A 72,089-nucleotide genomic window follows, 5' to 3' on the forward strand; every position below is an offset into this window, starting at 1 on the left:
GCTTTCAAGCAAATGTTCACGGGCTTTAACCTTTAAAAAAAATCTAACTCTTTAACTCTATGAATTCTTAAAAAATGTTAGGAGGTGGATAAGAGCACTTAATTTCGATACAGAAAAGACAGATGCAAGGAATTTATTCACGCTACCTTCTCGTATTTTGTCATTATCATGTTACTATCCTTTAATTTACCACCTACTCTGCCCACCCAACCACTGCTTTTTTGTGTAAAAATAAATATAGATGTGTTAAACGTTGCCGACTAAATCCGAAAGTATATCCCACTCACAACATTCTTTTTGAACATTGTTTGGAATTACCTGTCTCAAATATCCAGTTGAATCTTTTTAAGACATGTTATTTATTTATATTGATTTTGATGTTTAAGACATGACTCATCTAAAAACACCTTTAAAGAGGAAACCACCAATATCAAAAAACCTCATAAAGTAAAGTTTTGAACATAAAATTTTAAAATCCCAAGCCTTAACTCTCCAATACCATTGAACCACAAGGTAAATATCCTGCTCACAATTCACAACATTAAATACCAATTTTCTTTATCGTTTAATCATTGTCTGCTTAATATGTCAAATGAATCTTGGATTAATCTACCATGATTAGAAAGAGTACACAAAACAGCCACTCAAGAGAAAGGTAGGACAAGAATATATATAACTAGCTAGAGGCGTTCAAAAATCATCCAACTGTATAAACCAAACCAAATTATAAAAATTAATCAGTTTAACTAGTTTGCAATTTAAAACTTAAAATCGACTGTGTAAATAAACCTAAACGTTTATTCTTATTATTATCGGAAATTATACATACAATGCTGATGAACCAACTTTATTATTTAAAGATTCTCAATAAAAACTAACGATTTTGGTTTTATTCAAGAACCGACACAAAATTTTCAAACCAGACCATGAACATCCTTATATGTAATCGAAGAATTATAGGGGCGACAATCTTGCAACTGCTGTCACTCCTAGCTATATGTACACCTAATAACCAATGAGACCTATAAAATTCATGGGTCGAAGATAAAGCTCCCACATTTGCACTTCCAACTCATGGGCTTGTAGTTTGAGCTGTAATCACCTCTTGAATATGCATTTGTAGCTCCAACTGTTGGATCCTTGACTCCATTTATTGCAGCCTTACTTTGTGGAGTTGTAGGCACTTGAATGGCCTCACAATGACCACAAGAACCACATCTTCTTTCACATCTTGGTGGTCTTGATCCTATTTGTCCTCTTAGGAATGTCTTCTCAACCTCCACCTTCACAAAAAACCCTAAATGTTAATCAAATTCAAAACCAAAAACATTTGCAAAAGAAAACAAAACTGATGGATTTAAGGCCTTGTGAGGTTACTTGAGAACTGGTGGCTGGTTTCACCAACATTCTACCTGTCATAAATGAGAAAAGGTGAGTAACATAAGTTTTAGAAAGTGTGATTCTTGGGTGAAAAAGATGAAATTTTTATGTGGTTTTGAGAGAAAGTGTGTGACACCCATTTACCTTTAGCAGAAGATCTGAAATGGGTAGTGAATGGAATCAAGAGAAAGATAAGAGAAATGGTTAAATGGTGTAGTAATTTGGGGCTGTGACCACAACCCATTTCTGGATAGAGTAATGGAGTTATAGAGTGAGGATGCTGTGTGTTAACCTGAGGATTTAATGAGGTAAGTGTGGTTTATTGTGTGTGTGTTTGATGGTTTTATGAATGTGTGCGAGGAAGGGTCAATTATTATGGAATCCAACACGTGTGGGTGCTTGATTTGTGGATGTTAAAAAACTCACATTCCAAAAGGTACTAAAACCACACACTTTTGGTCTTAAACTGTCGCTACAAACTGAAGTCATGGAGCACCTGCTTGAAGAAAACATAAAAAGTTAAAAACACGTACGGCAATACGTCATGGATGGCTATATAGATAAAGAGTCAAAATAATCCAAGAAGTAATAGGGTTTAGAGTATAAAATTTTAGGGCAATGGTTATTAGCAGACTCTTTTTAGATATTCACACACCCTCTAAACACACGTATTATCTCTATATACACCCTATATAGAGAATACGAGTTACTTTTATATTAAATTTATAATAACGATACTCTTGTTATTAACATAAGAAAATTAGTACAAATACCATGATACAAAATATAAATAAACAATGAGAAACCTAACATATATGTTAAATGATTCAACTCAAGAACTTCAAATGATAAAGTAACTTATTATTTGGCAACATCTTCTTGTAATCTTTCTAACAAGAACTTAAAAATAAAATTTTCAGGTTTTACCACAACAATGACTTCTAGTAGTCTCTTTGGCTGCAAGAACGAACAAAATAAAAGTTAATGGTTGAGGCTGAGGCAGGTATTCAACACGCTTCCCTTAAAACAGATTTCGCGCCTCTACATAAGACAACAGGTCTGTCTTTCAGGGTACAACAGCCGAAACAGTTTGTACTACCGAAGATGTCCACGCGCCCGAGGTTTCATCAGGTACATTTTTGTGTTAGAACTTTTGGAAAAAATAAAAAGAATGAAAAGGTAGAGAAATAGAATAGAGAAACTCATCTCTATAGGTTCTCAACATATGAGTCTTCAAGACTTTCTTCTTCACCAAGAACTCTTCAGTATACATACATTTTTCCTTGTATTTTCAAGCCAATACTTTAATAAGCATTTTAAAAAATGAGACACATAGCCTATTATACATAAGAGTTATGGATGGTGAAAAATCTTTCTTAATTAGAAATTTAATTAGAGACATAAAGTCTAATAAAAACTAATTAAGTTCGTAAAGAGCTCTACTCAAGAGTTTTTCACCATATGAAAAATTAAATTCTAATATAAATTCTAATAAATCAAACAAGTGACATTTAGAATTTAATAAATTTCCATTCATATTATCCAATTTTCCAACAAAAATATTAAAGTATTTTTAAAAATCAAAACTTATCACATAAAAGAGTCAAAAGATGTCTCTAGATTCATTTATAGGATGTTTGTTTTTCACAAAATATCTTCATGACCTCTTTTGTCCGCGTCACGCAGACCAACTGCAGACATTGAGGTTTGCATATTGTTTGTTTTCCTGAAGACAATTCATTAAAAAAAGGTCTACGTGCCCTCTTCTTCGCGCATGCATAGACCACTCACTTCTTAACTCTTGTAGACATCTTTCGCACTATTAGGTCACTCTTTCATAATATTATTTATCTCAAACCCTAGCCCCCTTCTCTTCAACCACCCTTCCCGTCACCCCCTCCCCACATCCGACCGTCGCCCTCAACCCCCACCTCCACCTCCGGCGCCCTCCTTCCTCCACCGTAGCTGCCCTCCGCCGCTCTTCCACCCTGCCTCCACCTCAACCCTTTTCTTGTCCATTATCTATCAACAAGGTTAGCTTCTTTGTCTATTTAACCTCAATACATAAACCATCTATTGTTAGGTTCAGTTTCTTACATTATAACAATTATTATTTTCTATCTTAGGATTAATGTTCTTGTTGATGATTAATGTTAAGTTTTGTTTGATTTGTAAAGAATATTAATAGGTTTGGTTACCATTATTTCGTTCGGTTTGGTTTGTTTATGAATAAATTGTTTCTATCTTTGGTTTTGTTAAGAATTTTTAGTAGGTTTGATTTGTTTATGTTTAGGTTTTGTTGTTGATTAATGTTAATTTAGGTTTTGGTTTTGTTGTTGATTAATGTTAATTGAGCACTTGAATATTGTTTACGTTTTGGTTTGGTTGTTGATTAATAGAAATGGGAGAGAAACAACAATGGTCAAATGAGCTTCTAAAATGCTTATTAGAGACTTCCATTAAAGAGGTAAATAAGGTGGGTAGAAAAGGTTTGAGTTTACAAAAAGATTCATGGAACAACTTAGGACGTGTTTTTAAGGAAAAGTTTGGGAAGGAGTTGAATAAAAAACAAATGAAAAATGCCTATGATGATCTTAAAGCCAAATACGTAGGATGTGTGAATTTAAAAAACAAAACTGACAACCTTTACAATGCTCAAACAAACACCTTAACAAATGAGGAATGGGAGGAATTTAAGAAGGTATGTTCATATATTTTATTTTTTAATATCTATCTATAAGAAAAACTTATACCATTTTTATACTTTGGGTTTAGGGACATCCAAAGGTTGCGTCATTAAAAACAACCCCCTTGCCTTTTATGGATCTTTGTTCACAACTATTTGTTGGTAATACTGCCACTGGGAGTCGCAAGTGGACCTCAACCCAAACTTCAATGGTTGGTTCCACCTCTTCTTGTTGTCATCGGGTCCAACAACTTAGGTTTATGGACACCGTTTCTCTTGACACTGAAGATGATGATGCTGACACTATTCCTGACCCTACTCCTGAGCCTACTTTTGAGCCTACACCTGAGCCAAATCCAAATAAAAGGGCCAAAACCTCAATATCATCATCTGTCACTACTGATGATTTAGCAGTTTTTTTTGCAAAATGCCTTACAATATTTGGTTTAAGGCAAACATGGGCCAATTGTTCGTGAATGTAAGGAGAAGTTAATCTTGGTTGGGTTAGAAGAGGTGGATCCTCTATTTATAGCCTCCTTTCATATATTTGGAGTGTTGGAATTGAGAGAGGTATGGATGGATTTGCCAAATACTCCCGAAGTGGTAAAAGGGTGGATCAAGATGACGGGTACAAGTTTAGGAGTATTAAAGTAGTGAAGAATTTGGTTGTGGGTTTTATTTATATTTGTTTTTTCTATGTTGACATTGTATGCTCTTGGTTTATTTGGTTTATGTTGAATGATTGTTTGGTTTATGTTGACATTTTATGCATCGATGACACTGTATGCTTTTGGTTTATTTGGTTTATGTAGAATGGTTGTTTTGATGTTTATGTTAATGGTTGTTTTAATTTTTAATTACCACAAGATTTATATTTTTAATGTTTTTTGTGTTTTATTACCAAGGATCATAATTGATCATGGTAAGAAATTACTTCTTGTAATTATTATGTACTTGTATATCCGCTTCTTTTGGAGGAGAGATTTGAAACGAATGCGAGACAATGATTCAGCTATGACGGGGCATAAATACACATTAGAGTTATTGAAAGAAAATCCCAAACAATGCATTGAATTGCTACATATGTCTCGTGAATCATTTGTCCGACTATGTGCACTTTTTAGAACAAGTTATTCGTTGATGGATAGTAAGCATGTATCGGTGGTTGAGGAGAAGATATCTATGTTTTTTTATGATAATCAGTCATAATCAATGTTACGTGGTTATCAAGCATAGATTCCAACACTTAAAGCAAACAATTCATATTTTTTTTATGAAGTGTCGGATAAAATGATGCTTTTCGCCAAAGATATGATAGTACCAACTTCTTTCAATCCGAATCTAAACATTCCGGGACATAGTAAGAGACTACTACGGGTTTTTAGAGGAGCGGTTGGTGCACTAGATGGAACCTTGATACATGCTATTCTCCCTACTAGGCAACATGATTTATATAGAGGAAGGGGAAAAGGGTGTTAGTGCACGATTTGGTGTTCGTAGCGATCGAATAAGTTAGACATAGTCTAGTCTGTTTATTTAATGTAAAATGGCCCATCGCTATGGATTGTATAGCGAATGAGGTCCATTCGTTATAGACTAGCTATTTGTTAAGGTATAAGCCCATTCGCTATGGACTGTATAGCGAATGGAGGCTTAATCGTTAAGTTAATCCCGATTCGTTATGGAAGCATAACGAATGAGATTAATTTAACGTATGAAGGCCATTCGGGAAGAGGATTACCCCATTCGTTAGTGTTATATAACGAATGGGGTCCATGCCTATAAATAAGCTTATCCTATTCATTGAATGGGTGTGAGAGAGATCCGAGCCTTAAGTTATCCATACTGTTACCATGCCAGATTCTCTCCCATAACTTATTGTATCCACCATAATGTATTCCACCTTTAATGTAATGAATAGTATTTAACGTATCGATCTCGTGTTTATCGTATTGATGTATCGATGTTAGTGGCTAGATCTTGGCTTGTAAATGTTTTCACAATTGGTATCAGAGCATATGGCTGCTCTCGATGCATCAATTTAAGGTATGATTCACATGTGAAAGGTGTTCTTCGTGTTCATCAAGTTTTGGTACTGTTTTGGTCAGATTTGGATCAAATTAAGGTGTTATTGATGGAATTGTGGGTGGATTCGTATTCATTAAGGTTATACGAAGCTTCCTGTATAATTTGGTGTTAAATTATGGTGTATTGAAGAATCCACCATGGAAGAGCAAGCAACTGTTTGATTCAGTTGGTGTTGAATCAGTGGTTGTTAAGTTAAATAGATGATAGATTCGGGTTCGTGATGAAATTCCGTGTATTCGGTGTGATTTTCATGTTTAATTATGAAGATTTGATGATTCTACCATGGATGAAGTTCAAATCTGCAGATTCTGGCCAGATCTACGTTTTTCGGCCGCCGTAATAGTATTTTTCGGCGAAAACAGAATTCTGTTGAACAGTAACAGATTTAAATGCTCATTCGTTATATTATTTGGCCATTCGTTATGGATTTTTAACTAATGAAGGCCATTCGTTAATTTAAGAAGGTCATTCATTATGGAGCGTAACGAATGTGTATTGGGTTATTATGACGAATGTGGACTCATTCGTGCAACTGTTCTAACGAATGTGAATAGTTATAACGATGTTTGAACCTCTGAATTAATAATTAACAATCAACAGATCTCAGATCTAATGTATACGATTAATTCTTAACTCGGATATAGCTGATGATCACGATCGATTGATTATATGTTATGTATGTGTATATATTATCAGTATTGATTATAATGTTAATACTATTTGTATGAATATTGAGAGAGAGATCGGACAGGGTTTCGTTAATTAAATCTCAAAGCTTAACTTAATTGTGAACAGTGTTCACATATAAATAGAAGATGGACCTAGTTCATTAACATCCTCTAACGAACTAGATTCCACTTCGTTATATACATTAAACGAAATAAACCTTAACGAATCACCCCCTGATTCGTTAAACATCCTAAACGAATCAGGAGGGACTTAACTAAGATCTAGTTCGCTAAACATCCTTAGCGAACTAGACTAATACATTAACGAACTACAAAGATACATTAATTATTTATTACATTAAATAAAACAACAAATACGTTAACGATAAATACAAAGACTCGAGACGCAAAACCATGCACTAACAGAAACCCCCTCGTCTTGAGCTCTTTGTCTTTGATCTTTACTTGAAACGCTTGGACTGCCAGTCTCTGCAGCTATGCATTCCGTTCTCACAACAAACACGCACAACGCGTTGGAACTGCATAGCCAGATCATAGTCTTTATTGTGCTCAATCAGGATCTTGTTCTTGTGCAACACGTCATTATCTGTCTCAGTTAAATTAACCAACCACATCGGGTTGATTAACTTAATTAGTTCAGTCTTCAGACCTTTACCCAACACAATGACGGCCTCGCTAGTACGATGTCATAGTACCAACGGTCGAACGATAGATACATATGTTGGTGCATCATCTTCACCGGCACTCGTTTCATAGTCTTCGGCGGCTTTACTTTAAGAAAAAGATTCCTCCAGCCCGTCCTTGGATCAATTTCATTAATGCATTTTCGTTTAGGGACCTGGGTCTTGAAAAACTTGAAACCATGATTGACCTCGAACAACATGTGTTGATGAAACCACTCAGCTGTCCGGTCGCCACCACGATTGATAAATGGACGACACGCGAGGGTACGAACATCCCAACGCGGTAGGGTAAGAACGTCCATTATCTTCTCGTAATACTGGATTCACTTCTCCCATTTCACAATACATACCTTAAGTTCAGAATCAAATAGCCAAGACACAATATCACCTTTAACCTTTGATACAGTCTTGAAAGAAGTTACTTGATTAGCTTTGGCTCTAGCGGCAACTTTTTCCTTCTGTTCTTGATCTACATACTGATATGCCTTGATAATCTTACTCACCTTCTTATAACTGAACCACTTAGCAATATCAGCATCGGTTATGACCTCAAGTGAATTAAATACTGCATCAGCTGCCTGTTTACCCTTAGATGTTTTGACCAAATCATCCTTAGCAGCTTTAAAAGTTTTCTCATCGAATACTGGAGCACCTTGATCAACATTTGTGTGTTGAAAAAAGTCAGGATACTCCTCAGCAGTGACGTCTTCTACCTCAATTTCCTCGTCTTCATAAATAAAATCCGTATTCATTTGAATAGACAGATCATTGATTATGCCTTCCTCATTCACCACCTCAACATCAGGCTCTATCTCTAACATGGTTAACTGTTCCTCATTCAACCCTAGCAGTATGGAAATCTGCTCTCGTGTTAGAGACTTTTCAACGAACTCACCAACTACAATCTCATCCCTATTCACCACACTCCTAACCGTCCCCGATCCATCCACAAATATAACCGTATTAGCTTCAATCAATTCGATCGGTTTAACAACAGTTGAGTCATGATAAACAACAACCTGCTTACCCGAGTCATCACCACCACTCGTACCTGCACCTGCACCTGTAGATGAGTCGTGAGTTTGTTTCGTCTCACCACCAGCACCAGACTCATCAGGATCTTCATCGTCATTCTTGAGTCTTTTCAGTGCATCATCCTTACACGTTAGTTGTAGAATAAGTTCTTCCTGCTCTTTTTAATTTCACCCCCCTGAAACGTAACAATCTCACGTAGGGCTTTCGTTTCTTTCTGGCAGAAAGAGACATATCCCATTAGTCTCTTTTGATTCTCCATAAGACGTTCTTGATTCAGGCGGTCAGCAAACATCTGATTCTCATACAAGTGTAGCAAGTTGAATAGCATGTCTATCTGACGATTATGTGGCATGTTGTACAATGATGGATGGACAGGCTGGATTGGTCCCTGAGGCCTTGTAATTCTCATAAATGAGACATCACTAGGTGGAGGAGGCCTCATTGACGGTGTTGGAGGAGCAGTGGAAGGTGTAGCAGAAGGCATTGGTATTTCAGCTAATGTCATATGTGAAATCATACCAAGCCGCTCATGAGGGATCATTGTTGTCGTTAGGGTAAGCGCCGAAGTGCTAGTAGTAAGCGGCACTGCCGGGAGTTGAGTCATAGTTGGACGAGGTGGTGGAATGCCAATAATTACACCAGCTCCAGCTGATACTCGTCTCTTTGCTGGAGCTTCATAAGATGGTGCTTTACCTTTTCTTTTCCTTTCACGTTGAGCTGCAATTGTGGCAGCTAACGCAACATCAACTGCAGCTTGTTGCTCTTGAAAAGCTGCATCAACAGCACCACCACTACCACCATCTCCACCATCATCACCTTCATCGTTCCCACCTTCTCCTCCCTCACGCTCGGAATCCGAGTCATCATGGATCCAGCGTTCATTGGGAGGACATTCATAATTAGGATTAATGATATGACCAATCATACGTTTTTCCCGAGGCCTCTCCTTACGGTAAACCTTCATTCGACGTACAGTGTCGGCCTTCATGTGTTCCAAAGGAAGCACATCATCCACCAATGTTTGATCAATAACCAAGTTTGCTATCAAATCTTGAATTATCAATTGCAGAAATCGGGGATACATTAAGAACTTCTTCGTCTGAGTTAGTTGTTGAACTTGCTCTTTCAAATGATCAAAGACCATTTCTGAAAAGTTGAATGGTTTGTTGAGAATGAGGGCCACAAATGCTGATTGTAGACTAATGCGGCATTCATCAAATCCACCTTTACGACCACCCATACAATGAATCAGTACGTGTAAAAGATACTTGTAAGGAGGCAATAAGCCATTTTTGTTAAACATAGACGCCTCAATATTACCACCATAACGTACACGTCTGAACAAACCCTTGATTAACTCTTTATCAAACAAACTTGGGTTATTATCATTGTCTCCAAACCGAAGCACCCTTCTAATCACTTCAACATCCACAGTTATAGGAATTTGGTTGATAGTGGCTTGAATGTGATTCTCGACTTCAACAAACCTAGCAGTATTCCAGAACTGCCTAATAATGCTCAGATAAACTTTAGGTCGAGCAGTTATTGCATAATGTATCGCCGAACGTCGTAAAAATGCCAATACATCCCCAAATATATCTACATCAGCCACATCTGAAGCAACATAGGCACATATGTTGTGTTTCTTATCATATGATAGCAACTGTACATCTCCCTGTTCTTGAGGTTGTTCTTGTTCTAGAGGAGCAACGGATGGGTCTTGAACCAATTGATCGGCCATTATACTGAATAAATATAAACGAGTATAAGTAATATGAAATTTCAATATACATTTAGCACTTATATATATATATATCAATAGATGGTGTATTTAATTTTATATGTCATGTGTAATCGATGTATCAACGCGTTTAGACTTTTGAAATAATTTATTAAATTACAATATTTAGTGAATTTAATTAAATAATTAGAATTAAAATGTCATTCGTTAACAAAAACAATTTGATTCGTTACAAAAATATAACAAACTGACTGATTCGCTATGAAGTAATAATTTAACGAAGGAGACTTAGCGAATTAACTACGAAGGATAACAAACTAACTTTTAGTTCGTGTCAAATTGAAGAATCCAACTTTGATTCGTTAAATAAATTATTTGCTAAGCTAGTTCGTGTGAGTTACGTAACGAATTGGACACGAAGAATTCCAATTCGCATGTATAACGAATGGCCACAAGATTGGCTTAATTTTTGACTCGTCTAGTCAAAGTCAAAATTGAATATGAACACTGAAAGTCAACAAGCTGAATCCAGGTTCGATTATCCCATAATAATCGTTAAATAACCGAATCAACATTCGCAACGATCTCGGAAACACGATACGAATCAAATGGTGCTGATTTGGAGTTCAAGCAACATGATATCATTTAGGTTAATAGGGGTTTTAGCAGAGCATAAACATCGAAAAATATAAACAATCATTTGACCTAGCAAACAATAATCAAACATGGATTAAAGTCCACCAAGGGTCTCGGAATCTCATTCCGATCACAATGATATAAAAATAAACTAAATTAACACAGTATGACATCAATTAAGCAGAGTTTTAAAATTCGTAAAACCCTTATAACATAATTGTATAATTAGACTATCAACACAGTAACTTTTTTGACGAAAATCATGAAGAAGTGATAATCTATACCTTAGCAATACACTGGTATACTCAAAAGTTCGAATTTCAAAGGTCAAGAAAATCAGAAAAATTTTGAATAGGGTGTCTTAAGATATAAGAAAGATGAATGAATAGTGAAGGAAGGTTCGTTTTCACACCTGTCCTTTATACACCTTCTTCACACGCTTCCCAATGTACGAATTGATCTAATTCGTGTGAGTTTTGAAATAACGAATCAGCTGATTCGTTATCCAAACAGAACACGTGAGATGACGAATTAGACTTGATTCATGCTTGATTCGTTAAGTATGCATAACGAACTAGACTTGTTTCGTTACAGAGTACGGAAGCGAATTAGTTGAACGAACTAGATTGTAGTTCGTTAAAAAACAAACTAATTCGTTATCCATAAATACCGAATCATAGTTTATTTAATTTTAACTTAAATAATTTAAATAAATAAATAAATGAATTAAATAAATAATAAATTAAATTGAATATTGAAATAACTTAAATGTATTACCGAGAAACTTTATCTCAATAACCGATTAACTTAAAATGTTTCGTACTTTTGAAACATAATTTAAAATTTCAACTTAAATAATATGTAAAATGTAAAGATAAAATATTTTTGGTATTTTGGAAAAATTAAAGAATGTATCTACAGAAATATCCGAACTAGAAAATATACAATCTTTTTGTGTGTGTTTTTAATTTTATGTTTTTCAAAAGCAGTACATATTTTTGTATTTTTGTTGAGTTTGAGCAGAGAATCATATTGACCAAAATTCCCTTTAATCACAGTTTTATATTTCAGCGATATGATGAATGGCGTTAAGTCGGTCATTGATATTGTTGTCCACTTAAATCTTATAGCAAGCCTTCAAGCATTTTTTGCGATATGATTTTAAGGTTTAATTAGAGCACAGAATATCAGAAACTATCAGCCCCTAATCTGGGTTCAAGCTTAATTTGATTTTTGCCAAATCACCCCAACTTGACTTAAACCATTATAGTGTTGATCAAAATTTGAAACCTTTTGAAAATTTGAGTAATGCATCAGATTTCCTTTACCGTGAGTGAGTATGCACGAGTCCATCTGTCGGCTTACATACACTGTATCCCCTTGGGTCCGTTTCTTATTGGTATTGAGACGCGCGCAAGGGAGGAACAATTGTATGACTAACAACGGAATTTGATCAAGTCAGTAATTTGGATTGTACGAAGTACAACAGTGATCAAGTTTAATGACTTTGGGTTTGCTCTAAAAGCGAGTAAAATATTCATGCATATGAATACCCAGATGATTAAGCCGCATAAAGACTCAAAGTGTCCAGAATCCTAACGCTTGTTATTTGCTTTATTATATTTTTGGGAGATCAACAACTATAAGGCTTGAGTATGACCGGTTATTACATTTCTGCCATCTTCACCGAGACTTTTGCTATAGACTAACACCTCTTTCAATTTGGCTTTTCTTTTGGTTTATATCACTTACTTTACTCTAACGGCTTGTTTAAGACCTATCAATTCACCCATGATTAAGCACTCAGTCTTTTAAGCTTATTTCTTTCTAGATTTGGGGTCGAGTAGTCAATGTACTATCATTTTCTCTTTTGCTTCAAAAACTCAAAATTTTGAGGAGCATAAACAAAAATTTAAAATTTAATTGCCCTAGTTAATTTAAGTTCATAAATTAATGGCTATCCTGTCCATCTACAAGTAGATAACAGGACCAATACATGCAAGCATGCTTCACAAACTTAAATAACTGACATAATTTTCAGCTAAAAATAAAGTAGAAAGCTTAACGAACACCCCAAATACTTTCCATTATCCGGTGAATGGCTATCCCGAAGATTTACGAGAAATTATCAAGGCCAAACATATACAAGTATATGTCTTTCAAATAGAAGTAAATGACATAATTTTCAGCAAACGTAAGCAAAAATATTTTTGGTTTTTCTCTTTACAAACTAAAAACACAATCTTTTTGTCTTTTCGGATTTTTCTTTGTAAACAAGAAATTCAAAATCTTTTTGACTTTTTCAAAATTTTCTGTACAAACTGAAAACACATTTTAAGATGTTTTTGTTTTTTCAAAATTAAGTTCAAGAAATTAAGAAATCACAGTATTTTTGATTTTTCAAAATTTTCTAATGTTTTTGGGTTTTATCTATACAAACGAAACGCACAGTATTTTTGTATTTTCTAAGTTTCACCCCCTAAAACCTAAAAACAAAGTAAAATGATAAACTAAAATTAACAGAAAAGGCACATAATTATCCTTGTTTCAGGATATCAGCGAGGGTCTTCAATCCATTTAAACCAAGCAAAAACTGAAAACGCGTTTTATCAAAAGCTTTGGTAAATAGATCGGCTTTCTGAAAATTATTTTGTTTGGTACCTAGCACATAAACAAACAGCAAACATTATGTCGGGTCGAGAAGCAGTTAGATACATTAAAGAACCAATCATAGCACGATAGAGGGTCGGATCAACGGTATCCTCCATTTCATCCGGTGATAAATTGTGACCCACGGGAAGAGGAGTAGAAGGGATTTTTCCGGCAGTAATCTTTAATCGGCTCAAGACGTCATTCACATATTTTGTCTGATGAATGAAGATTCCTTTCACAGACTGATGAACCTGAAACCCTAAAAAGAAATTCATCTCTCCCATCGAACTCATCTCGAACTTGGTTTGCATTGATTTCTCAAACTCCTTACACAACTTGTCGTTTGTTGACCCAAAGATTATGTCATTGACATAAATCTGAACGAGGAGAAGATAATCACCAATAGTTTTATAGAACAAAGTGCAGTCAACAGTTCCATGTTTGAAACCATTATCCGTTAGATGGTCAGCGAGCGTGCCATACCAAGCTCTTGGGGCTTGATGTAAACCATATAATGCCTTGTTTAATCGGTAAACATGGTCAGGATAACCAGGATCTTCACCGTTGAGAAAAGCACTCTTGACATCCATTTGATATACTTTAATGTTCTTGTAAGCAGCATATGCCAGGAAGATTCGAATTGACTCTAATCTTGCAACTGGAGCATATACTTCAGTGTAATCAATACCCTCTTACTGATGAAAACCTTGCACCACTAAACGTGCTTTGTTTCTCACAGTTTTCCCACGATCGTCTTTCTTACATTCATATACCCACTTAGTCGGAATCGCCTTCTTGACTCTAGCAGGTTTGTCGATAAGATCCTAAACACCTAAATGTGCAAATTGCTGTAATTCTTCTTGCATAGCTTCTACCCAAGAAGGATCTTGAAGTGCCACACGAGGAGTCGTTGGCTCAACTTGAGATAGAAAACAAGTGAATTTATCAAGATTTACAATTCCAGACGAGTGTAAGTCAGCATAAGCACATAAGACATTAGTTTCTCCCGATGAAGCAACTTGATGACGTGTTTGAACTCCCACATCAAGATCTCCAATTATGTTTTCTTGTGAATGGTAATTTCTCTCCTGAGAGTAGGATTTTCAGAAACAGCAATATTTTCAAATAAATTAGCGTAACGTTCACCCAATTAATGAGATGAACCATCACTATCAAGTTCAATAACTTGATCCACAACTATATTATCATCAGATGAAGTAGAAGCATTATCAACATGAACAAGAGACTCATTAACAGGTTCTTCTGTTTGAGCATCGATTGGAACTTCAACATCATTAGAACTTGCAAACCTTGGAATTTCCAAGTGTTCTTCAAAATAAGCACGAACTAAATCCTCATCTGGTTGATCAGTTGTTGGAGTGAACGAATTAAATAAGCCTTCATAATCAAACATCCAGTCAGGACCTTTCCCTTGAGAAGAAGTAGTGTACTTTTAACAGTCCACATGGTACCAAGAAATATCCTTCAATGGCTTTTTCGTCAAAATTTCCCACATCCTTTTTCAACATTGTACATTGACACCCAAATGGTTCCAAGTACTTTAAATTAGGTTTACGGTTATTCAACAAATCATAACTTGTCTTCTTGAGTCTCTTAACAGTTAGAACTCGATTGAGTGTATAACAAGCAGTATTCACCGCCACATTCCAAAACTGGACAGGAAGCTTTGAATCAACAAGCATCGTTCTAGCAGCTTCAATCAACGTTCTATTCTTTCTTTCAGCTACACCGTTCTGTTGTGGTACATATGGGGCACTGTATTCTCGATGAATTCCCTTTTGTAACACAAAAGAAATCCAATACAGTATTTTTAAATTCAGTACCATTGTCACTTCGAATTCTCCTCACTTTCTGTTTGTATAGTGATTCGATCTTAGTGATTAAATTTTGAACGAGAACCGGTGTTTGATCTTTTGAACTCATAAACAAGACCCATGAGTATCGTGAATAATCATCAGTAACTACCAGGCAATACCAATCTCCAAAAATACTTGCTCGATTCATTGGACCGAATAAATCCATATGAAGTCGTTCAAGAGGAGTATCAATGGAATTTAATAACTTAGATGGGTGCGGCTTCTTCTGTTTGCCCTTCTTACAAGCAATACAGTGATCGAATAATTTAAAATTCTTCAACGATACACCCTCAACTAGGTCATTTTCATCAGGTAGTTCATCTTTCGAACATGAATGTGACCCATTCTACGATGCCATAGAATAGAGTCTTTCTCGGTTGCTTTCGAGACAAAACATGTTTCGATCAATGTTGATATTTTAGAACTCATATTCAAGACATAAATATCATTTGATCGAGGTGATCGCATGACAACCATGTTATCGGGAATCACATAACCCGGTTTTAAAATCATACACTCCTTATTTGTAAATACTGTAGTGTATTGCTTATCACAGATTTGTGACACACTCAATAAATTATGGTCCACTTTATCACAATAATTAACCTTCTCAAAAGTAATATGCCCATTCAAAACATCACATTCTTGTGTAATCATACCCCCAGAATTCCCAGCAAAAGCCACATAACCCCCTTGAATATTTCTCACGTTTATTAAAAGGTTGAGATTCCCGGTAATATGACGAGAACATCCACTGTCCATGATCCAGTTTTCACCAGAAATGGTCTTGGATGTACCCTACACACGAAAGAAAATGATTAATTCAAAAAGGCAGCCCAGGCCTCAGTCTTGGGCACCTTTTGATTTCCTTGAGAAAGGTTAAACTTAGTCGCATTCAACTGTTGTTCAGCAACTTGAGAATAAGTTACAGGTTTCTTAGACTTTCGTCTTAGATACACAGCTTGAACTACATTTGAATTAACATTATTTCATAACGGTTCGGTTGGAATAAACTTCGGTTTAACCGAACCATGAGTTTCATTCACATGAAAAACTTTTCGAGGATGCACAGTAGAGAACATAATATAAGTATCATCAGCATACGACACAGGTCGTTTCAGAATTTCCTTTACCAAAGGAACCGGTTTGGAATGGTCCTTAATGAAAGGATGAAAATTCTGGCTGTTCTTCTGGCCACAATTTCTTACTACATGACCTTGTTGACCGCAAAGAAAACAGCTTCACATGTCAACATGATGATGTTGAGAATTAGTCGGAACATGTGACACAGTGGATGAATGATGACTCACATTTTTGGTCATGCTCTTAGCAAAATCATCAGATAACTCAGATTTCTTTTTCAAATAAAAATCTAAGTTAGAGCAATTTGAAAAACTTTTCAACGTATCTGTCCCAGTTGACTTCACAAATTGAACTTTCTTAGCTTGTTTTAAAACTTGTTTTGCTTTAGTCAATGGATCAGATGTAGCTAATGTTTTCGCTTGAGCATACAAACGTTCAAGTTCACGAATCTTGGAGGTTTCATTGTGAAACACACTCTCAATCAGTTTAGGTTTAATGATACTTATTGGAATGTCTTTCTCAGTGAACATCATGTCCATCCCCTTTAACTTAAATTGCTATTAACTCATTAACATGTTTTCTAAATACTTAAATATTTTAAATTTTTAAGATGGCTTAGAAACAGTTGGATTTATGAAACGCAACAAGTCCTCATCAGAAATTTTGGGTTTTTCTGGTTTCTTGGCCCTTACTGGTTTGACATTAGCATGACCATCTTGTTTCACCTTGGTTGTGTGCGAACCATACACAGCCTCCTCAAATTCATGAGGCTCACAAAGTATGTGATTTGAACTTGGAATGTTCTTGTTCTTGTGTATGATTTCAGGTTCGAACACATCCTCAATGATAACTTTGTCCACATTTTCAACAAAGACTTTGTTGCTTTGAATATGAGGTTTCTGAATCGAAGGTTGGGCTTTAACACTTTCAGGTTTAACTGATTTTGTCTTTTCAGGAATTACAGACTCTTTTACAATCACATCCTCTTCTTTTCTAGCAAAAGGATTTTGTTTGTAATCATTATGAAAAGGTGGTGGAATTTCAACAAAGCCTATCCCTTTCTTTGAATCTTTTTGCTTACCAGATACTTCAGTTATTTCATTTAGCAAAAAGGAAGAGTTTCTGAATTTACCCAATTTGTTCTTTAACTCAAGAACCTCATTTTCAAGCTCGGTTATCTTTGACCTATGTTTCAAGATTTCTTGAAATTTTTGATCATTGATGGTTATTTTCACCGACAACTCAGCTTTAAGATCATGATTACTTATAGTCAAAGCCTCAATTTTCTCTCTCGAATTCATTTGAGAGGTCAAGGATTGCCTATAAGTATCTTTTAATGAAACAATCTCTTTTAGCAAATTATCATTTTGAAGTTTTAATGAATCTATCTTAGACTTATTATACTCACAATCAACACATGATAACTTAGAAGTAGAATTACTAACCTCATTTTGCTTAGCCATGCAAGGAGACGTGGTTGAATCATTGATCTTAGCCATACAAGCAAAAGTAGTTGGAAGCTTTACACTTGAATCATCAGACTCAGACTCAGTATCAGCATCTGAAGACAATTCACTTCCACTCACATCTTGAAAGTACTCAGGAAATACAAACATTACAAGATTAGCTTGATTGTTACCACATAATAACCGTTGTGACCAGTCATCTCCATCTACGTTAGATAACATTGCTTGAGATCCAACAGACGAATGTTTACTTCCAGAAGTCTTTCCAGCATCACTATCACGTGGTGTTGAAAAATTTTGATTTTGACCACGAGGACCAGTATACTCCTTTTTCGGTTTGTCACATTATTTTGCAAAATGTCCGAATTCTTGACAATTGTAACATTTCACCTTTAGCTTGTCAAATCCCAATTTCTTATTCAAGGCAGGAAAATCTTTTCCGGTCCTTTGCATAAATCTCTTCACCTTACGAACAATCATTGCCATGTTCCACTTTAAATCCATGATTTCTAAGTCATCTGGATCAATCTGATCATAATCTTCATCAGTCAGATCACTAGTGGCAATCTTGCTACTCACCAAATTTTCTTAAGAAGTCATAAAAGCTGATAAAAAGGCAAAGTTTTGTTCAGCTTCTTTCATGTTGACATTCGGAGGTGATGAGTATTGATTTGTAGTGGATGAACTTTCCGAACCAGCAGAAACATTTGGTGATCCGGAGTTACCAGCAGTATAAAAACATGCTCTAGGATCACTATAGATGGTTGTTTCATTTTCTTTTGCATTCTGCGTAAGAAATGCAGTAATCAGTGAAATGGTTGAGCTAAGAGGCATGCTACCACCATAGAAAGCAGGATCTTGACTTTCTTTGGATGATTTTTGACACTTGAGGTCATATTCACGAGCTTCAATCTTTTGTAAAAACTCACTTGCAGTCAAGTCTTCAATGAAATAACTGTTTTCTTTTAATACCATTAGGAAAGTAGAGTACGAACTTGGTAGTGCACTCTTAATAGTATCAATCTTATCAATCTCAAAAATTTCTAATCTCATTTTGTCCATCTCAGCAATCAAGTGATTAAACCTGGTTGTCATCTCTTCAACAGTCTCACCTTTTAGTAAATTAAAGTTTCCAAATTGAAACTTGAGCATTACTTTCTTGCTTTCTGCAGTATTCCCCATACTTCTCATACGAATATGTTGGAATAATGAAGCACATATTTTTATACTACCCACTTGGTGAAAAATGTTCTCAGGTAAAGCCATAGTAAGAGTAGAATAAGCTTTTGTTTCAATCTCTAATGCTTTCTTTTCTTCAATTGAGTATTGAGAGATAGCTTTAGGTGTAAAACCAATAGTCTCATCCCCAATCATTGGAACGATATAAACTTCATCTAAGCAGTATGAACAATAAGGGTGAACCGGCCCTAGATGAGCACGAAAACGGGGTTCCCATTTAGCAAAATCGCTAAATTTCATCAACCTTGGACATTTCGAATGTGAACCTATATCGGTATCAAGTTGCAACATTTGTTGCATTAACATATTCTGTGAGGCTAGTGCATACATACCAGCCATTTTTTACAAGTTTCAAAAATTCAAGGATGAATTTTGAAAATAGGATTAACGAATGGTAAATAGTTTAGCGAACTATGAACAGTGATAAATGAATTAACTTTAACGAAGTTGAAATTTATCAGGTAACGAATCAGAATTGAAATTTAACGAATTAAACAACGAATCTGATGGTTAACGAAGGAATCCAACTAACGAATTGACTAAGCGAATCACTAAGTACAAGTTTAGCGAATTAGAGTGTTTTCTTTAACGAATCACTAAGATAAACTTAGCGAATAAGATAACGAACCAGCTACAGTTGATAGCGAATCAACCTATAGTAAATCAGGTTATTACAACCGTTTGTAACAAACTCTGACACCTAATGCCACGTGGCAAAGGTTGTTATAACACAGTTTCCAAGGTGACCACGTGTCACACGAATTTGTGAACACGAATTAGATAGATTAACGAACTGGTTAAACGAATCAAATATAACTCATAGCGAATCAACGAAATATATTAACGAATCAAGTTGAATGGGTTAACGAATCAAGCTTAGATTAACGAATCAAACTTGAATATTCATATCTTCAAATCTTCAAGGAAGATTTCTAGAAATCTGGAAATGAAGAACACGAACCCAGAAACCCAGATTTGTAATACACAACCAATTCTCAACCAAATCACACAAATCAACTACCAAAATACTCGCAAACCAATCTCGAAAACACTTGCATCAATATCGTAACCCAATTACACTTAACACATATCCCATTTGAACAAAAACGATCCTCTGTTTCTCGGCCAAACTCAGATCCAAAAAAACCAATCCAAACACAGTCCACAACTCAATTCCAATCCACCACAACCCACAATAACCTTTCCAATACCTTAAACAACATCAAATCCAATCCAATCATTCCATAATTCAACCAATTAACCTGAATTTGATCCAAATTCAATCAAACAGAAACTTAATACCAATTAACAGTCTAATAACCAAAGTTAACAATCAAATCAAGCGTAACCGAGCACCGAAAGCTCTGATACCACTTGTTTGAACCTCTGAATTAACAATTAACAGATCTCAGATCTAATGTATGCGATTAATTCTTAACTCGGATCTAGCTCATGATCACGATCGATTGATTATATGTTATGTATGTGTATATATTATCAGTATTGATTATAATGTTAATACTATTTGTATGAAGATTGAGAGAGAGATCGGACATGGTTTCGTTAATTAAATCTCAAAGCTTAACTTAATTGTGAACAGTGTTCACATATAAATAAAAGATGGACCTAGTTCGTTAACATCCCCTAACGAACTAGAGTCCACTTCGTTACATACATTAAACGAAATAAACCTTAACGAATCACCCCTGATTTGTTAAACATCCTTAACGAATCAGGAGGGACTTAACTTAGATCTAGTTCGCTAAACATCCTTAGCGAACTAGACAAATACATTAACGAACTACAAAGATACATTAATTGTTTATTGCATTAAATAAAACAACAAATACGTTAACGATAAATACAAAGACTCGAGACGCAAAACCATGCACTAACAAACGAATGAAGTCTGGTTAATTTATAACGAATGTGAATTCATTCATTATTGGATCATGCGAATGCGAATTTCTTAATGTATGAGGTCATTCGTTCAATTGTTGTAACGAATGATGAATGATGATGTTTATTTATAACGTATGTGGTCTATTCGTTCAAGGGTAACGAATGAAGACACATTGATGACGTATGAGGACACTGTTTTAACGTATGAATGACTGATTGAAGAATGGTGATTAGGACAACGTATGGGATGACGAGTGAAGTCTCATTCATTCTTTGATCTCATTCGTCATTGTTTTAAGGTAAAAAAAAGAGTATTTTAGAAAAATTTTCTTAAACAAAAATTTACTGGGATATTCCTAATGTATTGGGATCTCTTCTCTCAAATTTTGGTGATATATTTTCAGGCCAACGTTTTACTCGTTTCGACTGGCCGAGGGGGAGACCACGAGTAATTTAAGGAGGAGTTTTGTTTGTGATATTTGAATATTGTTCAAAACCTTGCTGAATTTGTCAAGAAAAATGGGAGATAAAACTTTCATAAAGTTTATTTGGCATGTATTTTCCTATTGCAAGGGTTAATTGAAAACATTTCTGCATTTTGGGTGGTTATTCATGATTGCAAAACTACGTTTGACTGAGTTCAAGACTGCAATTGTTATTCAATTGCTGATTGGTTTGTTCGATATTGAAACCTGACTATGTGGGATACGAGTGTCTGTTCGTTTACTTCTTTTTGAGGGACTTTGATCATGACTTTGTTGGGTATGAGTATACGGCGGATTACTTCTGTTGAAAGTGACAATTCTCAAACGGGTTGATCTTACTGAGGAATATACGAGTTTTGTCATTGGATTGAAAAATTTGATCACTCGGGATTTATTAATAGAGGTTGGAACTCTGAATCTTATGCCCAAACCTTAGTGCATCTTTGAGAATGGGATGTAGAAGAGCTTCAAAGAGTTATTTGAGATAGACGTTATCAAGAAAGGGAAAACCAAAGTGAAAGATGTTGAATGATTGGGTTGTTCATGAAGATGTGTGACGAGGTTACACGTAAAGATATGTTTTTCTTTACTGGTGCTGACAGATAGCTGATGACTTGCTGCTGATTGTTGAAAGATTGAACCATATTACACGCCAGGGGATGATCGGGATGATCTACAATAGTTGCTCACTTTTAAGGGGTGATCTGATATGAGAGACTACAAGTTATTGGTTTGCTAAAAGGATTTATAGATTGTCTGTCTACACAAGCCCGAAAATCATCAGTCAAGGGGGAGTCTGTTAGTGCATAATCTTGTGACTGGTGATTTGCAGTTAAAGTATTCGATAGCTACGGAAAGGGGGTGTCTGTTAGTGCACGATTTGGTGTCCGTAGCAATCGAATAAGTTAGAAATAGTCTTGTCTGTTTATTTAATGTAAAATGGCCCATGCGCTATGGATCGTATAGCGAATGAGGTCCATTCGTTATAGACTAGCTATTTGTTAAGGTATAAGCCAATTCGCTACGGACTGTATAGCGAATGGAGGCTTAATCGTTAAGTTAATCCCCATTCGTTATGGAAGCATAACGAATGAGATTAAGTTAACGTATGGAAGCCATTCGTGAAGAGGATCACCCCATTCGTTAGTGTTATATAACGAATGGGGTCCATGCCTATAAATAGGCTTATCCTATTCATTGAATGGGTGTGAGAGAGATCCGAGGCTTAAGTTATCCATACCGTTACCATGCCGGGTTCTCTCCATAACTTATTGTATCCACCATAATGTATTCCACCTTTAATGTAATGAATAGTATTTAACGTATCGATCTCGTGTTTATCGTATTGATGTATCGATGTTAGCGGCTAGATCTTGGCTCGTAAACGTTTTCACAAAGGGGATTGTTATCAAAACGTATTAGAAATTTGTGACTTCAACATGATTTTTACCTTCATCAGGAAGGGGTAGCACATGATTCTAGAATATTATTAGAGGCATTATCAGATCAACATGCACCATTCCCTTTTCCACCACTAGGTATGTTTATTGTTTGTTAATCATTTCTATCTTAGTTTGATATTTTAATTAACTTGTATATATTTATAGAGAAATATTATCTTTGTGATGTCGTGTATGCACACACACGAGGATTTATGGCTCCATGCCATAATGTGAGGTATTGGCTTGGAGATTTTCGTCGGAGACGTGCATTGACCAATAAAGAAAAATTTAACCACGAACGTACAAAACTTTGGAACGTCATTGAGCTTACTTTTGGTGTCTTGAAAGCACGATTCCCTATATTGAAGAGGATGACACCATTTCCGTTGGAGACATTACAGTTTTATGTTTCGCGTTACATAGTTTTATTAGGAAAGAAGGTTTGAGCGATGAATTGTTTGAACAATACGATCAACCCAATTGGTCATTTAGAAATTCTCATGTGCACGTTGATGCTGAAGAAGACGAGGTTGAAGCACATGGCACTGCTTCAGATCGGGAATATATGACGAAGTTACGAGATGAAATTGCTGAGCAGTTAATGAAAAGTACTGAAAAAATTATTTAAAAAAAATGTTATCATAGTTTTATGAATAATATTGCACTGTTGTTTGTCTATTATTTAAATTTCTAAGCCGAATGACGTTTTTATTTAAATTTCAGCTTATTAAAAATTTATGTTTTATTTTAGCAGTGTGCAGACGTTAAAAAACAAAAGTCTTCTTCTTGCAAACTGCAAATGTTTGGTCCACCTCTTCTACTACATATGCCTGTAGATGTGGTTCGCAGACAATAAACATTTTACCTCTTAAAAAACAAACAAAACGTTACACGCCTAACTAAATTGTTGCCAAAATGCAGCCTAAGCCTAAATCAAAACTTATCACATAAAAGAGTCAAAAGATGTATCTAGATTCATTCGCCTAGCTAAATTGTTGTCAAAATGCAGCCAAAGCCTAATGCATTTTGACATGCACGAGGGAAAAGTTTTTAAAAGAAGAGCCTATAAATATGTGTTAGTGTTTTTGGATTTAGTTGTATATAATAAAGATAAAAGCTATTTAGTAAAGATAAACTAATGTTAATATTAAATATCAAAGAGGGAATTAAAATTACAAAAAATACTCATCATGTGAATGGCATAAGGGTGAAAGTTAACAACAAACTAACGATGTTAAGTTATTGGATAAATCGAGGAATAAAAGAAACTAAATGACTAAAAAGGGTAAAAATAACAATCATTTGAACTAAAAATTGGAATATGAGCAAACCAATGACTAAAACCATAATTAACTCTGGAAGTATGACTTAAGTTTAACAACCTTTTAGTTTATATATTGTAAGACAAACATAGAAAAATAACAATTTTAAACATATTTCTAACTTATACCATGAAACAAAAAAGACATATTAATTAAAACTTCACCATCTACTAATGTCATACGTTGTAAACTATGAAATATAAATATGTAGATGTTGTGATATAAGTTGTGTATTATAAAAACTACTTATATTGAATTTATAGAACATATAAGTACGCAACATAAAGAATGCTACAAATATGAATATAACAATGTGATATAACAATTATAATTTTTATTTAAACATTTAATAAAACAACAATAAAATCCATACCTCTAAACTTAAACCATTATTTCAATCCAAATGTACATATATCCAGTCTAAACATTTATAAATAATTTCCCAAAATCCAAAAATAATAAAATAACAAAGTCTCAAATTTTTAAAAAACTATGAAGAAAATTAATTGCCTTTAATACTGAATAAATGGTGATTATAACCATTTATTTTGAAACCTTCTCCAACTTAGGAGTTAATGCTTAAAATTATATTGTTTATTAGGTTGATAATTTATTTATAGAAATTGTATACTTGACATCCTATGTGGATAACCTAGTTAAAGGACATGTGGAAAAGATGTTTGATTTAATAGTATAGGTAGATGAAGAACAATAAACATTACAATGTAAACTAATTATAGAAGTTCAAAATAAATAGAGTTAATTGCAAAAAAGTCTCATGTGATTTGTTTGACACTCGTCAATTTCCGAACCCAAAAACCCAACCCGTTTAAATTTTGGATTAACATAATTTAACGAGATATTATTATTCATGTTCATTTACGTTAGTTATGTTGAATTATATTCGTTTATGTTGTCAGAATGTTGCAACCTCAATCACAAACTATATTTCATGTATTTTATACTTGAATTTCATTTAATCAAAGTTTAGGAATCAAAATTGTCAAAATTCTAAACTTTTTGTAAATTCGGTATTTTTAAAGCTTGAAAATTTGTTTTCAGTCATTTTGGTAATTGCATGATCAAATTTAATAAATTTCTCATTAATCATCTATATTATTATTATCGAATCTTAAATTATCCATTTCAACTTATTAACACTATTTTTCTATGTGAAAATACGTGTTTTTATATTCGTTTCATTGATTACATGTGTAATCGTAAATATAGCACCTTGATCCGGGGATGCCAAAAGAAGTATCTTTAATCATGTAACATATTTATGTTTATGTATGTCACACTATTTATTTTATCCTAAGTAATTAAAATGACATATTTTTGGCATCTCTTTATAACAAAATGACATATTTATAGTTATAAAATGACATATTTATAGAATATTCAGTTTTTCAACTTTTACTTGCAAAAATTACCACTAATAAGGTTTATTTCTTCTTAAAAACCTTCCTAATTTACACCATAACCTACACTATAAGGTAGCGTTTGGTATGTAGGAATGAGGGGTGGAATGGATCATTGTCAAGGAATAAAAAAAAGTGTTTGGTTGGTTAATGGAATGAAATGATTCATTACCTATTCCATTCCATTCCCTCTAAAATACCTCAAACCTATTCCATCCACCCCCTTGTTTTTTTCATTCCATCCCTTCATTCACCTTACGTCACCTCCACCAACCCTCTCACTACCACCGCAACTACCACCCACCACCACCGCCGCCACCAACCACCGCCATCTCTTTCACCACTACCACCTTGACCCCCAGCGCACCACGTGTCACCGGCAACCACTATCATCGATCGCAACCGCCCTCCGCCGCCAGTCATCGCCGCCACTAACAACTAAAACCACCACAATCATTGTCACCCATCACCACCACAAACCACCCACCACGACCAACCACCACCACCGCTCGCCATCACCACACCTCGTGTTATCACCAACCACAATCACCGACTGCCACTACCAACAAACGCCCGTCATCCACTATTACCATCATCGCCACTCGCCACCAATTTTATTTTTTTTATTTGTCTTTTCCCCGGCTTAGAAGCGACATAAAGTATTGATCCATTCCCATGTGAACCAAACAAGACAATGAGATGGTAATGATCAATTCCATTCCTTTGTCCATCAATGACACCTTCATTCCATTACCAAATACCAAACATACCATAAATGAAGTCTTTCATTTTCGATTTTTTTCACACCGATCATCTTTTCTCTTTTACCTCCTAATCTCGTCAAGTAAGCTTTAATATTTTCTTTGTTTTTTTATTATAACAAACCAAAATATAAGAAAATGGAAAGTGAAGAAATAAGAAGGTGGGTTTGTCCCACATTGGTGAAAGAAAAAAGTGAGGTTATCCCACATGGGTATAAATAAGAAAAGATAACTTGTCCCACATCACTAGGAAAGAAAAACTTGTAAGCTCCTTATAAGGAAGAGAGCTCATAAGACAATATTCTTACAAGACAATACACACTTAGTGGTCTTAGCGAATATGCGAAGCACCCGGCGCACACACGCACGGGAAAGGGCTCTGGCGAAGTGCGATGGGCGCAACGTGACGTTTTAATGGCGCACTTTGCACGCTCGCATCGCCGAGAGCCGTTTTAGTATTTTGGTTGGACGCACTACGCGATGGACAAATACACAGTTCATCGCGATACACGATGACATGTGATTATCCAAAACTTTTTGTGTGTTAATCTCGCTACATGAGATGTTTTTAAATGACCCATTGCGATACGTGACATGGTGGTTACGCAGACGTGACACGTTGCCTGCCACGTAGCACGCCATGTGACATAGCTAGGGTTGACTCGACAACCCAATAAGCTAGTTGCGCTACAGTAGACCCTCCTTTTAGGCCATCGCGATACGCGAACAGACAATAAAATTAGCTATAAAATGGATGTGAATCAGATCTTCACTTCTCGTCCAAAAATCTCACACCCCTCTAATATTTTCTTATATATAAGTGTTGGTATAATATCTCGAGTAGTCGTAACGATACCCTGTCCGACCGAAAGAAGCTTTCATACACGAATCCAAAAGCTCTGCTTGAACAAGGTGAGACTTTGTGCACTCGTGTAAAGTTTCTATCTCGTGATTATCGTCATATTTTTCGGTTTATACTAATATAAATATACTACATTGCGTTTAACTAAGTGCTTAATACCAAGAAGCTCTTTATTTGTAAACTTTTAAGGTGACACATTCGAGTTTTGTACAACTCAAATTTGCGTGAGACAACTAGTTTTCCAATACTGTAATTATGGTTTTTAAAATTGTTAACATCATAACAAATAGTCCAAATGCTTTCAAAATAATTTTTAAAAAGTTTAAATTATGTTACAGTGATTAAGACTTTACAGACGTACGAGACGGTTACTACTGGTATTATGGGGTTTTGTATACAAGATTTGTCTAATGGGATATTACACATTACTTATTGTAAAAGTGTTGGTCAATAAGTAATATAACCACAGTCACAAATACGGTCGAGTAAAAGGTATCTTTCGGTAATTTGTAAGCAGTCAGGCGTAAAACCATCTTAATGTTATAACTGTAAAAATGTGTCACTAACAAATGAATGTGCTTACCAGTATTTCTTGCTGATCAAATATTTTCAAAAATGTTTCAGACGACTTGTAGAGACATAAGAATGATGTCTGCGGGCTTCCAGCTTAAATAAGTGGCTTGTCACCAGAATAAAGAAATATGTTTTGTAAATTAGGGTGTATCCCTTACAAAAATTATGTTTGTATAAATATGAGTTTTATCCTCAATTTATGAAATAAGAATCACAGTGTTTTTACGCTTTGATGATTTTTCCTAACTACGATCCTGATAAATATTTCCGTTGCTAAATATTTTAATAATAAACACCGATACCACCGCTCGTGTTCACAACTCCCCTCCCGGGATATAGGGTCGTAGGCCGTGACCTTTATTGTGTTCTTGATGTTCTTATTTTTCTTAAGTTTTCCCTTGAATATTCATAGTTGTTTATATACTTTCTTCTTATCATAACTTTTGTTAATAAAACCTTACTTTTTGCTTAAAAAGACTATAGTGATCTATTAACATTTATATGACCCGTTCTTTATATTATTCTAAAACTCTTAATTCTTTGAATTTAACCATAATTAAGTTGAAGAACATAATATTTTAGTCCTTATATATTCCAAACTATTTATATACCATCATAAACTTTTCGAGTTAGTATACAAATAGAAATATAAACCGAGTATGCATGTTTGACAAGCAAACTGTTCTGTCTAAGGCAAGAGTGGAGTAAATACTCTCATTGGACCCGTGACTCTTACATGGGAATCAACTTGCCGGAGGTCATGCTGTTGGTTCTAAACATTCTAGTATGCTACACTCTAATTAATAATCATGACTTAATCTAGGGCATTCCGTGGTTGGTTCAACAATCTCGTGTTCGTGTTTGTACGCAAATCAATTATAAATATGAGTTTATCTTAACCCCTTTTTCTTTTTCATTATTTTTGGGGTGTGACATGTATAGCTACAAACTACAAGTCTTTTATTTCAAGTTGTCAAGTTTAAATACAATTCATGCTAATGTAAATGTGTGTTTATTCTATTCATAATGTTCATGCTTTACATGTTATATGCTACTTACATTTTTAATTTTGATTGATTGGTAGTGGATTCTATGTCATGCCTCAAGTGTGGGATGTGTAACACGTGACCGACCTTAGGGCACATTGTATTTTGGGGCGGTACATTGATTGTTCATAGCTCGAAGACGCTATTGAAGTGACGATAATATTTAGTTTACTTCATCAAATTACAAGTACACAATTTGTCCAACCGAACATACCCCAAAATATTGTAAAAAGATAGAAAGGGGTCATGAAAGTTCACATGATAGGATTAAGCGAGTGAGAGACGAGTTAAGTATTTAAGCGAGTGAACTGAATGATTTTCGTTTGATACACGATCCTAGACAAATATGAATATTTGTAGGTTCAATAAAATGTAAAAGATAAATGAAAGGACACGTAAAGAATGAGGAGTTCAGTTCATGATTTGGAATTTTTAAGCCTTGAAAGAGAATATATATATTCTCACTATAATCAATTTTTACTCTTTGTTCCGCAAAGTTTTTTTTATGGTTAATCTTAGTTTATAATGAAAGATTAGGTTATATTATTGTTTAATAATGTTAATAGGTTTGACTCATTTCGAGAAAATCCGAAACGAACTTAAAAAGTAAGTGAATGAGTTTAAACGAATGGTTCGTGCTCGGTTGGAGACAAACTCGACTTATGTCAAACTTGGTTCTAACATGGCAAAAAGTTATTTTAGAATTTAGGAGATGAAAGAATCGATTTTAGAAGTTAAAAATATAAATATATCCAAAATTTAACCGAACGATCGACCAAGTGAGCCGAGTTCAATTTTGATGAATTAACACAGTTGTCAAATTATTTTCAACACGACACCATGTTCTAAATGATGAAAACATGCAAAAATAAAATAGCCAAACATACCCGCGGATTGAACACAAGAATAAAAGAAGAGAACTTGAAACTTGACGGTTTGACTTTGAAAGTCAAATGTAACATCCGGTCCACAAAGAGATCACCCATCCTGTTGCCCGCTTTACCCACAAAGAGATCATACATATGTTTTTGTTGCTCATGTTGAGACTTCCTAGGAGGTTACCCTTCCTGCTGCTGCTGCTCCTGCTCCTGCTCCTGTTTTTACTCCTACTGATGCTGATGCTACTACTGCTACTGCTACCACCGCCACCACCACCACCACTACTATTCTCACTTGAGCTCGATTAACTATGGAGCTCTTCTCTTATCCACATATATTAAGCCCATAACATGTTGGTGATTTAAAAGGAGGGGCATTTACATATGAGCTAAGAATCTCTCCTATCCACGACCTATGTGGGATTTGCCTAGGGTGTTACAATCACCCCCTTTGGACTTATCGTCCTCGATGAGGTTTACCCCACAATCTAATTCATGATGTGGGATTCGCCTAAGGTGAACCTCTCGACACCCCTGGGACACACCATCAATAATGAGGTTTACCCCACAATCCTGAACGACACATGAATGGCTCTGTTACCACTTGTAACACTCGGCCCCTCGGACCACCAATATTGTCCACTTTGCTCATGAAGAACTCACAGATTTGTTTTTGGTCGCCCAGGTGCAGACTTCCTAGGAGGTCACCCATCCTGTTCCTATTCCCACCTGAGTACGCATAACTGTGGATCTCTATCTCATCCACTAGCATTAAGCCCAAAACGTATTGGTGATTTATGAGGCAGAGCACTTACTTATGAACCAATAATCTCTCCTATGCACGAACGATATGATATTCACCTAGGATGTTACAAACAAACCCCTTTGGGCTCATCGTCCTCGATGAATTTTGCCCCACTATCCAATCCAGGATGTGGGATTCGCCTAAGGTGTACCTCTTGACACCCCCGGGGACTCACCATCCTTGTTTAGGTTTTCCTACCATCTCGAACTACACATGAGTGGCTCTGATACTATTTAGGACATCCGACCTCTCGCACCACCAATATTTTCCGCTTTGCCCACGAAGAGCTCACGAATTTCTTTTTGTTGCTCAGATGGAAACTTTCCAAGAGGTCACCCATCCTACTACTACTCCCACCTAAGCACGCGAACTGGGGAGCTATCCTCTCATCCATAAACATTAAGCCTAAAACACGTTGGTGATTTAAGAGGCGGAGCATTTACTTGTGAACAAAGAATCTCTCATGTCCATGACCGATGTGTTATTTTCCTAGGGTGTTACGTCAAACTTGGAAAAGAACACCAAATTGAGAGAATAACAAATAATTTTCGTAGATTGAGTTGTGGCAAAGTGAATGGAAGAAAATGAGCTCTAGTTATATAGGAATTGTAGTGAAGGTGTTTTAGTTGAACTAAATTGGTCAAAAATGTTAAATAAGATTAAATATCAATTAAAACAAGTGTTAATCATAAAAATTGAGTTATAACATAAAAATTATATTCAAACAAGTCTATTATCATCATAAAGAGTTCACACAAAATAAAAATCGTTCAAAATGGGTCGAAATCGGAGTAATGAGAGATTAAACAAGAAATTCTGTATTTACAAGCTACTCCGCGCGCCGAGGGGGAGCTAAAACTATCCCCGCGCGATGCGCGTGGATTTGATATTCGTCAATTTTTGAAACTCGAAACTTGACCCATTTTATTATTATTTATTTGTATAATTCAGATCTTCATTCATTATTTCCCCCGTGACGCGCGGGGATTGATATTTGTCCATTTTTGAAACTCGAAACTCAACCCATTTTATTATTATTTATTTGTATAATTCAGATCTTCATTCATTATTAATTTATATTTAAAATTTAAGATAATGTTATTTAATTTTACAATTTTAATTTCAAGTTTTATTTCATGTAGTTTGTACCCTTGTTGCATCTAAACCTAGTCCAAGGACTAATTGTGTCAAATCTTAAAATTCTGGGGTTCTGAGTGCGTTCCACAGTGTGATGGACACAAACTGTGCATGTCGCGTAGCGCGCCAATCTTAGTATTTCTCCATAAATAATTGGGTCGCGTTACGCGACACTCTCTATCTCTCAACCATCGCGATACGAGATGAAACCGAAATCTCATAGACGCAACAGATTGTTAGGGTACAAGGGGTGCAACCCGTAGAAAGAATCGGGAAGGGATGTGGCTAGTACTAAGCCCGCCAGGATCTTTTTGGTCGGTACTGCCAGGGACGGGCGGTGTTCCTGCAGGTCCTGCGCGGTACCGAAAGTCCCATTACCACAGACTATATACTTTCTTGAAAGAAGTAGCAACAATACTATAACTTGACATTAGTCACCATAATACACAGAGAGATTTTTGATAGAATTTGTGGGTTCTTTCATGTGTTTAACATAACATCATTTACATACTTCAGGACTAGGAAGCAACTGAAACGAGCACAAGCACCCTTATTTTAAATATCCAAGTCTTAAAAGTAAGCACGAGAACATAAACACAGATTAAGTGAATGATTTCACGATAGGGCTAAACCCATGTCGAATACTGGCATCCCAAACTTTTTCAATATTGAAAACTTCATTCCCACACTCGTTCACATTCCAGCCTTCTAACCCATGAAGTATCCCTGCAATTCTCCATGCACTCAATACCCTTCTTGGCAACCAATTCTGTTAAACACACCAAAGTGTTAAGCATTATCGTATCAAGTTAAATGTCTCAACCCTGAAGAACAAAGAAAAGCTAATTGAGTCCTAACCTTACAAGAATCAACATTCTCAAGATGTTTGGGAGTGAGCATTGATGGTGTAGTGTAGTAAAAGCAATCTTTGCGCACTTCCTTTGGAGGAAACTGGGAGTAAGGAATGATTAGGGTTCCTTTTGACGCCTTCTTTTGTTCTTTTTTGCTTAGTCCTTCTCCCACTAACCATGTCTTCACAAATCACCCAAAACAAACAGAAAAGACATATAAGCAATAAACAAACTTCTCTTTGATTGTTACAACATATACAAATGTAGAAATAGCTTGTGGATCGGAGCTTGCTTGAAGTAAGCTTGTATAATTTTTTAGCCGATCAGAGATGGCTAGTATAAATTTTAAGTTATGTGGTCGAGTTTGTATTTCAGTCACGCTTGAGGTCATTTAGCAGCTTCCTTAGGTAATTTCAAGCCGAGCCGAATTTACTGGCTTGGCTCGTGAATGGCATGCTCATTTGTTGTATCTTTTATATTTATTTATTTTTTAAAGATTTTAGCCCGTTTTTTAAGCACACGTTGATTGCTACCTTTTGAGAGTAAACACTTGCAAACACCAACTTGTCATGGTCATTAACGGATTTAAGTTTGGATTTCAACATTTCATAATCCTTCTCTTGAGTTACGGCAACCTATTTAACACAAGATAATGTATTTTACGGCAACCATTTTGTAACATGTTAAAATAGTCAATACTTTGATTACAACTTTTGTGATGCTGGTATGCGAAATTACCTGGATGCCCTTTTGACATAGAGCTAAAGCAAGGTAGAAGGCAATTTTATTGAATTTTCCCCTAAAAACAACTTGCGTGGTACCTCTTGGAATGTTATTTAAGACCAATGCAATTACTAGACTACTCCCATCCACCAACTTCACTTTTAGTTTTGGGTCTTTTCTTATGAATAACTCCCCATTGCTATTCAATCCCCCCCCCACCCCCCATAAAAGATTACAAAACTATATAATTAAGCATCAATAAACCAAAAAGAAAGAAAGAAATAAAGTAAATTAAATTAAATAATTACACAAGGCTTAAGAACGACTGAACAGGTGATATCAAACCAACCTGAGTACCTGATCAACTAGTTGGGAGCCATCTTATAAATTTACTAGTTCTAACTGTATGACTTATTTAACCACTTGCATTATATAATCTAATGAGTAGATAAATGATCAACGACGGCGATTTAATCCTTCAAGAACATAATTATCTAAGTCAGAAATGGCGTTGTATAACAAAAAAATATAAAATGTGGCAAGAAATGCTCAATTCACACACCAAGCAAGGCGATCGCACATTAGGTAGACGCAGTAACATACTCAAGATTTGTTTTTCATTGGTGACAATCGAGGGAGTTAACCAAAATTTTAGGGAGGCAATCAGGATTTTTGGGTATAATATACACTAAAACTTCTTATATAATTCTAAGGCGGGCAGCTGTCCCCTACCCCACCCCATGAGCACGTCTTGGGGAGTATGTCTGCCCTGGGTAGACGCAAGACAAGGACCTTCGGTTAGGTGTAAACATTTTTCTTTACGTCTTGTGCCTAGGCGACACACATTATCTCAGTAGGAAAAACTAGCAATTGATAGGAATTAATTCTTCAATAGAACCGTTATTTCATTTGAAAAAGTTGTATTATACAATTATTAATTGTATGTTGTATTCAAACGAAAACAAAATGGACACACTTAGTGATACTACTGCATATATATATATAGACGCAAGGCCAGGTACATTCTCTAGGTGAGGCGTACAAGCTACACTCTGTTTTCAACTTCTTATAAATCTAATTTTCTATGATTATTACTAACATTACATATTTTTTGGGTCTCAATCTTGCAATATTTAATGCCTTGGGCCTAGGCGAAACACGAACACTTGCGACTTCTGAGTAACATGAAATTGTTGTATTTGCTAATATAAATTGGGTATAACCTGATTAAGCAAACCAAGACTGAGAACCTTCACACCCTTTCCCTCAGCTTCTAGTATAGCTTCCTCAATTAAGCCATTGATGCTTTGTCTTTGCCTTTCCATTGTGTACTACAAACAAAAGCCCAATAAAAACTGTAGAAGTTAATGGAAAAAAATATTGATAACAAATTATTGACATGCATACCTGTGTCGTGTATTTTGGTATGGCCCAAGTTTGTATTTTGAGGATTTTGAAGACATTTCTTTCAACGACGAATGTTTTGCCATAAAATTGTGTGATCAACATGGATAAAATGGTGACCGGAGATAGAATCCACAAGTACAATTTGTAAGAAGTGTGTGGTTTAGAAGCTAAGGAGCCAAACCCGAGCCTCATGTGATAGATGGACTCGGGAGTTGTTAGATGTGTTATATACACAACATTGGGTGATTCTTCCTTTCGTTCGAGCGATTTCTCATACAATGTATCTGTAGATTTGTCCATCGTGCCATACAAGTAGTCGTAGAATGGCACCTAGGATGGAGAGAACATAAAACCATTTTTACATTCGGTAAATCTTGGTTTTACGAATGCATGTTCTATTTGCATGATGTGGTGGTGAGATTGCATCAACTGGCAATTTCATGATGTGGTCTATTGTGGCACAATATGCAGTTTACTAATATTTGAACAAGTTAGACCATTGATTGCAACGAATCTGAGTTTTTCAAATCTATTTAAAAAAATCGACCGATTGAGCAATATGGGTTAGATAATCGACCATCAATTGAACAAACATAACTAGAGACGATGAAAGTATCTTATATTTCAATGTTCAAAATGTAACAATTTAAAATACTATATATAAACAATTCTTTTAACATTGAAAGCTTTGAATACGTGATGTGCACGCATCACTCATAGCACATAAGTCATCGGCATTTGGGATATAAATGCATTGGTACACCACACACTTTTTAAAACAAATTAACACGCATCACTCATAGCACATAAGTCATCGGCATTTGGGATATAAATGCATTGGTACACCACACACTTTTTAAAACAAATTAAGGATACGATTAATGATTAACTTTCTAATGAATAACGTATGAGTCGTACGGAAATTAAAGATGTGACTTACGATGGGGTATACATGATGTACTTGAGAGGAGGGAACATGACAAAGAGTGATCTTGGAATGAACTCAAAGTTGCAATGGCCCATGTTGTTCATCAAATCAATAAATGTCAGGTATCCCATAACCGCAACAATTGATGCTGTACCGGTCACGATTGTTGTCATGAATGGGATCGCAAACAATGCAAAATATGCAATGTGTTCCGCAAATGGATGAATCACAGCTGCGATCAATGCGTAGCACGATAATATAGAATCATGGTAACTTGTGCTATAAACAATTGTACATTATGAAAATCTTTAATCAAGTTAAGTGTTGTGTTACACATACTATTGTACTCACTTTTGACTTATTATACCCCTCAGAAAAAAATAGATTTGTTTACAGTGAAATGATACGTTAACTGAGCCTATTTTGATATTACATAAGTATTTTACCCCATGGCCGGCCCATGGGTAAATGATGGCATCCTAAGCTAAATGGCTGTAAATAATAAGTATATCACTATTGATGCTATTGTATGTTTTAAATAAATAACTTCTTTTTTTCCTTTTTAGCCATATTATTTTTTTATTAATAATTAATCTTTATCTAATTTATTACTTTATTTTATTAAACACCGCCAATCGATCATCCTCTTTCCATGCTTCCAAAGAGCCCGAACTAGGTTCCAATTAAAGATTTCAAATAGTTAATTGTCCCACACTTAGCAACCCGACCCAAGTACGGGTACTCGGTGTCACACCCGACTAGGCCTTATCGAAAGCCTCACATGCTTCCTGGACTTGCTTCACATCGTTTGGATGTTTCTATGGTATGATATGTGGTGATTACTTTTTTGGGTTAAAAGAAAGGTATTCGTAGTCCTTTAACTCTATTTCCTCAAAATACTGATCTTACCCAGCTAATAACCCGTTATCATACATTAATGTTGATTGTAGTCTCCCCAAGGGCGCAAGAAACTCGACACACTCCAGTAGTTTTGTAATAACAAAACAAAAACCTTCCTTAATCAACCATTGCCTTTCTCTGGACACCACCTCAAGCCGATCAGTGATTCTCTTCTATAATTGGTTAAGCCTCTCAGCGGATTTAGAGGATTTCTTCAATCTTCTTCTTCTTCTTCTCTATATATATTGACTCCAAATCTAAAGAAATTTTCTTTTGAGCTTCAGCCTCAGCCTCAAAGCCTTAAACAAGAGCAGCTGACGTACAGTTCCACTCGGATTGGTCCATTTCCTTATATTTAAAATGTCGTCATTATCATCAATGGGAGTCCGGAGTCGGTTGACTTCGCAAGAGACCTTTTTTGTCATGGCTTGACTCAACAACCGTGCCATTGACTTAAGTAGCCTTCTTTATGTTATCAAACAGATTACTCATTGTTGGAGTCTTCTCTGTGTGAGACGAAGATTTCGATTTGGATTTCTACTTTGACTTGGATTCAGATTTGGACTTTGATTTTTTTCTTCCCATTCACAAACTTAAATCATCCTAACTAACACCCCCCTCGAAACCTCTATACACTTTAGCCTTTGAGGACTCGATACCTAAACAATCTCAACAGAACCTTCATTCTCAGCACCCTTCTCCTCACCTTCAACCTCAGGCTATTCAGACTCTCTCTCAGCCTCATCTTCGTCTTTCGGCTCTTTCAGATTTTCATTTTCTTCCACGTCTTCATCACCTTCAACGTCCTCATCAATCAAATGCTTACCAAGACCAGCCTTCAATTTCTTTGCCTACTTCGACCTCATTTCTCTTTTGGTTTTACCAGAGGATGAGATCCCCACACCTTCCCCTTCTTTTTCTTCAGAAGCCGGGGAGTTGACTCTTTTTCTGTTACGGTACCCATCAAAGAGTCATCTGGATTTAAATAATTTTCCATCCTGGAAATACAAGTCCACTTCACAATGTTGTTTACTCCTGCTGTCATCTCACGACCACTGCTTTAATCGAACGTCTACGACAGAAGTCCAACACATGCACCTTTGCAAAAATAAAAGAAAATTCACATTACAAAAAGAAAGCCTGAATATGAAAAGCAAGTCCGCCTAGTTGCGTCTTACTCCGGTCACAATCTATGCATATTTGAGTAAATCCCGGATATCCATCTTGTTCGTAAATAACTTCTTCCCAAGCTAAATGTTATAAATCTCTTTGCCTGGATACAGAATATCAAACCTTTCTTCCAGCTTCCTCCAAGGCAACCCAACAACCTTATTAGATATCCACTATTTATTTGTAATGCCTCAGCCAACAAGCAAATAATCCAAATCCTTTCCCTCCCCCTCTCTACGGTTGATATAATATAATACCAATCCCATTTTTCGTCACAGTAAAAAAACTGGGGAAAGAGTGAAACGGTTGGCTCCCCACTATGCGCCCGATATATCACTTCAAGGTGACCTATCTTTTTAAGCTATAAGGGGAGACAACTAAGCTATGTTCATCCCAAGCGATAAAAGAACAATAAAAAAATGAGAAAATGCACACGAATGTTCGCAAATTCAAATAACTTCATACACACATATCATGCAGTCAGGACAGTCCTTTATTTAATCCTTCTTCTTCGGAAGGGTAGGGTTAAGGCAACTAGGAATTTCATATAGCCTACAATTAACCTTTAGGCTCTTATTGTCTAGCTTCGTGACATGATCTTGCATATCATGTTTCGACATGGCTAATAGATATGAAAGAAGAAGAAGGAATAGGAATACGCACCTAACAGTTCTTGATCGCTCAAACATTTGTGAAGAAATGACATACTGTAAAAATTGAAGAGGAAATGCTAAAAGTAAAGAACGATATGGCATATATATATAGTGGTAAAAGACGGTAACCTAGATATCAGGACCGTCAGATAAGAAACATATGTAGGGACTAGGGACATTAAGGGTCACATCGATCCACTTCCCCTCGCCCAAAAGCAGGCATTTGTTCAAATTCAAAATTGAGTCTGGCATATGAAGCAAATAAACTTTCCATGCCGAACTGGGGGATGACGCCGGGTGTTGTGCCTGATCGAATCCGAACACCCTAGTACTCAACCGAAGCCAACTAAGGTCCGAACATCTGAACACAACGAGTAAGATGGGTACACCATGCGTCCAGACAATAACGTAAGCTGTATAGAGTTCCATGCATGACCAGAAATGGTAAATAGAGAAAGGACATAATACTTTATGCCAAGAATGTCTATAAACTATATATACTAACCCCCACAAGCAGGTATTATAACTAGTTCCAACTCTCTCTGTATCTCTAGACTTGTATTCATGCACAAATACTTACCTTCATGTCAAGGGTGGTTACAGGTTACACCTATCCTGTAACGAGCCTAACGACATTCTTTCAGTCTTACCAGCTATAAGTTCGAAGATCTTCCATCTTGACGTCTTCCTACGCTGATCCGGACCCAGGTACATCCATTTAACAGTTAATGTAGTGTGTGTATGTAAGTAATGTCATTATGTATATTTATGGGTTATTATATATAAAAAGATGTGTAACGATATGTATAGTTGTGATATATTATATATGTGTTACACATGCTAAAAACCTTGTTAGAGCATTCATGTTCTAGTTTTTTTAAACGACGACTTTCTTGTATCTAGGTTACCGCACCCTCTAAATTTGTAGAGCCCCGATGCTCCACTATGATCAAACTATGTTGTTTTAAACGGGCACACGCTGAATATTAACATTTAAATATAAAGGTGTACTTTAAGTTTTTTTTTAAATGTCTATATTATAGAGAATCCAATGTCATAGCATCCTATTTGTTTCCTCTATTTTTTTTCGATACTATATAGAAAATATGGATATAAAGACTTTAACGATGCCTTTGTCTGTATATGTATATATTTTTATGAGATTACTCTATAGAATAGTAACCAAGTTTTAAAATTGTTTTAATTAGGCGACTCATAAAATATTTTATTCCAATCAAGTCACTAAAGTTTCCTTTTTATTCCAATCATATATATATATTACCACATGTTATCTAGTTTTTTTAAATAGTTTTACATTGTATAAAATTTTTTAAAAAACTGAAAAAATTAATAAAAATTAAGAAAATAATTTTTATATTGCAAATAAAAAAGCCTGAAAAATTGCAAAAAGAAAAAAAAGTTCATAAAAATTGCGAAAAATTACAATATAATTAATATGTTCATATATATATATATATATATAAAATATTGTAGCAGTTCGTACATTTTTTTATATATAAATGCATTATTTAGTTTATATTCAAATAGTTTACTTGAACGTTTAACAGATGACGTAATCAGTTGAGTTATACGATGTCTATACAAATAGTTAATATGACGTAATCCTACAACCGCGTATAACAACCCCACCCACACACTCACATGTGTGTATATATTACTATAAATTAATATATGACTTTAAGTAATTATAATACATGCATAATCAATATATATACATGTTTTAATGGTTAGTCGATATGTATACATATTAATATTAATACATGAGCGCATCTATAGTTACATACACACAAACTGCGTATTTCTTATGGTTACTTCCGGTGAATATATTATAAGATATGTAATAAAAGAAAAGGTGATAACACTAAAGAATTTGGTAGCCGACTTGCCACGTTGAAGGCATCCAAATAAATAATTCATATATTCTTTGTGAGGTTCAGTAAGAAAGTACGAAACCTTAAGGATAAAGAAATCATCTATATTATTATTTTAAGCTTAACAACTTCCCTTAGAAGCAAAATCTGGGAGCCTGCCACGGTTTCTTTTGGCTAATAATTCACCACACAACATCTATTAATATATATACATGAAAAGAGTTCAGATTTGATTGGAAGGGAAAAATTGCGTGAAACAGAGAATATAGTTACGGGGAAGTAAAGATCTAAGGGGTGAGCCGGGAAAAATATAATATGAAATAAATGGGTAGTGGGCACGAAGATTAGTCGAGTCGAGTTACCGGAGGTAAGAGGTTAAACAAATATATTCAGTAAAGAGGCGCAGAATAACAAGAGATTTTGTACCAGGTGAGCACATTGACTCTAAAACTAGCGCGATGGCTTTAAGCATTTTACACATGATTTAAAAATCAAACACATGGCTTGAATGGTTTTCAAAATGTTTGATGCGTAAAGGTAATCTACTAAAAAGCATTCAGGCCATAAGTGCACGTATAGTTAGATCCAAGTTTATACACGTGTTACGGATGAAAGTCCGTAACATGGCTAGTAAAGAGACTCAGTTGTAGGCAAACGTAAAACTACGGTCAATCTGAGTAAAAAGACTAGGGTGCTCCATGGTTGTGCACTCGGGTGAAATAGTACCGCTGAGTCTGTAGATATACTAATACAAATTATGATCGAACGAGTTTTAAATTCTTGTCAATGATAATGTATTTTGTGTCTGTTAATGATATTCACCAGCTTTTCGCTGACGTATTATTTAAAAATGTTTTCAAGTAATCAGTGATAAGTGATGGTAATGATGATAGATTAACAAGGAGATAGCTCATGGAAGAATAGAAGAATCTGTGGGCTCATTTTGTTAAAACCCTTGTCATATGAAAACAACGTTTTGTAACAATACGGGCATTTAAGTCCTCGAATTATATATATATATATATATATATATATATATATATATATATATATATATATATATATATATATATATATATATGTATGTATAAAATAATATTTGATTTAATCAAATTTCCAATGCAATAAAATGAACTCTAATATATATATTTCAAATCATGATACCAACTGTTGGTCATACGTCTAGGACGATATGGCTGGGTGTGACATGTTGGTATCAGAGCCACAGATTTTAGCGAATTAGAAATTAGAACGATTTCTAAGCTTTAACTAGAAAATATTATGGATAATAGTTTATTAGAATAAATACTTGAACACTAAAGTTAATACTTACCTCGTTTCTCGTCTATAGAATGTCAAAGAAGGGAATCTAGAATATCGAAGTCAATAGCGGACCCTCCACGAACACGAGAGGGAGATCAAAGAAAGCAGTTGTTAACCAAGAAACCCACACTACACCTCCAATCGAGGATCACTTTGTTCGCAAGGAGGAGATGAAACATCTTATTGCTAAGGAAATTGCTGAGGCCCTCCAGCCATGCTTAAGGCTATAAGAGAACAAGAGTCTTCGAACAAAGAAAGGGTCAGCAAGTCAGAAAAGGAAAAAGAAGAAGAGGAGGTCAACTCCAATACTAACAGCGAATCTGAAGAAGAAAAACCAAAGAAGAAAAAGACTAAAGAACAAGGATGTACATATCGTGCATTTCAAGGATGTAAACCAAATGAATTTGGAGGAAACGAAGGTGCAGTAGCAACATTGCGCTGGATAGAAAAAACTGAGAAGGTGTTAGCTATTAGCAAATGTGCTAACAAAGACAAGGTGTTGTATGCTTCAAACATGTTTAAAGATGAAGCATTAGAATGGTGGGACTCTATCATTCAAGCTAAGGGAAGTACCGATGCTTACGCCATGGAATGGAAAGAATTTAGCGGCATGATTACACGAAAATTTTGCCCTAAATATGAACAAGAGCAGATGAAAGAAAAGTTTATGAATCTTAAAATAGAAGGATCAGATTTGAAAGAATATAACTCCAAATTCTTTGCATACTCAAGGCTAGTACCTCAGTTGATAACCCCCGAGTCAGAGAAAATCAGTTAGTATATTTGGGGTTTAAACTGCAAGATTAGAGATGTGGTGAAAGAAGCAATGCCAAGCACAATGGATACAACTACCGAGTTAGATGGAGTCCTAACTGAAGGGATGATGAGAACAAAGAAGGAAAAAGAGAAAAAGAAGGTAACTAAAAAGATGGAAGAAAGCTTAAAAGTAAAAAAGCGAATCGAAGAAGATTGACAAGAGAACAGGGAAGAATGTGTTCCAACCTTCAATTCCTGAATGCAAAACTTGCAAACGAAGGCATTTGGGGAAATGCCGATTTGAAAATTTTTGCAAATATTGCAATATTTCTGGTCATACCACCGAGGATTGCTAATATCACATGTTTTGGTTGTGGAGAGAAAGGACATGTCAAAACAGCATGCTCAAAGTTGAATCAAGTCGGTGGAAGTGGCACTGAGACTGATGGTGGTGCGTAGAAAGGAAATGCACGAGCTTTTGTTCTCAACACTCGTGAAGCAGCAGATATACCGGACGTCATTACCAGTACGTTTCCTGTAAACAATACGTATGCTAGGGTTTTATTTGATTCTGGCGCAAATCAGAGTTTTATAGATTATAAATTTAGTAGTCTATTAAATAAACCCTTAGTAAATTTGGACCAATCCTACGAAGTCGAAACGGAAAATGGGGAGTTGGTCAAGATATCAGAAGCATTGGAAGATGGTGAAATTACTTTGGCGGGGCATATAATTCTTGTGCGTTTATTGCCTATGACACTAGCAGGTTTTGATATAGTATTAGGTATGGATTGGTTAATTAATAATCAGGCTCGGATCCTCTGTCATAAGAAGATTATAGAAATTCACACTTCGAAAGGGGAAATAATTCAAATCGAATGAGACAAGAGTGCTAGTCATGTTAGTATAATCTCAGTGATTAAAGCTAATAAATGTTTGCGTAAAGGTTGCTTAGCATTCATGGCATGTGTGACCAAAGAGTCAAAGCAAAAGAAGATCGAAGACGTGCCAGTAGTTGCTGAGTACACGGATGTATTCCTGGAGGAACTACCAGGAATTCCACCAGATAGAGAAGTGGAGTTCAGAACTGATCTATTACCTGGTACATCTCCGATTGCTAAATATCCGTACAGGTTAGCTCCAACTAAGATGTAAGAACTAAAGAAACAGTTAGATGAACTGTTGGATAAAGGATTCATAAGGCCGAGTTCCTCACCTTGAGGAGCTCCGATCTTATTTGTTAAAAAAAGGACGGATCCATGAGGATGTGCATTGATTATAGAGAACTGAACAAAGCAACCATCAAGAATAGATATCCGCTTCTGTGGATTGATAATTTATTTGATCAACTACAGGGAGCGTGTCATTTCTAAAAAATTGACCTTCGTTCAGGTTATCATCAGCTGAAGGTTCAGGAAGAAGATATTCTTAAAACAACATTCAGAACAAGATATGGACAATATGAATTTACGGTTATGCCTTTTGGATTGACAAATGCACCAGCAGCGTTGATGGACATGCTGAACCGTATTTGTAAACCATATCTGGATAAATTTTTTTTATCGTTTTCATAGATGATATACTTATTTATTCCAAATCTGGGAAAGAGCACCAAGAACATCTTAGAATACTACTTGAACTTATGAGAAATGAGAAACTATATGCTAAATTTTCAAAGTGTGATTTTTGGCTTTCAGAAGTACAATTTCTTGGCCATGTCATAAACGCAAGTGGTATTCAAGTAGATCCAGCTAAGATAGAAGCTATAGAAAAATGGGAAATCCCGAAATCGCCAACTGAAGTAAGAAGTTTCTTAGGTTTGGCTGGATACTATAGAAGATTTATTAAATATTTTTCCAATATAGCGGTTCCTCTAACATCATTAACTCGCGAGTTAGTCAAGTTTGAGTGGGGACCTAAACAAGATGAGGCATTTAAAACTCTGAAAGAAAAATTAACAAATGCACCTATTCTGGCCTTACCAGAAGGTATTGAAGACTTCATTGTCTTCTATGATGCATCGCATACTGGAATGGGTAGTGTATTAATGCAAAGAATAAAAGTTATTGCATACGCGCCACGCAATTAAAGACTCATGAAAAGAACTATACGACTCACGATTTGGAGTTAGGAGCCATAATCTTTGCACTAAAGTTATGGAGGCACTATCTCTATGGAATCAGATTTATTGTTTACACTGATCATAAAAGCTTAAAGCATATTTTCGATCAGAAAGAATTTAACATGAGACAAAGACGTTGGATGGAAGTCCTAAGTGATTACAATTGTGAAATTATTTATCACGAAGGTAAAGCAAATGTTGTGGCCGATGCTTTAAGCCGAAAAGAGCACGATAAACCTATAAGAGTACGAGCTCTAAGTTTAGAACTTCAAGTTGATTTGTTAAATCAACTAAGGAAAGCTCAAAAGCAAGCGTTCGACGAAAACAATATTCAAGCTGAGAAAAGAAATGGTACCATTGATCTACTAGTCAAGGGTGATGATGATATTTTCAGAATGGGTAATAGAATTTGGGTGCCAATTATAGGAAACTTTCGAGAAAGAATTCTCGAAGAAGCTCATAAATCTAAATATATGATGCACCCAGGTAGTGACAAGATGTGCCAGAATCTAAAGAATAATTACTGGTGGATTGGCATGAAGAAAGATATTGCCATTTATGTTGCAAAGTGTTTAACTTGCTCTAAGGTCAAGGCTGAACATCAGAAACCATCAGGCTTATTGCAACAATTAGAGCAGCCAATATGGAAGTGGGAAATGATAGCCATGGATTTTATTACAAGCTTCCACGAACCTCTCATGGGAATGATACAATTGGGGTTATCATTGACAGACTGACAAAATCTGCCCATTTTCTACCCATGAAAGAAACTTTCAGTATGGATAGTTTAGCACGCCTATATGTTGATAACATAGTATCCTTGCACTGTGTGCCATTATCCATTGTATCAGACAGAGATAGTCGTTTCACGTCTCATTTTTTTGAAGAGTTTTCAAAATGCACTGGGTACACGCTTATATCTAAGCACAACCTATCATCCCCAGACAGATGGGCAAAGTGAAAGGACAATCCAAACTTTGGAAGATCTGCTCCGAGCTTGTGTAATTGATTTGGGAGGTTGTTAGGATGATCACTTACCTCTAATAGAATTTTCATACAACAATAGTTATCACACAAGTATTCAGGCAACACCGTTTGAAGCGTTATATGGTCGTAAATGTAGAACGCCAGTATGTTGGTCTGAAGTCGGAGAGAATCAGTTATCAGCCCGAGATTGTTCAGGAGACGACTGATAAAGTACAACAAATTAGAGAACGACTGAAAACAACAAGAGATAGACAAAAGAGTTATGCTGGTATTCGGAGAAAGCCGTTAAGAGTCTCAAGTTGGTGATAAAGTATTACTTAAAGTTTCGCCTTGGAAAGGTGTGGTTCGATTTGGCAAGAAAGGCAAACTAAGTCCACGTTTTGTGGGACCATTTGAAGTTAAGGAAAGAATTGGACCATTAGCTTATCGTATACAGTTGCCAGAAGAGATGAGTGGAGTACATGACGTATTCCACGTCTCGAATCTACGTAAATGTTTAACAGATGAATCTCTTGCTATGCCATTAAAGGATGTAGAGGTTAACGAAAATCTCAAATTTGTAGAACAACCTTTACAAGTAGAAGATTATAAGGTCAAGTTCCTAAAAAGAAGAAGATTGAGACTTGTAAAAGTAAGGTGGAATTCCAGACGAGGTCCAGAGTATACATGGGAACTAGATTCAGAAATGAAAAAGAAATACCCGCATTTATTTACCGAATCTCGAGGACAGGATTGAAATAAAGGTGGGGAGGATGTAACATTTCGTACATTTTTTTATATATAAATGCATTATTTTGTTTATATTTAAATAGTTTACTTGAACGTTTAACAGATGACGTAATCAGTTGAGTTATACGATGTCTATACAAATAGTTAATACGACGTAATCCTACAACCGCATATAATAACCCCACCCTATATTACTATAAATTAATATATGACTTTAAGTAATTATAATACATGCATAATCAATAAATATATATATATACATGTTTTAATGGTTAGTCGATATGTATACATATTAATATTAATACATGAGCGCATATATAGTTACATACACACAAACTGCGTATGTCTTATGGTTACTTCCGGTGAATATATTATATGATATGTAATAAAAGAAAAGGTGATAACACTAAAGAATTTGATTGCCAACTTTCCACGTTGAAGGCATCCAAATAAATAATTCATATATTCTTTGTGAGGTTCAGTAAGAATGTACGAAACCTTAGGATAAAGAAATCATATATATTATTATTTTAAGCTTAACAACTTCCCTTACAAGCAAAATGTTGGAACCTGCCACGTTTTTCTTTTGGCAAATAACTCACCACACAACATCTACTAATATATATACATGAAAAGAGTTTAGATTTGATTGGAAGAGACAAATAACGTGAACCAGAGAATATAGTTACAGGGAAGTAAAAGATCTAAGGGGTGAGCCGGGAAAAGTATAATCTGAAATAAATGGGTAGTGGGCACGAAGATTAATCGAGTCGAGTTACCGGAGGTAAGAGGTTAAAGAAATATATTCAGTAAAGAGGAGCATAATAACAAGAGATTTTGTACCAGGTGAGTACATTGACTCTAAAACTAGCGCGAATGCGTTAAGCATTTTATACATAATTTAAAAATCAAACACATGGCTTGAATGGTTTTCAAAATGTTTGATGCGTAAAGGTAATCTACTAAAAAGCATTCAGGCCATAAGTGCACGTATAGTTGGATCCTAGTTTATACACGTGTTACGGATAAAAGTCCGTAACATGGCTAGTAAAGAGACTCAGTTGTAGGCATACGCAAAACTACGGTCAATCTGAGTAAAAAGACTAGTGTGCTTCGTGGCTGTACACTCGGGTGAAATAGTCCCGCTGAGAATGTAGATATACTAATACAAATTATGATTGAACGTGTTTTAAATTCTTGCTAATGATAATGTATTTTGTGTTTGTTAATGATATTCATCAGCTTTTCGCTGACGTATTGTTTAAAAATATTTTCAGGTAATCAGTGATAAGTGATGGTAAAGATGATAGATTAACAAGGAGATAGCTCATGAAAAAATAGAAGAATCTGTGGGCTTGTTTTGTTAAAACCCTTGTAATATGAAAACAACGTTTTGTAACAATACGGGTATTTAAGTCCCGGAATTATATATATATATATATATATATATGTATGTATAAAATAATATTTTATTAAATCAAATTTTCGCTGCAATAAAATGAACTCTGATATATATATATATATATATATATATATATATATATATATATATATATATATATATATATATATATATATATATATATATATATATATATTTTCAAATCACGATACCAACTGTTGGTCATACGTCTAGGCTCCTGTGGCTTGGTGTGACAAATATATATAAACGAAACCTTTAAAACTCTCTGGTTGCTCCCTACTTTTTCTCAAGTCACCAGATTGATTTATTTGTAAATGAGGGTTTCTCATGCATTTGACCCGAATTCACGGGTATGGGTATAACCAAACCCAGATAGCCCTTAAACGGGTTATAATATCTCATTAAATTAAAAATTAATCTAACCAAATATTTGATATGAAAATCCGATAGAATAGGGATATACTAAAAATTAGTATCTGATTTTTACAAAGATATTATTTATAATCAAGAAAATAATTTTATAATAAAAAAAATATAAGCGTGTCATGGGCCTCAACAAACCAGATAGCTTATAAACGGGTTACAACATCACATTTTTTCGTGAAACTCTTTCATCATCAAACCCTAAATATATTATTAACTTTTTACGATAAATAAAATCAAAATCCAAAATATATATGTAAATATTAAAAACAAATAACGTAAAACAACCCCGTAATACAAGGATAAAAACTAATATATATATATATATATATATATATATATATAGTGGGGTTATAATAAGAAGTTGAGTGTGTCTAAAAAAAGTAAGAAATAATCTGGTGTGTTAGATATGTTGATTTGATGACGGATATGGAAAGTGTGTTTATTATGCGGTGAATTTTATTTTAGTTGCGGTGTGTATAAGATCTAATTGTGAAAACACACTTCTTACACTTTTTAGGAAAACTCTACCTCTTATCATAACATTGCTATATATATATATTTGTATCGAAGCAATTAATAATTCTACTATTAAATATTTTAATATCACCTAACTATCTTTTTGAAATTCTTCGTGAAAAATGGTGCTTTCTTATGAAAAACCGTAACTTCAATTTTTCTACAATATTTTTCGGAATTTAAAAATTCTTTTTCTCATTTTTTTACTATTTTTTTTAACTTTTCGAAAAATATTTTGCAATGAAACTATTTAAAAAATGAAAATAAATTAGATAATCTGCCATCCAGTTAAAATATCTAGTATTTGAATAAAATGAAAACTTTAATTACCTGATTGGAAAAAATATTTTATCAGTGATTCAATTGAAACAATTTCAAAACTTGATTACTATTTCATATATGGAGTAATATCTACTTTTGTTTAGAGAGAAGAGTTTACAAGTGATTGGCTTGGTGACTATCGAGGAATGATGGTGGGAACAGGGATTGAACTACAGGAGGGTCAAGGGGGTCCATTGACTCTCCGGTCATGCTCCAGCCATGTATAATTTGTTCCTTTGCCCAGTAGGTTTTTTTTTTATCTTGACCACTTAAATCGTTAGTTAAAGAATAGTAGCAGCAAATAGAAGTGAAGTTAAAGACTCAAATGTAGAAAAGTTTAAGCAAAATTTCTTTCTGTAACATATATAGATGTTGAAGATGACGGGTGAAGAAGAAGATGTGCACGAGAAACGAGGGGTTATTTTATAATTAAACCAAAAATAATGAAAAGGCTATGGTCTAATAATTAAAAGTCTAGGATCTCCACTCCTGCCACATATTTCTTAAATGCATTAAACAGTTTATTTTTAAATCGTGTAATAATAATTAAAATACTAATAACACCATGAATCAACATAAAGTCTTTTATTTAGCCACAATTATACTTTATATTTATTTCTACTTTGTTCGTTTATTTGATTATTAAAAATTTGTTGACTTTAGTTTATCACTAACTTAAATTTTTTTATCGGTAAAAAGGTATTATTATTAAACTAAAAAGTTTCTGGTTTTGTCGCCGCAACGCTTAAGGTTTAAAAAAAAATCTAAATTAAACATACATTGACCCTCCATATAAAAGTTTCTGGTTCCTTCACTGGGTGGAAATGGTAGCGATTGTAGAGGAAATGGTGGTGAAGAGCTCTATGAAGCCAATAGTAGATAAATTCCATCGGACCAACATGTAACACAATGATAACAATGATCCCATCTAACCTCCACACGGGTAAGCGTTTCCCCTCTTCCATGTAGTAATTTACCAAATAGTACAGTAACCCAGCGAATATTATTTGGTCGTCCCTGAAAAAAGAGTTATGAATTTTCATTTAATTAATTTTAATTCTAACTTCTAGTCTCACACAAAAATAAATAAGTTATTATATTAATGAAAGTTTTATATAGTGATAAACTGATATAAACATTAAAGGTGTTCAATATTCGGTTGTAAATTAACTAGTTAAACTGAAATTATCTAATACTGAATACGATTACATATTCAACTTTTATATTTTAAATTGAAACCGAAATTTTGGTTTTCAGTTCTAAAAGTCGGAATTCATTTCAAGCCGAAGAAATTGAAAAACAAGTAATGGCTATCTAAGTTTTGTCATTTAACCCAATCTGATTAAAATTAAACTCAAATAAATTAAGCAACCTAACCCAATAACAAATTATCGTTATTTGTTATTTCCGATCAAAACTAAAAACCGAACCGAATTAGAATGTACTTTCTACATTAAAGAAAAAACAACTTTGAATCAAATAAATCGAAAATTAAACTGATGAAAACCCTTAATATAAAGAGGCAAGGATTTTCATTTACATGGTGTATAGATATATAAGTTACAGATAATACCCTCAATAATGCTTATTCTTGTGTATACATGAATATTTATAACTATAAATGGTTCATCTTGATCTGGTTAGGAAAATTCTAATTATAAAACTATGCATTAATTAAATGATGTTTAATATGATAAGACTCTTTGATTATTTTTAAAGTTAGACTAGACCCATCAATGTATTCCAAAAACTCGACTTCTAGCATTATAACATATAAGAAAGGGAGGAGAGATGAACCAATCTCTTTCACGATCAACTTGTTCTAACTCAATAGTCTTGTCAACGATCCGGTTTTGGCCTTTCGCGGTCTTGTATCGAGAAATGGAAATCCAAATTTGATTATGAAGCATTCTCGTCATGAGTAAGGGAAGAATGAGAATAGCCATTGTATCTCTCATGTTTACATCAGAAGTCACAAAGTCGTAGATGCTCTTCACCACCCATGGAGCCAATACTACATACTTCAATCATGCCATACAATGCAATAAAATTGTTAAGAGAGTACTACATCAAAGTAGTTGAAGCATTTAAAGAATTTATTTGAAAGTGATTACTTTATCAACCAACACTACATGATAAATTATAACTAATAAACCAAATTTAGAAATTAAGTGTGAAGTAGCTTTTGGATTTACAAGTCACAAAGCATGCATGAAGTGAAGGGGGTGATGTCTAATAGATGGCTGTACCTTGAAGCTTCCAAGTGGCTTCCATGGCCAATCTGTTAGAAAACCAGGACTGGAAGCCATAGATGAAACCCAATTCAAACTTGTGTTGCTTTGTTTATCTTGGCACAGTCATATATAAAGTTATACACAGCTATATATAGTCGACCTTTTGGTGACATAAATGGAAAAATCTTTTAAAATTAATATGTTACAGTGCACTTATATCTCTACCTTCTAGGGATATTAATGCATTTGACGAAAAGGATATTCGTATATATAATAAAACTTTAAATAAATATATATTAACTTCAAAATAATTTATAAAGATACTTAAAAATGAAAATTAATTAGAAAAAATATGGGAAATACCATAAAAGAACAACATACGTTTTATTTTTGCACATTTAAGTCCTTTAACAATTTTTTCTACATTAAAGTCCTTTCACATGTTAAATTTGAACAAAAAAGTGGCATAACTTATAAAAATAGTATGAAACTGATTTTTTTTACTCTTATGAAATTGCACTAACTTATGTAACAAAACTATACACAAAAATGTGTGTAATCCTAAAATTATTTCGTTCATTTCATGAATAAGAATACTAGTCAAGAAATGAAGCAATTATAAAACAATTGTTTAATGCAAAATCAAAAGTGGTGTCTAGATTTGCATAGAGATAGAACATTCATAACTTAATACGGTTTTGATTTTGAGTTGTTAAGTAGCGATTGGAAAAAGAAAAAGGAAACCTCAGTTGATTCAAAATATATGAAGACTGAAAACTACAAGGATAGTGGGTACCATAGTATTGGAATAATTATGACGACTTTGGCTGCAAAATATATGAAAACTGAAAACTACAAGGATAGTGGGTACCATAGTATTGGAATAATTATGACGACTTTGGCTGCAATAAATGGATAATTTATAGTATCCATCGACTTGAAGATTGGCCTTTAGATGGATTAAAACAATGATTAATTTCGTGTAACAATAGTTAAAAAAATATCAATAGTAAGTGACGAAGAGAGACGCGAATTATTTAGGAGAAAGACGACCATATATGGTGAAATAGATGAAAAAATAAATACGTAAACAAAAAAAATCTATTCCATAGTGTTGTTATAAGTTATGTCATTTTCTTATTCAAATTTCACATATGGAGGGACTTTAACGTGCAAAATATTGTGGACGTCCAGCGAACCGTTTATGAATCCTTAGGTGAGAAGTTTGTTTATGCTCGTCCGGCGAACAATTTTGTTCGGTAATTTTAACAAATGAACACATGTAGATGTCGCGCCCGTTCAAATGTGTTCGTTAACATTCGATAATGTGCTCGTTTGGTTCGTAAGTTAATGTGTTTGTTTAGATTTGTTTGTTAACATTCGTCCAGTTACGTTGGTTTACGTCCATCTCGTTACATTCAGTTACGTTGGTTTACGTCCATCTCGTTACATTCGTTAACATATACATGTTCGTTTATTAGAATTTTACTATTGTTAAATTTTATTTATATATTTATTAGATTTAATTGCAATTTGAGCTCCCATGGTGACCACTTGCGTCCCACTTTTGAAAATGAACAGTTTGCACGTGTATAGTTGTCGGGCGGGATCACCTGATGCTTCCGTGATAATTTGATAATTTTAGACAGGTCATAGACAAATCACAAACCCGACCACGGTTCAACCTTCTTGTTATGATTGCACTAAGGATGTTTGGTATGAGATAATGAAATGAACGAGTGAATGGAATGGACGTGGTAATAGAATGGACAAATGAATAAAATGAATTATTATCATTCCATTATCTTGTTTGGTTATCACGTAGGAATGAAATTGTTCATCACTTTATAATAATAATAATAATAATTATTATTATTATTATTATTATTAAATAGTAAACTACATATACACATTATTTTCGTCAATTAGTAGACGAGAAATAACATAATGACGATATAATAAAAAAATAAAATAATAATTATTATATAATAACAGTTATATTATAATAAAAAAACATAATGATAATAAAAAATAATACTATTAATTATTATTATTTGTCGTTGATATTGACGTTTGAAGGAGTGAAAAAAAAATCTTATCTCAAAGAATGAAAAATACTAAAAATGAAAGGAACTACATTCCCTTGAAATGATTCATTTCATTTATGCATGATATTCAAACACGTTTTAATTCATTTATTTAGAATGATCCATTTCATCCCATCCTCCATTCCTTCATATTAAACACTACCTAATGTTTAGTAGGAGCTAACTGAATGAAGGTGGAATGGAATGGGAGAATGAATATAATGAACAATGGAATGGGAGAATGAATATAATGAACAATGGAATGAAATGAATCATTACCATTCATTTGTTTTGTTTGTTTAACCTACGAGAATAAAATGAATTATTACTTTATATTGTTTGGTATAAAAAATGTTTATTGTATAGAATTGATAAACTCAAATCAAAAACAATTTGTTTTTTTACCAAAAAAATAAAATAAAATATGCAATGGCGACGATGGTGGTAGCTCTAGTTGTTAGGGCACAAATTTTTGTGTTGAGGATATGTCATCCTTATGTGACTTTTGGATCAGTTATCCTTAGGATATGTTCCAGGTTACGTAGGATCAAGTATCCTCGGTACTAATTGTTTACAAACAATTGTATTATTTGAATTGTGTTGTGATTAACAGGTATAACGGCTAAAGAGACCAAGTCTACCTATTTATTCGCCGGTCTATAATGTTTAGCACGTGGTCAAAGTGTGGCAATAGATCATCGAGAATGTGGCGGAATTTTAGGAGTTTTAGTTAGCTTATATTTTGTATATATTGAAATTATCATCTGCATAGGAACACACACTATTTACACGCAATTTTCACAACTTACTCGCCGAGATTATTCTAGTTTCACTTACTCACACTTAGTTTTATTGTAACCGATCTTAAGCTCCACCATTGTAACATTATTTCTTGATTAATATAGTGGTGATAGACATTTGTCATCACCCGGGTTTTTATGCCAGGAATCCTTAATCGATCAACAGCTTTTCCTCGTAACAAATTTTTGTGTTCATTCTTATTTTTGCCATAAATTCATTATTGTTATACAAGCACTATACCTCATTAAACAAATTTGGTTACATTATCTATAAACTGATTTTTGACCAAAACAATTTGGCGCCCACCGTGGGCAATTGTTGCTTTAATTCAAAATATTTCTCATCAATTTTCAACATTTTCTACCTATACTATTACCAATGGCCTCTCAACGAACCTCTGCTTCAACCACCATGCCTTCATCACTTTCTCTTTCATAAAAAAATTCATTGCCAATGCCTCCTCCACCCGCGGGAGTATAGGGGACCAATGTTGTTGGAAGCAAGATGCAAACTCCAGTCTTCCAAGGCTCCAAGTCCTCTGTTGTCACTTCTGTGGTAACTGCTAACAATGATGTTTTTCCTATGTTTTCACAGGTTAAGGTGTATATGAAGCAGCATCACAGGACCAACCAGAAAATCCTACGCGAAATTGAAGATCTAAAAAAGGCAAAGAGGCCAGTCGAGGATCAGACTCTCTTGATGCCTAGATGCAGGATTTCACCACTCCAGGATCTATAGATCAATACGCTCAAGGATCCTCCATCCTTCCGCAAGGATCATCCATCCTTCAGCTAGGATCCCCATGGGACAGCATACTCAAGGATCCTCGATCTTTCAACCAGGATCTTCCATCCTTCAACCAGGATCCATGAGTCAGCACACTCAAGGATCCTCTATCCTTCCTCAAGGATCATCCACCCTTCAGCCAGGATCCATGAGTCAGCACACTCAAGGATCCTCTATCTTTCAGCAAGGATCATCTATCCTCCAGCCAGGATCCATGGGACAACACAGTCAAGGATCCTCGTTCCTTCAACAAGGATCATCCATCCTTCAGCCAGGATCCTCTGGATTGTTTCATCAAGGATCCTTTAACTTTCAACCTCAAGGATCCTTCATGCAGAATCAAGGATCCTCGGGACTTCAACATCAAAGGTCTTCGCAAGTTCATGAGAGAGACTTCATCCCTTTGTAGACCATTGTTTCTAGTGGACCAACTATCATAGATGATGGTTCATATCCTGGATACTCTTCTGGGATGCCATCATTTAATCAACAAAGAGATAACCTCTATAATCATATATCTTTAGACACTAACCTTGGTTCTACGCAAGATGCATGTATCAATCAAGCCATGGCCAAGGAACTGCAGAAACTGAAGAATAAGATATCCAGTGTTCCAGGAGTGGTTCGACCCATTCCTGAAATTCCAGAAGGAAGTCATAAGCTGCCGAGGTTTGCTCCAACAATATGTGATGCTGAGATCCCGAAGCGCTTCCAAACCCCTAAAATGAAGGTGTACGATGGCTCAACCGATCTGGAGGAACATGTGGCTCAATACAGGGAAAGAATGGAAATCAATCCCATTCCGGAAAGGCTTAAAGAAGCCTGTTTGTGCAAAGTTTTGCATCCAAATTAACTGGATTTGCTCTCAGATGGCAGCTAAGTCTTCCTCCCTACTCTGTTACATCATTTTCACACTTAGTTATTTAATTCAATAGCCAATTTTCTTGTAGTAGAAAATTCGAGAAATTAACTAGTAATTTATACCGTCTTGTCCAACCTCGTGATGAGTCCTTAAGGGATTTTGTCACCAGGTTTGGAAGGGAGGCCTAAGAAATCCCAAATCTTGACATGGTTACGGCTGCCGAGGCATTCAAGATGGGGATACAAAAGGGTTCCCCATTCTATGATGATCTTGTTATGACCCCATGCAGGATATTATATGAAGTCAGGAACAGGGCACTCAGGTTCATAAGACTGGAGGATGATAAAAGGATCCAAGAACGGTTGGGCACCCCAAAAAAGAAGGAGTAACCTGACAAGAAACAAGGATTCTCATACAGGAACAACAATCCCAGGCCGTATTCAAAGTTCAACAACCAAACTGTGTGTACGGTCGAAGAAGAGGACGATGATGATGAGGATTACCAAATCCTAAGAATTTCCGAGTATTGCTTCTCTGTTGATACTCATGGCTTAATATGTGCTATGAGAGATGTTGGAGAAAAAGCAAGATGGCCTCGGAAAAATGAGAAATCAACATCCTTCAAGGATAAGTTCAAATGGTGTGCTTTTCATGAAGACTTCGGCCACATGAATGATTATTGCATCGGTCTGAGAAGAGAGATTGGGTATCTTCTGAGCAAGGGTCACTTTAAGGAGCTGATGGGAAGAAAGAAATCAAGGATCCAGGATCCTGAAGAAATTCCACAGAAATCGGCTCCACCACCACCTGATGCACAGATTATCAATTTTATCTCTGGGGGTTTAGACATTTGCGGAACCTCATTTTCCCGGCAAAACGACATGCCAAGGAAATCAAATTGGAGAATGGTGAAAGACCCATCCGTACAACAACGTTAACCGATCAAAGGGTCATAACCTTTGACGAGAAGGATCGCATGCACCTTCAGGATCCTCATCATGACGGTTTGATCATTACTTTATTTATTGCTAATCACTACGTTCACAGGATCCTCGTTGATGGCGGGAGTTCAATGAATATATTTCAAGCCGATGTACTCAAGTAAATGAACATCCCTGAATTAGAAATCACACCAAGATCGTCTGTCCTTGTTGGTTTCAGTGGAGAGACCAAAAGCACACTGGGGGACATCAAGCTACCTGATTACATTAAGGTAGTTAATTATTTTCAAAAGTTTTGTGTTGTAGATAACTTGTCGTGTTGCAATGTAATTCTTGGCAGGCCCTGGATACATGAGATGAAAGTAGTAGCTTCCACATATCATCAATGCATCAAGCTCCTAACCCCATGGGGAGTAGTGAAGATTGATAGTGACCAAATGGAAGCAAGAAACTACTATACCTCCTTTATGAAGCCATCTACAAATCAAACCATCGCATAACAATCAACGCACAATTCAAGAGAGGTGCTGGAGGCCTGGGAAAAAGATTTTAAAGAAGTATCCTTCCAAGGATCCAGATGTAAATGTGTATATAGGATCCAACATCCTCAGCAACATTGAAGAGGATTTTGTATCCTTCCTCAAACAAAGGAAGTCCACCTTTACCTTCAAACACTCTGATATGACAGGTATATCTAAAGATATTATTACACATACATTAGGGATAGATACTTTTATCAGGCCTGTCCATCAGAGACGGAGGAAATTTGCACTTGAAAGAAATATCATCGGCCAAGAGGAAGTCGAAAAACTTCTCAAAGAAGGTATGATAAGAGAGGTAAAATATCCAAGATGGTTAGCCAATGTAGTGGTAGTTTCTAAGAAAAATGGAAAGTGGAGGGTATGTGTTGATTTTACTTATTTAAACAAGGCATGTCCGATAATCCTTTTCCCTTACCACACTGTTTTGGTCAAAAATCAACTAGGGATTATGTAACCAAATCCGTAATTGTGAGGTATAGTGCTACGATAATAATAAGGATTATATGAACGAAATAAGGATGAACACCGTGATTTGTTGCGAGGAAAAACCCCTTGATCTTGATTAGATCAAAGGAAAAAAACCCCGGGTGATGACAAATCGTCTATCACCACTTTATTAATGTTAAAATAGGGTTACACAGGTGGATTTTATGATCGAAGAATAAAATGGAGCTAAGTGTGTGTGATTACAGAGAAAATATGAGCTAATGTATGCGAGTGTAAGCTAGTAGTACGTGTGCACCTAGTTGATCATAACTCGTTTATATACAAAATCACAACTAACTATCTTTCCTATAATTAAGCCATCTTCCCCACTAGCCATTCCATATCTTTTGACCACGTGCGGGAGTCTTCAAGTAGCACAAAAATAGGATGACCAAGTCGTCCAGCCGTTATACCTATTAAACACAACACCACTCAAACACAATTATTAGTAAACGAATAATACCAAGGATCTGAGGGGACAAAATTAACGTATGCAGTACAACTGGACTTCCCCAGCACTAAAAATGAGGTCGAATATGAGGCTCTGTTAGTGGGGCTAAAGATGGCAAGGAAGATCAAGGCGCGACGTATCAAAGCTCATGTAGATTCGTTGTTGGTAGCCAACCAAGTAAAGGGAGATTACGAGGCCAAATACCCCAAAATGGTGGAATATCTTAAGAAAAAGAAAGAGTTACTACAAGGTTACAAAGAATCTGAGGTCATACACATCTCTCGGGGGCTCAATATGAAAGCTGATGCCTTGAGCAAACTAGCGTCCGTGGCTTTTGATCATTTGGCAAAAGGCGTTAAGGTAGAAACTACAAGCAACCGTCGATACTGGAGTATACAGTAGCCAACATGGAGACCCCCGAACCAAACTGGATGACCCCGATCTTTCGGTACCTACAATATGGGGTCGTACCTGAAAATAGGCAAGAAGCACGCAAGTTGAGGATCCGAGCTCTCCAGTATGAGATCATCGATGGATCTTTATATAGGAGGTCCTACTTGGAACCGTCACTCAAGTGCATAGACTACGGGGAAGCCGAGTATGTCATACGACAGATCCACGATGGAATATGCGGGATGCACATGGGGGCAAAAATGGTGGCAGCCCAAGCCATGAGAGCTGGTTACCATTGGCCAGCCATGTTTCTAAGTGCACTCAAGGAAATACAGAAGTGTGAAAGCTGCCAGGTCTACGACCTTGTCACTCAACAACCGAAGCTCAACCTTGTTCCAGTCAGCTCTTCATGGTCGTTTCAAAAGTGGCGGATTGATATAGTGCGCCCATTTCCTGAGGGATCGGGGAAAGCTAAGTTTTTAGTGGTAACTATTGATTACTTCACCAAGTGGGTAAAAGCGAAACCTCTAGCCACCATCAAGGGGCAACAAGTGAAAAGGTTTGTCTGGGAAAACATCGTATGCCGTTTCGGACTTCCTCACTCTATTGTAAGCGATAACGGGAAGCAATTTGCGGGTGGCCTCTTTCGGAAATGGTGCGGACAGCTGTAGATCAAGCAAATCTTCACATCTGTCTCCCACTCCCAGGCAAACGGGTAGGTTGAGAGAGCAAACCGAAGCATTGTTGAAGGCATAAAAAGTCAACTAGGTAGGCAACAAAATTCGTGGGTGGACAAGTTACCACACGTCTTCTGGGCCCACCGGACCATGCCCAAAGCCAGCAACGGAGAAACACCTTTCAGCCTGACCTAGAAAACTGAAGCCTTGATTCCCGTTGAAATAGGATTACCGACTAGCCGAACGCAACTGTCTGAGATAGAAAACGAGAAAGATCTCAGGCTAAATTTGAACCTTGTGGAGGAAAGAAGAGAGACGGCAGCCAGGCGAGAAATCGAATACAAGAAAAAGATGGAAAAATACTACAACTCGAGGGTGAGTTAAGTCTTGAAAGATTTGGTCCTTTGAGAAAATGAAGCAAGTAGGCAAGAAGGCCAAGGAAATTTAGGACCTCGGTGGGAAGGGCCCTACCAAGTCATATGGGCAGGAAAAAAAGGTTCTTACAAATTGGCGTATCATTCAGGGGAAGAAGTCCCCAAGACTTGGAACATGATGCACCTAAGTAAATATAATGCTTAAGCCCCTCCGAGGGGGAAAGCTAAAGAGTAAACACGGCAGGCGAAAGCTAGACATTTTGTTACCGAAAGCAACGTGTTCTCTAGATGGAACCTCATAATTTGACAATAACCTCTCCGAGAGGGAATTTACACACGAAATTCGATCTTGATTAGTGTTCTTTTTGTAATTCATATGTGTAATGCAACACAAATTCAATGATAAGGAGCTATGTTCTAAGAATTTAACAATAACCTCCCCGAGAGGGAATTTACCACATCTTTTTATGTTCGTGCACCGTAACAAAACAGTTAATCCCAAATGGTTAAAGGAACTACAATGAATGGTCCAAAACGACCCAAAACTGTCTTCTCTCTGAGAGAAAACCTTAAATGAGCTCATACTCGCTACTAGCTTTATACCCTCACGTCAAAAAAGGCGTGGGGAAGGCCTCGCCGATAGGCTACCTGGTTAACCAAAACAACTAATGGAGTCAAGAGACTCCTGAAAAATTGTAAACATACACGATTAAACCATAGCATAATCATAACATGACATCTAGTCGGCCCTGAGGGCATAACATAAACATACGAATCCAAACCCATACCGGGTCAACATCCCAAATAACTATACAAATATTAAAAGTTCAAAAGATAGTTCACAAAAGACAACAACACCACATTCTTCGTTGTAACCCCATGCCTACGAGTAAGGAGAAGGAGGATCAACCACTGATGATAATGCCTTTATCTCATTCACAGATACCTCGGGAGTAGTGGAAAGCTGCTGCAAGATCGGGTATTGTATGTTGTGAAAGCTTCTTCATCTTCAACCTCGGCAGTCTCCGAGAAAGAAGGTACCTCGTGGATGGGGACTCCTTGGGCAATGTAATCGTAACATGCCTTCAAAAAATGCTAGAACCCTGAGGCAAAGACAGCCCAGTTAAATACGTCCCGAACTTGACAGGTCTCTCGACACGACCAGGCCCGCTCATACACCAGCATAAACCCTTCTATCACTATCCAGACCCGATTAGCCTTGTCACCATCACATTCCTGCTGCCATTTCTCAGATTTTTTATGAAGGTCCTTAATCAGCTGGTCTTTCTAAGCTCGGATCTCATCAACCTCACGCTTTAAACCTTCATGTTCCTCTTGTTCTTCTTTGAAAGCAATTTCTAACTAATAACACAACCACAAGCAATCAGACGGATCTCGAGGCAAAACCCCTTTGTTGGTAAGTAAACGAAAATGAATAGAATAGCACTCACCTCATGAAATTTCTCTTGGTTAGCTTGAGCAGCAACACATGAAGTCTCCAGTTTTACAACTCCTTCTCGAGCCGCAGAAAGATCAGTTGATACTTGAACAAACTGATCTTGGGAAGCTTTCAGATTAGCAACCAGGCCAGAAGTTTCCAGATCTCTTTCCTCGGCCAAAACGACTTTTTTCCTCAAATCTAGATCCTCTGCTTGCCATTTTCGATCGTATGTTTCAGTTTTTCAATATCCTCTTGATTTTTACATAAAATCCGATCCGCATCAATGACTGCTTGACGTGTGGCGGCTCCCAAACCCATGACACGGTAAAGATGTGTTCCAAACTCGCCCACCAAGTCATCCACGCTCAAGGACTGAATGTGCTTATAATCCACTAGAGGGACAACCTCCGTGAGAAAGTCATGTTCTTGTTGAGGGGTATACACGGAGGACCCCGCAACCAACTTCCACTTTGATATGAACATCGTACCAGTAGGGGATACTTCGGGTTTTGAAGGAAAGGGGTCATGTGAGGTGAATTGGGTACTTCAGGTTGTTTTCCTTTAGGGTTAGCCTAAACTGATGTGGGAGAACCGGTGCCCCGATGACCTTCTCTTAGGGTAACAACAGGAAATGCGAATTCAGAGTCCAAGTCAACAACCTCGATGGAAGACCGGGTAACAGGATGAGATGAAGATGATTGACCAAGGTAAGGACACTTGGAGTTTCTCAACCGATTCTTCATGGAAGCATCAAACACATCCGAAATAGGGTTCTTGCGCTTGGAAGTATCTTCCATGAGGGTAAGGGAATCCGGATCAGACTGGTCCAACAAAGCTTGATCCGTTTCCAAACTGGTCACTGGAGACACAAGAAATCCAAAGAACTCAGCGGCCTTCATGGAGCCTTTCTGGAGGATTCCTTTCAAACTCATCTCTGCACAAAGCAATACACAACATTAGTAACCCAAAACATATGATAGAAAGTTAAGACAAGGAAATAAACGAGGAAATATCACCTCGTCACCCTCGAGTACGGCTAGCCAGGTAGACGGACCTGACCATATCTGACTCAACCCTGCCATGTAAAGAAAAGGTTCAGGGTAGGTCATGGCTTCTGTCTTGTTATCAATAAGCAACCGGTACAAATCATCTTGACCTGCAGGAGGACAAGTGTCACACCCCTACCAAAGGCGGAACATGCCGGGGCGTAACGTATTGATTGGACAGTAGCTCAAAAGACACTAATTAAAGCGACAATAATTATTTAATTTCATTAACATTAAAACAAGTACACAAATTCAATATACAGAATAAATACATCATACATTTTGGGTTTAGAATAAATATTCTAAGGTAAAAACTAATATCTTCAATCTTGATCAAAGTAAATTACTTATACCTATAGCATGTATAAAAATAGGGTTTGTCAACACGAATGTTGGTGAGAATACAGAAGTTTTAGTTTTATATACTTATATATATAAATAAATCACAATTCATATGTAAATGATGAGTATTAAAATTCATATGAAAATGTAAACAACTAAATAGATGTGGACCCGTTCTTATTGATACGAAATCAAAGTACTTGGGTAAGTGTATGATCATACTAGATGAGAATAGATGAGGATGAGATACCAACCACCAAACATAAAATAAACAATTAAGCACATAGAGCATTATCATGGAGCATGCAATAATCACACATAAACATATATTGAATTGTGTTATAAATAGATAAATAAATAAAATGAGTAATTTAAATAGGATATACATGCCAGCCCCAAAATTATAAAAGATGAAAAGGGGGGATATGTAAACTCACTTTAGAGAATAAGCAAATGAATAAATACGTTAAGATTGATAGGAGAATAAGTGTCGCGCTCGAGAGGTAGCAAAGTCAAATCCTAACAAATGTAATAACGGGAAATACTACAAATTAACAAATGGACTAAGAGAGAAACGAGATATGAACGGGGATTGAGCGAATAGCATAATTTATTTAAAGTATATGATTAATAAAGATTAGTTATAAATTAATATTGCATAAAATTTATAATTGTTTATGAAATATTCGTACTTATATTATTAAAGCGGTAACAATATATATTTATAAAAATGCCATTTGTTTCTAAATTACTTAGCCAAATTATTATGTAAAATAATATTATATACCTTAATTTACGTATTCTAAATAAACAAAATCTTTTTAAATATTCATTACAAAAACCCTTATAAACTTTTAATAGCTATTATACATATATTTATATATACATAGATATATGTATATATATCTAGTTTTAACCGAGATTCGGAAAAAACGAGTTAATAAGTTGGTTTTAATAAGATATAAATTATTTATTATTTATTAAGGTTTTTAAACCATTGGAATTGATTAGTTTAACAAAAATACCCAAAACATAAAGGCAAAATGGGGTGGCTGGGGGTCGAACCCACGACCTCCACCCTACAACACAAGTTTCTAACCAGCTGGGCTTACCAGCAACTTGAAACATAAACCAAAATTAAATTAATATAAACAGATAACAAAATCAACAGATTGATTAAAAAACCTAACAGATTCAATTGCCCCAAATCTGTTAAGGTTAATCAAACTAGCCTTAGGGCTTTTGTTCAACACATAATCGCGATCTAAACCATATATTCCATTACCTTGAAAGATGATCGAAAGGGGGTTAACCAGATCAGAATAGGCCGGTTGAAAGATATGATTGAATGAGATATCAACAGGTCACGATAATCAAATTGGTTATGGGGTAAAGGTTGGCGATAGAGTGAGTGAGTTGTGGACGAGGTTAATTGAAATATAAACAATTTTATTTAGGGTTTTAGGAGTCAATTGGTCCGTGGTTCATTCTTAACGAATATTCGGATCATTAGACGCCAATTAGCTATTAATTAGTTGTTCTTACCATATAGATTGATTACGCGTTAATTAGAGAACCAGAAATATCATCAATCCCTCGATTATCGGTTGATTAGATGGGTTTTGACCTTGGTCAAAATCGTGAATGGGGTGGGGGGGGGTGGGGGGGCTGCAGGTATGTGACAATGAAGGAAGACAAGAGGGGAGTTTGGGAATTTGACAGAATCGGTCCCTCAAGTTTTGGAATTGGTTTAAATGTAGATTAACTTAATAAAAGTAACATATATTTATAATAAAACAAATATTTTTTAAAATTTTAATTGATTAAAAGAAAAATTAAACGGGTCGGGTTACGGGTTTGAAAAATAACGAATGTTACAGTCTTCACAACTTTTTGAAAACTTCGTCCCGAAATTATAAAAAAACCATAACAGAAAAAAAGAAAGTAAGTGTCAAGAGATTTTTTTTAAATAAAAATACCACAGATCTTCAAGTGACCCAAATAACGCTACAAAAGGAAAATATGATAAAGACACTTATATATAGGATGTACCAACGGCGTATCCTCCATGCACTTATCACATTCATATTTGTATCGTTACCCAAAATCACTTTAGGTTCTGAGTTATGACACACAACTGTATTCACTATGAGTTCCATGCGAGGACTTTGATAATTATGTGTGTACTCATAATTATTTAGGTCGTCTCATGATGCACATAGTTCGTCCCGTTGTGCGGATTCGAAAACAATGTAAAAGAAAACCCCCTTTTTTTTAAATCGATATCATTTGATCAAGAGCAATGAAATAAAAACTGAATGAAAATAGATGAACATAATTAACTAGTAAAATAATCTAAAAAAATGATGAAAGTTAACCATCGAGAGTAATAACGACAAAATGAAATAAATAGATTGAGGAAAATTTTCAAATTATATAAGTAACTTACACATACGATGTAGAGAAAATGACGACAACATTCACGCCATAATAAATAGGTTCACACAACAAACGAATCACATGACTTATGAATATAATAATAGATAAGGTTTGAAACCAGGATTATAAGATCGATGAGATGAGGTAAGAGTACCGTGAGAATGCGGTGAGTTTGGGGGGGGGTTTGGGTAGTCATGTATTAAAATATCGAAATAAAATTTGTACATGTGACTCCTATTAGATAACTATGTACAACACATGTTCATAGTCCCAATTTCCAGATCATTTGTAGGAAATCAGTCATAGGCAGTTAATGATACAAATATGGTACTATTAGATAACTATGCACATCACCATGCACATAGTCCCGGTAAATAACCGGTCATAGACCACTTAAATCTTGATAATAAATTGTGTAACAATATATAGTGCAATAAACGACAAAATAAGAATAAATGAGAGATTGAATACCATTATAAATAACCATAATTCTCATTCATAACAAAACTGGATATTTAAGGAAGTCAATACATTATATTTAAATGAAAAGAACTAAATAAAAGAAACGTCTTTTGCGTATCATGTCTTCATAAAGGGTTAGGATTAGACTTGGGAACCGTTGATGTAACACACTTGTCCTTGAGCACCTTGAGTAGCTTGGTTAACTTGAGGTTGGCTGATTGGGATTTGGTTGACTTGAATTGGCTGAATGGGTTGGGCTTGAATTGCTTGGATGAGTTGAGCTTGGAATAGTTGAAGTTGATTTACTTGGGCTTGGTAAGCTTGATATTGAGTGGTTTGAGTTGTGTAGGATTGAATTTGGTTCATGTGTGCGAGTCTTGGTCATACATTGCGTAAATGGCTAGGGTCTCCACAGTTGTAACAAGGTCTAATAGTTGAGGGTGCTTGAGTAAACGGTTCAACATAAGGTAAAGTTTGGGGTTGGGTAAGAGGTGAGGTAAATGGTTACATCATGAGTTGGTTGCGTTCACGACATGTGGTAAAGAGGTGACCAAATCGATTGCAGTGGGTGCATTGTCGACACTTGAGGTTAGGCGAATTGTGAAAGTTACACGTATCACATAATGGGTGGGGTCCTGTGTAGGGCTTCTTGGTGGGTTGGGTTTGCGATTGGGCCAAGACATAGTTTTGGGAATTGAACTTTCTTTTATTGTTGCGCTAGTGGGGAGAATTGTTGTTGTTGTTGTGCTTGAAGGATTCGGGCTTAGAAGACTCGAGTTTGGGAGATTTGGGCTTGGGTTCTTTGGTGGGCTCGGATGCAGGCTTATCATTGGGCTTTTTGGAATTTTTCACGTCAAGTTCCCCGCCTTAACGTGGGTTTCTGTGAGGATACCGGCTAAGGTGATGGCATCATGGAGGGTTTGAGGGTCACGACTTAGGACGGAATCTTGGATTTGCATAGGCAAACCCGAGATGTACTTATCGATTGAACGTTCAAGGGGAGTGATCATGTGGGGGATGAGAAGGCTCAGTTAATGAAAACAATCATTGTAGATTTTGTCATTACCACTTTCATGTTTCAAATTCCAAAGCTCCTCTTCCAACTTCTGAAGGTCATGTTTCGGGCAAAACTTCTTGAGCATGAGTTTCTTGAGGTCATCCCATGGCAAGGCCATGGCAACCTCGGCGCCAAGCGTGCGCTTCTCATTATTCCACCAATTGGGGGCATTCTTCTTAAGTACGCTCGAGGCGTAAGAGGTTTCTTATCCTCGGGACATTCACAATGGAGGAACATGCTCTCCATTTCTTCAAACCATTGGAGGAGAGTAGTAGCACCGTCGATACCGAAGTATTCGGGCGGGTTGGCACTCTTGAATTGTTTGATGGAGCAAGCAATTGGGTTCGGAGTTGTGGATGATGTAGGAGCATTCATAGTTTGGAGTTGAGAGATGATTGTTGGGAGGGCTTCCACAATTCCCTTAGCGATGCGGGATGACATGCTACGGCCCGAGTTACCGGGGCGACGGTTACGGTAGATAAGGCGGGAAGAAGACATGCTACAATGACGACACGTGAAAAGTTTATTATGTTTTGGAAAAAAAAAGTTGTATAACTATGTGAAATTTTGACTTTTGTGAAAATTCATGAGAAAATCTTCAATAACCTTAATTTAGAATACAAAATAATATTTTAATAACCTTAACCTAGAGTATTAATGAAATTGATAATTTGAGAAAATATTCATTATAATCAAAATAAAAAAAATTAAACAAAAATCTCATTGTTGATTTAAGAGTGTGATCGTCACATGACCACGTTTGATACAATGAGGGTAGTAGATTCGGTTTCGTTTGGTGTGATATGCTTTGGCTTAATAAGTTCCACACCCTTACTAAACACTCCAGGAAGGCAACCGGGTCTCACAGTTGATTGAGATTTATGCGCATTGCACATCCTTAGGCTCGCAAGCCTTGGTGTCAAGTGTTCGGTAAACAAGTGTGTCACTCTTACAGTTTACTACACATCCGTCACACGAATCTTCCTCAAGGAGAGAGGAGTGAAAATCCGAGATTTCTTAAGGAATTTCACATTTTTTTTCCTAAAGTTTGAAAACAATTTTGAGAGTGAGGCATAGCCTCGGATTAAGTGTGTGTTTTTGTGTACAAGAATAATATTAATAATTAAATAGTATTTAAGCTACTACAATCAATAATATAATTCAAGGTGCAAACACGTAAAAGCATATCACGTATAGGGACCCTAAGCATGTTACTAGGCAGTTATATCTAACCACCTATCTTATAGCCTTCGGATCTGATACCAATCTGTCGCACCCCGGCAAAAGGCGGAACATGCCGGGGCGTAACGTATTTATTGGACAGTAGCTCAAAAGACACCAATTAAAGTGACAATAATTATTTAATTTCATTAACATTAAAACAAGTACAAAAATTCAATATACAGAATAAATACATCATACATTTTTGGTTTAGAATAAATATCCTCAAGTAAAAACTAATATCTTCAATCTTGATCAAAGTAAATTACTTGTACATGTAGCATGTATAAAAATAGAGTTTGTCAACACGAATATTGGTGAGAATACATAAGTTTTAGTTTTATATTTTTATATATATAAATAAATCACAATTCAGATGTAAATGATGAGTATTTCAATTCATATGAAAATGTAAACAACTAAATAGATGTGGACCCGTTCTTATTGATACAAAACCAAAGTACTTGGGTAAGTGTATGATCATACTAGATGAGGATAGATGAGGATGAGATACAAACCACCAAAACAATTAAGCACATAGAGCATTGTCATAGAACATGCAATAATCACACATAAACATATATTGAATTGTGTTATAAATAGATAAATAAATAAAATGAGTAATTTAAATAGGGTATACATGTCACCCCAAAATTATTAAAGATGAAAAAGGGGGATATGTAAACTCACCTTAGAGAATAAACAAATGAATAAATACGTTAAGATTGGTAGGAGAATAAGCGTCGCGCTCGAGAGGTAGCAAAGTTAAATCCTAACAAATGTAATAACGGGAAATACTACAAATTAACAAATGGACTAAGAGAGAAACGAGATATGAACGGGTATTGAGCATATAACATAATTTATTTAAAGTTTATGATTAATAAAGATTAATTATAAATTAATATTGCATAAATAATTATTTATAAAATATTCGTACTTATATTATTAAAGCTGTAACAATATATATTTATAAAAATTCCATTTGTTTATAAATTACTTAGTAAAATTATTATGTAAAATAATATTATATACCTTAATTTACGTATTCTAAATTGTAAAACCCCAACCCGGAACGGCTGACGTGTCACTATTACAGATATCAAACCAAACACACAATCCATAATCTTATTACATTAATTAACTAAACAAAATGAAAAGTCTAACTCTAGTCTTTAAAATCTTGAACTTCATTATTCTCTCATCACTAATTTCCCTGATTTCCTGGATTACCTATGAACAAATAAGAAAACACAGACAAAGAAAACATGGCTGAGCCAAAAATTTCCCAATAACGGATAGAACAATAGTATAGGTAAGGACAGACGTAAGAAAATAAATATACGGACTTCAATTCAAACTCGAAACCAACCTTTTTACTGAAAACATATACTTAATAAAATTCGGAGGTATGATCCGACACTAGGCCAGAGCAAAATCAAACGCATACTGAAACGTATCAGAACTATAACAGAAACACCCAGAGCCAGAAACATATAACATATAACTTGTAACATATGACGTATGACGTGTAACATATAACTGAACTAGGATCGATCCATACGCCCCTAAACGGCCAAAGTACTATCAGAGTACTAGTTAGAGACGCCGTGAACTTTTAAAACACACTGTCATGAAAAGTGTGTGCTCGGGTAACAGAGTACTAAAACTGAAAGGCAATATAACAACCGAACATATAACATATTAACGAAAATTCATATTATTATTCATAGGGACACGCAATAAATGAACTAGTAACCAAAACGGATAGTTAAACAAAACTATATAAAAGTTGACAACATATAAAATGTCCAAAGACCAAACGGATCGTATCGATAGAGACGGCTTGGTGGTACTAAAATATGAAATACCGAAAGTCCGTACTACAAAGTAACGGATTATAATTTATACCATGAGTGAAAGAAAACGAAGTAAAGGAATACAATTATTACTAAGAGTGAACGAAACCAGAAACCGTACAAAAGTAACGGACTACAAAAAATACTAAGAGTAACAAAAAATACTAAGAGTAACAAAAACAGAAACCGTACCTTAACCGATAAGCAAATTTGCAAGGCAACCCAACTCGTCCGCGATTACCCACAGAACCTATAACCCCATTACTTTTATATATTAGACAATTACTATTACATTTATATATTTAAAATACTCAATTTATCTTACTAGACCAAAAGGAGTCCTGTTACAAAATCATACTTTTGATTTATATTGTTAAAACCAGAACCCCAAAATCGAGTTCAGGTGGTAAAATATCAAACTAACATCATTATTTTATAAAGGAGTAGCCTATTAATATTTACGATTTATAATTCAAAACAAAATCCGGTTGTGATGATAGAATTATCTTGACATACATGATAATTATATCAAACCATTAAAGAACAAGGAGCTAGAAAACAGTTAGCTTTGTTTAGAGCCTTGTAAAGATCCATTTGTTTTAAGAAAACGAAAACGTATGCTCCGTTTCATCCCATATTTTACTAGCCCGTTATTCAAATCTATAGAACTAAACATGAAATATGAGTCTATTTGAGCGTTCAGTTTACCTCCGATGAGGGCAGAAACGTTTAGTTTTCGGTGGCGGCGGCTCGTCACTCGTGATCCCGATGTAGGTGGCGTAACTCGGAAGAGCAGGAAACGGCGGTGTCGGTGACTCCTTGCAACAACTGACGCGTCCGAGTCTGTGGCGGTTGTCTCCGAAAGCGATCGTTTGCGCTCGCCGTGGTTTCCGTCAGAAAGTTTCAGGCAAAGGTGACATGTTTCGTGACGATTTATAGGGCGGTGGTGGTTGTTGTGAATACGGCAGAGAGATTATGATTTTGGTTTTGTTTATATAAGGTTATTTGTTATATTTAAACGATTTGTACACCTTCAATTTCGCGATAACAACTGATAGTTTGTTGAGATAGTGTTGCGTAAGTCGGATGTGAAGAGATTACAGTTCATGTGTTCTTCAAACTTGGTTTCACGAATTGGCAATAATGGTCCCTCCACTTTGTTTCATAATTAGTTTAATATTTACAAAACAAACCTTTATGTTTAGTCTTTAATTTAACTAACCCCTAAACTCACTTTTATCATCGTCTAAAATGTTTGACTATATATTTATATATATGTATATTAACGTTCCATCTGCTTAACGAGATATTATCACATCCAATAATCGACCCCAAAACATTTTTTGGTTATTACTTTATTATTTTATTGTTTCAAATATTTCGTATATTACATAAATAAACAAAATCTTTTTAAATATTCATTACAAAAAACCTTATAAACCTTTAATAGCTATTATACATATATTTTTATATACATAGATATATGTGTATATATAGAGTTATAACCGAGATTCGGAAAACAACGAATGAATAAGTTGGTTTTAATAAGATATAACTTATTTATCATTTATTAAGGTTTTTAAAGCATTGGAATTGATTAGTTTAACAAAAATACCAAAAACATAAAGGAAAAACGGGGTGGCACGGGGTCGAACCCGCGACCTCCACCCTACAACACAAGTTTCTAACTAGTTGGCTAACCAGCAACTTGAAACATAAACCAAAACTAAATTAATATAAACAGACAACAAAATCAACAGATTGATTAAGAACCCTAACAGATTCAATTGCCCCAAATCTGTTAGTGTTAATCAAACTAGCCTTAAGGCTTTTGTTCAACACATAATCGCGATCTAAACCATATATTCCATCACCTTGAAAGATAATCGAAAGGGGGTTAACCAGATCAGAACCGGTTGGCTGAAAGAAATGATTGAATGAGATATCAACAGGTCACGATAATCAAATTGGTTATGGGGTAAAGGTTGGCGATAGAGTGAGTGAGCTGTGGACGAGTTTAATTGAAATATAAACGAGTCAATTGGTCCGCGGTTCGTTCTTAACAAATATTCGGATCATTAGACGTCAATTAGTTGTTAATTAGTTGTTCTTACCATATAGATTGATTACGCGTTAATTAGAGAACCAGAAATATCATCAATCCCTCGATTATCGGCTGATTAGATGGGTTTTGACAGAATCGTGACAATGAAGGTGACAATGAAGGAAGAAAAGAGGGGAGTTTGGGAATTTGACAGAATCGGCCCCTCAAGTTTTGGAATTGGTTTAAATGTCGATAAACTTATTAATAGTAACATATATTTATAATAAAAACAAATATCTTTTAAGATTTTAATAGATTATAAGAAAAACTTAACGGGTCGGGTTCCGGGTTTGAAAAATAACGAATGTTACAATAGGGGGAAATATCATTAATAGGAGACGAAAAGATACGACGGCGGTGAAGGCCGGGTGCAAAGTTAAGGGAGACAAAGAAAAAATTGTTTTTGCAATCTCGTGGGTAGAAACCAGTAGGCATCTTCGAATAACAAGGCATGTGTTTCTCGGGCGA

At 35.4% G+C, this 72,089-nt stretch overlaps 1 protein-coding gene and 1 pseudogene across 2 annotated transcripts; both read right to left on the bottom strand.

Moving 5' to 3' along the window:
* Positions 1-743: 743 nt before the first annotated feature.
* Positions 744-1,988, bottom strand: LOC143589371 (EPIDERMAL PATTERNING FACTOR-like protein 2). Its single transcript, XM_077070148.1, has 3 exons — positions 1,525-1,988; positions 1,378-1,412; positions 744-1,283 (listed from the first exon to the last, which is right to left on the bottom strand). The coding sequence occupies exons 1-3, from the start codon at positions 1,622-1,624 to the stop codon at positions 1,032-1,034; spliced, it is 387 nt and encodes a 128-aa protein (XP_076926263.1). The 5' UTR covers positions 1,625-1,988; the 3' UTR covers positions 744-1,031.
* Positions 1,989-32,490: 30,502 nt separating this feature from the next.
* Positions 32,491-51,345, bottom strand: LOC143589372 (very-long-chain aldehyde decarbonylase CER1-like; annotated as a pseudogene). The gene is made up of 11 exons (XR_013145275.1): positions 51,266-51,345; positions 50,814-51,037; positions 49,832-50,033; positions 49,135-49,186; positions 35,768-36,030; positions 34,871-35,199; positions 34,687-34,794; positions 33,479-33,703; positions 33,274-33,375; positions 32,748-32,921; positions 32,491-32,658 (listed from the first exon to the last, which is right to left on the bottom strand). The product of XR_013145275.1 is annotated as a very-long-chain aldehyde decarbonylase CER1-like (transcript).
* Between the last annotated feature and the right edge of the window lie 20,744 nt (positions 51,346-72,089).

This window comes from Bidens hawaiensis, unplaced genomic scaffold (genome assembly GCF_021521415.1).
Source record: "Bidens hawaiensis isolate Kalapana, Puna unplaced genomic scaffold, B.hawaiensis_p1.1 tig00037409_1, whole genome shotgun sequence".
NCBI classification, from domain to species: domain Eukaryota; kingdom Viridiplantae; phylum Streptophyta; class Magnoliopsida; order Asterales; family Asteraceae; genus Bidens; species Bidens hawaiensis.

Bases quoted from the DNA above. Each gene is read 5' to 3' on its own strand.
- LOC143589371 (XM_077070148.1), bottom strand. From the start codon at position 1,624: ATGGGTTGTGGTCACAGCCCCAAATTACTACACCATTTAACCATTTCT. The intron at 1,413-1,524 runs GTAAATGGGTGT...CATTTATGACAG, and splicing joins TTTCAGATCTTCTGCTAAAG to GTAGAATGTTGGTGAAACCA. The intron at 1,284-1,377 runs GTAACCTCACAA...TTTTTTGTGAAG, and splicing joins AACCAGCCACCAGTTCTCAA to GTGGAGGTTGAGAAGACATT.